Genomic DNA, 72,089 nt, shown 5'->3' with positions numbered 1-72,089 from the left:
AGACCCAAATGGCCAGAACTTATACCATTGCTTTGCTCCATTACTGGATGTAGGTTTCTCTGTGAAAGTCATGACCTTGAAGCCCATGTCCACAATTGAGGCAGAACCAGGAGGAGCTTTTGACCACATTCCTTCCAGGGTGATGGGGGTATCGGGTCCACTTTTTAGTGAGTAATTTGGATTATTCATCTCTCTGTCTGTGACATTCCATTCCCTCTGCCACTCAGATACACTTTTCTATAGGGTAGCACTTTGGTTTATAATTCAGTGGGGTTCAGGTTGTGTCCCCTAAAAAATGTGCCATTTTGAGGACCAGGACCAAAATCCAGAGTTTCAGGGATCTGAAACACAAAGTCCAGTAAATCATTAGATGTGACAGGGAGACCACTCATGCTTCAACTCCTTGGTTCCTGGAACTACGTATTCTTCCCACTGGGGACACAGAATATACTGTGTCCTGGCTGATGGCACTATATCCTTGGCGAACTTTTTCTGTAAAGAGCCAGATAGTAATTATTTTAGAATTTGTGGACCATATGGTTTCAGTGAGAACAACTCAAGTCTGCCCTTGTCGTGCGAAAGCAGCCATAGACAATATGTGAGCGAATAAGGATGGCAGTGTTCCAATAAAACTTTTATTTACAAAAACAGGTGGCAGGCTGGATTTGCCAACCCTTGCTCAAAATTATAGCCTCTCTGCTGGAGCTGGAGCTACAACTGTGCCTCAGTAGGCCATTCCAGCATTCTACGAGACCAGCTGCTTCCGGTGGTACGGTATGTAATATGACCATTGCATCCCACATTCTTGCGCCCTCACCGAGTACACTGTGGAATGGGTCCCGCGCTTGGACACTCTGTAAGAGAGGGGTGCAGGCTGAGGCTCTGTGAACAAAAAGGGCAAACCGATACGGGAAAGAAGGGTCCCTGTGAGGAGGAACTGTTGGCCCTTTTAGTATATCCGGGACCCAATGAAGTCTACTTGTCATCACGTGGCCAGATGATACCTTGGAGAAATAGTGCCATCCTGGGGGTTGAGTGTGGGTCTCTGTCGCTGTCAGTTTGAGCCTTCAGCAGCAGCAGGAGCTAGATCAGCCTTTCTGAGTAGGAATTTGTGCTGTTGAGCCCATGTATCACCCCCATCTCTGTCCCCGTGTTCATATTGCTCACGTGCTCATCACATGCAGTCATTTGGTGAACTCGGTTATGTGCTGCTTCTGTGGTGGATGCTCTCTGGTAGATGTTGACAAATGTTTGAAAGATAACATTTTATACCTACTCCATTATTTTCTTATGTATGTCTACCCAAGGTTTCTCTGTCCTCAAAATGCCAGTCTGTTTCCTCCCTGGCCTCTTTCCATCTGGTCAGTCATTCACCACTGCCCATGAATCCTTCAGATTTGAACATGGGGTCACTCTCTTTCAGCACAAAGTGTGTGAACAGGTGCACTGTTCAATATTCCCTTGCTAAGAGGATTTTCTCTTGCCAACCCGAGTGAGGCTGCACGGTGCTTGTAGTCCATTTTCAGGTTTGATCCAGTCACCAGATGGGTCCTTTTATAAACCAAGCTTGGACTTTTTCTTCCTCCTTCAGGAATCCCCACAGAACTGGAGATGGAAACTGAGGAAGGTGGGCTGGTACAACCATGGTGATTACCAGTGGGAGTCCAGGCTATCTGCTTATGCAGCTTGCTCTTGCCCCCTGGTCCTACCCACTCCCAATTTCAGAGGTGCCCCTTCCATCCCACAGTGGACTGCTGTTTCATCCACTGACATCATGGTCTGCTGAGTCTGACAGGATACAACTCATGATGGGAAGATCCAGCCGCAGAGTCACCTGGTGTCTCATGGTCAGATCTCAGCTCAACCACGGCTGAGAAGCATGATAAGAATTATATATATATATGATTCTTTTCAACAGATGGTGAAATCCAGCATTCGAGGATGCTGCAATGCAATTGTCCCACAAACCACACTTGACATCTTTTCCCATCACTGATACTTCTGGAACCACAGAAGCATGGTCCAAGTGGCAAGACAGTTAATACCACCCTGGACCTTCTGAAGAGCCTTCTCCTACTCCAGGCCTCACTCAGAACTGACAGCTTTTTTCATCTCTCTGTATGTGGGTCAGAGCCATGTTCCTAAGTGTGGAACGTGCTTCCCTAGGACCTGAAAGAATTCTACTTCATTCCTTGTGGTAGGAAGTGCAAAATGCAATAATCTGTCTTTGAAGAGGATGTCCTGGTACAGCTCTGCCCACTGGACCACCACAGATTTTACAGATATATTTGGTCCCTGAATCTTCCTGTGAAAGAATGTGTGTGCATGCCTTCCCAAGGTCTCTACTGTTCTGGCCAGCATTTGCTTGTCCAGCACTATCGACATAATTGTCAATGTGGATCAATGTGTTTGTCCATGAAATATCCACATTTCAGGTGTTTTAAGCTATATTAGCACAGAAGGAGGAAGAGTTAATATAGCTGGAGGAAAATTCTAAATGTATAATGTTGTATATTCCATGTGAATACAAGCGTTTAAACCCCCTTTTCTGTTTAGGAAAGGGAAGAATGTATTAACTAATTAATGGTCACATACAATGTACCCGAGTTTATAAAAACTGCTCTAGCAGACTGAGAGATCTGTGAAGTATGATGGACCTCAAGGCTCAAGACACACTGCTCAGATCCCCCCTTTCAAAGGAAGGCCTTGCCACCCAGTAACAATGAACTATGCTTCCAATCAACTATGTCACTGAGCCAACAGACACTCATGGTATGCCTGGGACTAGATGCTCAGGGTGATAGATCCAGAATACCAGGACAGATAATGCTAGAAAGAAGAACTTAATGACCTGGGAGCTCTTTCCTGACATACAGGATTTAGCATCCTGCCAAGGACCTAAGGAAATAGTGTACACTTGCTATGGATATGGCTCCTAGAGACATTGGAAAAGGCATGACCCACAGTGAAGCAACTTGAAATGCCACAGTTAGCACAGACTGTGGGGAAGGGAGTAAAAAGTTGGGGAAAGTTAGTATTCTGGGACGTAGATACTATAAACAGCTGGAAGAAATACCAAATGATTATATTTCCATGGGGAACCCTAGGGGACAGATACCTATCAAAGTGATCAGGAATGCATGGTGAGAAGGGCTCCAGAACCACTAAAAGCTCCAGGATTGGCCTTTTGTCTATAGGTCCACTTCTTTCAAGTTGTTTGACCTTTGGTGTCTCACAGCTTTTTTGAGCTTTAATTTCCTTGTCTATAAAATTGACCTAATAATACCTACTTCATAGAACTTCTGTGAAGATTATTTCAAACGCTGTTTATAACATTCTCAGTGTAGTACTTAGCACAAAGTAATAATAGCAGTCACTCTGAAGTGTTAAGACAAAGCTCATTTAAGGTGCTTTGGGAGTATATTGGAGGGACACCATGGAGAACCTATGTCTTAACCTGCCCAGAATGAATTTCCTGTTCCTAGTCAATGACACGTAGCTGCTGCTTACACCACCCCCTGATCTTATGTCTAGGCATACGGTCATTCAGAGCACACTCTACTCCCTAAGGGACACTGGATGAACACACCAACCAAATAGTTTCCCTTGGGACCCATACTAGAATTAAGGTTCTTGTCAATAAAGGAAAAAGAAGGTTCTTGTCAATAGATTTTTAGCTCCTAATGATGACCTGGTCATCTTCATCAACATTTTGAAAGAGACTGCCTAAGAATGAAGCAACACAGTGGAGATCAGAGTCCAGAGATTGGGGGAGCAGCTGGGGAAAGGTGGGGAGATAGATTCCTGAGACATCTGTTGAACTCTTGGATGTAGCCACATGTGTCCAGATTCTCCTCTGGAATGTCATGATTAGTGGATCAGTATCTACCCAACACCCTTTTTGAAAGCTAGTTCTAGCTGGCTTTCTATTGCTTGTAGCTGAGTAATTCCTGAGCTGTAGAGTTAGGTAATCTAGTCTTCAGTGGTCAGGGAAGGCTTCTCTGGGAAAGTAAAATCTGCCTGGATACTTGAAGAACAGGTAGAAATTGATGTGGCCAAGTGAGTCAGGAGGAAGGATCAGTCAAAATGGCGCAAATGAGTCCTCTCTTAGCCTACTCACCCTCCTATGATAGATTCAATTTTAACGGCTTGGTGATCAGAGCACATTGCAAATTATAGTTAGAATAAGAAGAGGGCAATGCAAATTTCAGACCTACCGACAGAATGGCCCTCACATGAGCAGGGTTGACCAGATAGTGGGGGTATCCACCTAGTGGTGAGGTGCTGCTGGAGAAAGCATAGAGCCCCAAAGGCCCAAGTACAAAAGATCATCACGTGTGCCACAATGAGAGTGGAAGCAGAGTCCACAACCACTGTATGGCAATAATAATCATTTTAGCTATGGTATATTGAGTCCTGACTGTATTAGGTGCTTCTGTCTCATTATCTAATTTTATCCTAATGACAACTCAGAAAGGTTAGTGTCATAATCTTGCACATCATCATTTATTTTTTTCTCTCTGTTGGATCATTTATACAAATATGATGCTATTCTTCTCATTTTAAAAACTAGGAAAAAAAACAACTTTAACTTCAATTGACCCTCCAAATATTATCCAGTTCATTTGACCCTCTTTCTCAATCCTCTTCCCATTTGAAGACTTGGGGATAATTCAGTGATTCCTAGTCTTCTCCTCTGATTGTCTTTTTTTTTTTAATTGAGATTTAGGAGCACCTGGGTGGCTCAGTCAGTTAAGTGTCCCACTCTTGGTTTCGGCTCAGGTCATGATCTCAGGGTCATGAAATCGAGCCCTGAGTCAGGCTTTGTGCTCAGTAGGGAGTCTGCTTGAGATTCTCTCTCTCCCTCTGCCCCCCCACCTCCGCGCGCTCTCTCTCTCATATAAGTAATCTTTAAAAAAATAAAATTGAGATTTAATGAACATTCAACGAAATGCACAGCTCTCAAGAGTACAGTTCAGTGAGTTGTGACAAGGGCTTACCCACATGTAACTAGCACCCACAACAAGATACAGAGCATAAGCGCCACCCCAGAAAATCTCCTCCTGCACTTTTCTCATCAATGAGCTTCCTCCCCACGTGAACTTCTATCTCTATGTAGTTTGTTTTTGGACTTCATGTCCTCATGAAATCATGTAGGAATTATTTGTTTTCAGTATGATTTCTTTTGCTCAACATTATGTCTTTAAGATTCATTCGTTCTGTTAAGTGCTCATCCTTTGCTATTGCTGAGGAGTTAACATTATAGGACAGCACCATAATTTGAATATCCATTCTCCTGTTGATGGATATTTTAGTTTTTTCGCTAGGTTTTGGCTCTTATGAAGAGGATTTGTGTACAGGTCTTTGAGTAGATATATGTTTCCATTAATTTGGACACATATCTTGGAGTGGATGTGTTGGGTGTTATGGTTAGCACATATTTTACTTTGAAGAAACTGCCAAACACTTCTTCAGCATACTTCTAACATTTCACATTCCAACCAGGAATGTTTGAGAGTTCCATTTGCTCCACGTCCTCACCAGTGTTTATTATGAGCAGTCTCTTTGATTTTTAGCTATTCCACTGAGTGTAAAATGGTCTCTCCTGGTAGTTTTGGATTACATTTCCTCTGAAGACTTCTCATTCTCTTTTAAATCCACTTATAGCAGGCGTTTGCCCTGACCAGGCCCCTCTAAAATAGCCCTTGCCAAGGTTTCCAATGATTTTCCTGTTGGCAAAATGCATGGAAACCCTTAGTTCTCTTATTATTTGACATGGTTCATCGCTCCAGCTTCTTTGATGGTTTCTAGCATGCACTCACCTTCCCTCATTAACCACGCCTTCGCATTATCCTTTGTTCCTCATTATCTCCTGACTTCTAACATTGGATGAGTCCTCATCCTTGTTCCTTGTCCCTCTTCTCTTTTGTTGGTGATCTCACCCATTTTTGTGACTTTGCATATGAATCCTCTATCTCCAGACCTCTCCTCTTTAATCTACAGACTTAAGCTTGTGATGGTTTGCTGGACATGCCCATTAGGGTGTTTATTAAGCATTACCACTTAGCATGTTCCAAAAATGAACTCCTGCAATAAATCTGCTCCTCTGTAGTTTTCCTTGTCAAAAATAGTGGCACTCCAGCCTTCCAGCTGCCCAGACCCCAAACCCTGGAATCATCCTTGGCTCTTTCCTTTCTTTTACACCCAACATCAAATTCACTAGCAAATGTATCCAGAGTCAACCACTTCTCACCATGTGCATTGCTACCATTTCTGCCCAAGCTGTCAAGATCTCTAACTGAAATTATTGCCATCATTTCCTAACCAGTTTCTCTGCTTCCACCTTGTCCTCGTATAATTCCTTTTCAAACAGCAGCCAGTGTGATCCTCTGGAAAGGTGATTCAGGTCACATCACTCTTCTACGCAAAGTCCTTTATTCATTGAATAATTGTCACCTAGCATGTGCCAACTAGGGGGATTCTGGCATGAAAAAAATAAGCAAATCTCTCGCCTTCTTAGACCTTGTGGTTTATTAGAAAAGATGGAGATTAATTACATAGTTATTTCATAGTAATTCTAATAACTATTACAAGGGGTAAGTACATGGGGCAATGAGAATGTGTAATAGGGGTTCAGGGAAGACTTCTGGAAGAAATGATATCTAACTTGAAATCTGAAAGATAGGTAGTCCCATTCTGGTGCTATGAGTATATAAATATCACGTCATTAGAAAGTGGTGGAAAGAATATTCAAAACCAGGTTGATATGTCTCCAAACCTTGAACTTCTAAGCATCATGTAGTATTGTCTTTGGTATTAAATATGGTGACCATGATTTATCAAGATCATAAGTCCCATAGGTAATGGTGCCTGAACACAAATACAGGATCAAATATTCTTTTTTCTTTTTTTAACTTGGTGCCCATCCATCATTTTATGGCAAGGCTTACATTTTGAAGTGGATAAGAAGAAAATTAATTAACTATGTTCAGAAAATCAAGCTAAAAATGTATGTTATGTGGACTAATTATAATCATAAGCACCTTTATATAGAATTTACTATAGACTAGGTACTGTGCTGAACACTCTACATAAATTATTTAAATTTCATACAACATTACAAAATAAGGTCTATTATTCCCATTCTGCCGACAAAGAAATCGAAGCATAGAGAGATAAAATCTTCACCTAAGGTCACATGGTCAGGAAATGGCAGGAGTGGGTTTTGAACCAGGTACTCAGGCTTTTGAGTCTGCTGTCTTAAGAACTGTTATCACTGTGACTACGCCTGTGTTTTTAGTCTGAGCGCGCTCTGGCCACAGCAGCTCCTTGTCATGCTCTGAGCAAGCAAGAGTTGTAGAAGAGAGAGTGTTACTGATTTTTGTCTTCCAGTTGTTATTTATTCATCCCTGGCCCTCGTCCACACCCAGGGCGGTAGGTACACCAGTGTACTTTGGTACTTTGGTAACAATTTCAACACCTGCTAAGTAAACGGCAGACAGGTTGTGGGATTGCAGAAGCAGCAGTGTGTTAGGCGACCTCCTGTGTGAGTGGCAGGTGGCTTGCGCGGGCTCCACGTACCCCCTTCCAGGCCGGCCACTGCAGCGTCATAAGCACCGCCTTATTGAAACCGTTATGGGCTGTCTTTAACGATTCCTCATAGAGGTTCTATTTTTAGATTCCTCTTTTCACAGTAAAAACAAACACGTATATTTAAAAACAAAAGGATAAACATAAGCAACAATAAGCAGAAGCTGGTGCATCCCAACTTCTGAGGGATTTCGCTTGCAAACAGCGTTTAACTGAAACATTCCTTCAGTTTGTGCTGCTCGGTTTTGACAGGGGCTCTGCCCCTTGTCATAAAATCAATGGTCTTTTTTTATCCCTTCCCTTCTTTCACCCTCTCGCCTCTGACTGCCTGGCCTTCTTTCCCCACTCAGAGTCTTCCTCAGATCGCCGGGGTTAAGTGATCCTTTCATACCGCCTGGCCAGACTGTCACAAGGCATTGAGTGGCTTTGGAAAATGAGCCATGTTAAATGGGCTTGATGGGGTTACAACCACCATTACTGCCATCACCACTGTGATAAAATGGAGCAATAATGACGGGGGAAGGTACTTATCACTGTCTTTTTGAGATCACTTAAGATAGTTTGGGGCTGAAGCTTTTTGTCCAAGATAAATGGAACATGTACAAGATAAATGTTGCTATGGTGGAATCTTTTGTGTGTGAACTCGCGTGGGCCTGGGGTGTTTACCTGGGTGACAGCTCAAGAGGGGCAGATGAAGACGGGCCGGTGAGCCTCCGGTTGGCATGAGGTGACCCGCCACTTGTCATGGCTGAGGGTCAGAGTTTCTTTGCTTAAAGTGAGTCAGGATGCAGAGAATGGATTAGAACGGAATAGCGTATCGCTGCTTTTTGCCTGCCAGGATGCCATCCACCCTCCCTAAGCACACGAGATCACAGGATGGGTCAAATTGTGTGCTTCAAAAATCTAACAGTCCCTGTGGTTGAGTTGGAAAGGCCCAGAACCAGTTACTAGGAGCTCTGGGTCCTAGTCCCATCAGTCACTAATTTGCTGTGTGAGCTGGGATGAGAAATGTGACCTTCCTGTGTCACCGTTCCCCAGACGGATCAGCTCACCTCACCTGCCCCGACTGTTCTGGTTTTAGCACCAAGAGTCTAAAGTCCTGGGAACCCCTCCCCACTGCCAAAGGCTGGTGTCCCTATTGTTTGCTCATCTTCCCTGTCATATGGTAATATTACCCCTTCCTGTGAAAACCACTGAATAATGTAAAGTGGGTTAGAAATGTAAAATAAATTGTAAATTGTTCTAACATGGTTATCCCCACAGGGCACAACTTGGTCCCAGCTCTTTAAAATCTCCATGTAGTTCCCATGTGTATCAAGGTCCCTTCCTCCTAACTGGGAAAGCCTGTCGTTGGCTTAGCAGATGCAGGTAATGGAAAGAGACCATGGCAATGATCAGATTACCTGCCCCCCAGTGCACACTGATTCATGTCATAAAGGATAAAAAGGACCTGTACTTGTCTCCCTTGCAGGGAATGCTCACCTCAGAAGGAGTGTGGTTAAAAGAAGGAAAGACTTGTCAAATAAGAATCCAAAGACACTGGTTTACACTCTGATCTCTCTTCTATTTTAAATGGTTTTGAGTATCCGTTTGCTGAATTGTAAACTGCAAAGTATTGATTACCGTGCAGATGAAAGGAGACTAAGATTGTGTCTGCACCTGCCATGTGCCATTTACAAATTGCTCAATTATGTTGATTTTTTTTTTTCCTGAAAGGGTTTGCTCCTTGCTTTATTAAAAAAAAAAAAAAAAAAAATTGGGAGTCAAACAAATTTTCTTTTTCTTTTTCTTTTTTTAACATAAATAGCCAAAAGCTAAGTTGTCTATTTTTTAGCAATTTTACATTCGTAGTTCCAAAAGTTTTATGTAGTTGAGAAATACACAAACTCAAATAGCACTAAGTTTTTTTTTCTTGGTCAAATGTATCGGGTTCATACCTGGCCCACCCACAGGCATAGGATGGTAGTTTTTTGTGTGTTTTTCTTAAGATTTGTAGATTTATTGATTTATTTTTGAGAGAGAGAGAGAGAAAGTAAGAGAGAGGGAGAGAGAGAGAGCATGCTGGGGAGGGACAGAGGGAGAGGGAGAATCTCAAGCAGACTCCCCACTGAGCCTGGAGCCAGATGTGAGATTCAATCCCACGACCCTGAAATCACGACCCGAGCTGAAATTAAGAGTTGGACACTTAACAAGCTGAGCCACCCAGGCGCCCCTAGGATGGTAGTTTTATTTTCAATTCTTTCATAATGAACAGTGAAATGCTGAGTCCATATGGTAATGTCCTTATTACAGACTTTGCATGTGACATGCCTGCGGCCAGGAAATGCACAGAATGCTAGTCCTTTCTATTCCTACGATTGTCAACACAGAAATGCCACAAACCTAAAACCAGGACATACTTGAAAGATCTGATGTACCCCTGCCCAAGGTCTCGGAGGAAAAACAGAAACCTGATGACATTCCAAGACTTGGTTCTGATTCCAGTTCAATTGCTAATATTATAAAACATCTAGACTGTTGAAGCGAGAAACTACCTAAGGAGTCGTTGCTGGCATTTGCTCGTGACTCTGACTGCCACTACCGTGACTGCACTTGGTTCACACCATCCCTTCAACGGACACTTCTGCTAAGTCCTCAGCAGTTAGGGTCAGTGGGCAGAGAAAGGGAGCGTTTTCTCCTACTGGGAAGGCTTTATGGCGGGGAGCCAACAGGTGCAGGTAACCCAAGGGCTGCTGGGAGCCTCCGTCAGGGACCGCGTGCTCAGGGCCTGCATCGTGGTCATGGCCCCGTCGGGTCTAACTGCGGCAAAGCCCTCAGGCAGGTGATTGTCGTCCAACCAACAGTCAGGGGTGGAGCCCTTCTTCAGTTTCTTAGACTAAAACAAAACCGAAGCAACGTGCTGGGGAGACCAGGGGCACACTCGTGAAATTCCTGGAAACCCCTGGAAACCCATTCTCTAGTGACGTCAGGGACCAAGGAGGTAAACACACCTTGCCAGTACTTCAAAATTGGAAGGGCTAGAGCCACATAAGTTTTCAAGCATAGCCTCGTTTAATTTATGATGCAGAAGACCTAGATTTTTGTTTTATGTTATTTATAGGTTTCAATGAGGTTAAGTCACTCCATCTGTCTGGACCATAGTGATTTCACCTATAAAACGAGGTACTTGGGGCAATTCTGAAATCTCTCCCAATTCTAAGACTGTGATACTCTAGAATCACCAGTATCCTCTATAAAATACAGAGAATTGTGGAATAACCCCCTGTGTACCCATCATCTGTTTTGCCACTTAACAACCTTCCAGAATAGCTTTATATAAAAAGGAAAACAATGTGCGACTATTAAATATTATGTACTCCTCTTGAAAATGTAGGCAATCCATGAAGGAACAAAATGGAATTCATCCTGTGTTCTCTTCCTAGAGATAATTACTGTAGTGTGTCCTTACAGATGTGTTATTTGACAAGGCAGTAACATTTTTAACATTTGAAATCTAATTCATCATTGCCAATATCCTTCAGCTAAAAATACAAACCAAAATAATGGCTTAGAAATTGGGAGATGTGAGTTCTAATCTAGAACCAGCCACTGACTATCTGCCACTTGCCCTTCACAGGCCTTGTTTTCCTTGTCTTAACACTCAAGGAGTTGAGCCAAATGATCCATGGGCTCTAGCCTAATGTTTCTACCAATTAATTTTAGCATTAATAGGAAATAAAGTTAAAACCACAGTTTGAGATTTAAAAAAAAGTGGTGAGGTTGTCCTTTATAAATTCCAGAAAATAATTTTTTTTTCACAACTCTTTTATCACCTCCACACCACTTCCTTAACTTGCCATTCACCTGGCTGCTTAGATTCGCTGGCTGATTAACAAATATGGAACTGGCCAATCAATGGAGCCCCAACACTTCCCCAAACGTCCACAACACCAACTCTACCACAGTCAGCCTTGGACAAAGAGCTCATGGTCTTGGATGTTCAGTGAAGACCTCAGGACTCAGGAATCTTCTGAGCTCCATAGCCTACCCATAGTCCAGGAGGAGTGGATAAAAGGCTCAAGTACCCTCAAGTGTGCAGAAGGTCTATGCCTGTTATTCATTCTGTCTGCCTCCTAGTAACCGTTGTGTACTCATGAGATTCATTGTCATGTTATCTTTCTCAGCACAGTACTCTTGACACCCCTAAAAATCAATTGGTGGGGGTGGTGAAATGAAACACTTCTCCAAGAGAGGTCTGTGAATCTTCTGTTCCAGAATCACCTGGGATGCTTGTTTCGGGATTAGATACCTGGAGCTTGCTTCAGCCTTGCTGAATCAAGAACTTTGGTATGTGACCCAGGAATCTGGGATTTTAATAAATTTCTCAAGAGAGTCTTAAATAAAGATGGAATCTTTGTCTTTCTAAGACTTCTTTTATATTCTCATAATTGGCTATTCTCCATTGCATCATCCACTTACTCATTAAATATATTAATTGTCTTTTATATACATTTTTCTAGTCCTGGTAAAATGACTAATAAAAGTTAGTCTCTGCCCTAGTATAGGGAATTCCTGATGTCCAGTTTATACTGAAGTGTTTTCTTCTCTCTTTTACATGGTTTATCCTTGGAAAACACACATCATCTCATGTAGATGACCCCTAAGTCTGTGTCTTTAGTCCAAATGTCTCCCCCCCAAAGAATTCTCTTATCTTCAAAAACCCTCTAGACATTTCTATTTGGATCTCACATTGTCATCACTGAAATAAAGTACCTAACCTCAATTAGAAAACCTCAAACAAAAATCAGCTTCCCTTTGATTTCCTGCATCCTGGAGTCTGCCAAGCTTGAAATCTAATTCTGCTCTCTTCAAATTAGTTGTGTTTTCTCTGGCATATTCCCTATTTCAACCCTGTTGTTATCTGGCCCAAACCAGCTCTATCTTAGATTCATAGTATCTTAATTTGGTCTTAACTTGTACTTTGGACTTTATTCTTTCCTCCAGTATGTACTTGGCCAGATTACTCTTTTTAAAAATAAGGAAAAGCCATGGAAGCAAAATAAGCATGGGATGTTTTCCCTCAAGCCCTTGTTTCTTCATTCCTCCCTCCTTCTTCCCTCCCTGCTGGCCTCTCTCCCTCCTTCTCTCCCTTCTTTCCTTCCTTCCATATTTTCTTCCCTCCTTCCTTCCTTCTCCCTCTGTCTGCCCTTCCCCATTTTACCTTATATCCTACTTCTTTCCCCTTTATCCATCTTCTATTTCTTTCTTTACCTATTATTTATTGGGTGTTATATGAAAAAGTTCCTGTTTTAGGCACTTGGAGATGAGGGAGATATAAAGGTGAGAAAAAAAAAATGCTCCTCAGAGCTTTACATAATATAGTGAGAAAGGAAAGCAAGCAAACCACTAACTTGGTTCTTTATTTCTTGTTTTCATGCCAAGATGAGTTAGGGCTGTGGTGTATTTTGCTGGTCTTCTCCACTGCATTCTTTATAGAGAAATTGGGGTAGATAGCATACTTTAATTCTTTCCATCTAGATTTGTGAAACCAGGGAGGTCAAGGGTTCTGATAGCCTCACCCCACCTCCTTGAGGTGGAGAGGAGAAGCTCCTTTTTTGCCCCAAACTTCACAAATCGTGTCCTCTTTCCAAGCTAAAGTATTCTGTTTAGGTTTCTATACCTGGAACGTGTCCCACCACTGAGCCCTGAGTGTGATGCTAGAAGATATTAGTGCCAGTAATCTTTGCCCTGGGGCACCGCTATCATTACCCAACAAGGAAACCTAGTGGAGTTTCCCAGGACAATGCCATGTAATGACAGAGGATTTATAGGTGGCTGTGGATTATTGTGTAATTACACTGAATAGATCCAAATGTAATTACCAGCATCCTACCCCTGGGGTTTAGAGGGAAAGAATAATCCTGGGCACAGAACTCCTTCTCTCAAAGCAAATCCCTCTTGTAGGGGTTTCCAGCAGGAAGGGAACAAAGGAGCCTTAATGATTCTATGTGGTCAAGCACTTTGCCTAAGAGCCCTGCTGTTAACCCCACTGCTCTGGCCTGGCTCCAGCTCAGGAAACGACGTTTTGCCGTCTTCTCTCTGCCATGCAACTTTCACCCCCAAGAAGTTTCAATCCAACTGTAACTGTGTTCTTGCTCTTATTCATAAACCCAGCATGACATAGGCTCAGTCTGTCACTCTGTCCACCCTGGTGGGCACCTGGCCTCTGCCGGGCACCACGGAGAATGAAGGGATGAAGAAAGAAAACGTAGTCCTGAGTTGTATGGATTTCCTTCTCTGCTGGGGAGGTGAGCGCCAATAAGGTGATGCCATAGCATAGAATGTGGTGAGCTTCTTAAGAAAGTGGAGGAGTGGTGCCTGGGTGGCTCAGTTGGTTAAGCGACTGCCTTTAGCTCAGGTCATGATCCCAGGGTCCTGGGATTGAGCCCCGCATCGGGCTCCCTGCTTGGCGGAGGGCCTGTTTCTCCCTCTCCCACTTCCACTGCTAATGCTCTCCTGCTCTCTCATTCTGTCAAATAAATAAATGAAAAAAAATCCTTAAAAAAATAGAAAGTGGAGGAAACATAGAAGTACGAGAGTTTAGTTTCAATAGAAGGGACCATGGATGGCCTCATAGAGAACGGTAGTTCATGCTGGACGTTGAAGATGGGTAAAAATTGCTGGCAAGGTGGAGATGTCGGAAGGGTAAGACATGACAAAAGCAGGAATACTGTAGACATGTCCATGGAGGCACAAGAGAGAAGGAGAAGCTCGGAAAAGAATGAGAAGCCATGCTTAACTGGAATGCCTGGTACACAAAAGGGAGCTGAGGTCAGAGGGGCTGGAGTGTGGAGTGTGGTCAGGGGATGGAGGGCATTGACTGCCAGATTCTGGTGTGTGAACTTCATTCCTAATGGACTAGAGACCCTCTAATGAACATAATTAGGGGGGAACATGATTAGGGGTTGACGTTAAGAAAATGAATATCCAGTTCAACACCATGAAAAGTAGTTTAGGAGGGGATGCTGCAGGGGTTGGGGTGAGGGGGGAGAAACAGGTGCACGGTTGAATGGTCTGTAAATAACCCATTGTGATACCAAGGTGAAAAGCAACTGGGACCACTGGGAGAGCAGCTCAGGAAAGGGCAAGGAGAGCATGTTTCAAAAGAGGCAGTATATAGGTTCAGAAAGCAGATGGGAGTTAAGATTTGAAGGGAGGGACAAGAAAGGGGACCCCCATCTGGAGGAGACATGACATGTCATGAGTGAGGATGGCACTGTTACTACCAGAATCAGCAGACACGTGGCAGAAGCCTCACCTGGCAGGGCTGCAGAATAGACCTGCAATCCCTTTCAAAAGCAGCAAGGATAATTTTCCATATCCAGTGGGTCTTCCAGGAAGCTGAAAAGACACTGCCTTTCTCTGGTCCCCTTTTCCTCTTCCAGAGATTGAGGGCATCAGACGAGTGCATACACACTGCCTTCCAGGAGGAGCTCAGCAGAGCAGGGGCGGACAGGGCCCTGTCCGTCTGTGATGGGCTTATCATGTTCAGGCCCCAGGAAATCAGACTTTTCCTATTTGCAGGTCTTCTGTAGGATCATGTTCATAGAGTAACACTGGAGATTATTTGTACCAAATTCCCTCATTACAGTGTGTGCCATAATTACTGTTACTCCATCGGCTGGCTTGCATAATGGTAAGGCCAAGAAACACGAGACCATGAACCATGAATTAGCCCTCCCCACCTCTCACTCAGGTCCCCGATCCCAGCATCATATGGTGGTTGATAAAGGAAGCAAAAACTCAAGTTTACATTTGTAAGCCATTTTGAAGAAGAAAAGCACTGTGCAAATTCCAATAATACATTTTAAGTGCTTAGTGAAGTGGTCTCTGCCTATGAAGTGTGTGTAGGAGTATAAATTAGTAAGGGCTTTCGGGATATGTTGGGTCCCATTTTTTTTTTAATTTTTTTATTGTTATGTTAATCCCCATACATTACATCATTAGTTTTAGATATAGTGTTCCATGATTCATTGTTTGTACATAACACCCAGTGCTCCATGCAGAACGTGCCCTCCTCAATACCCATCACCAGGCTAACCCATCCTCCCACTCCCCTCCCCTCTAGAACCCTCAGTTTGTTTTTCAGAGTCCATCGTCTCTCATGGTTTGTCTACCCCTCCTATTTCCCCCCCTTCATTCTTCCCCTCCTGCTACATTCTTCTTCTTTTTTTTTTCTTTCTTAACATATATTGCATTATTTGTTTCAGAGGTACAGATCTGAGATTCAACAGTCTTGCACAATTCACAGCGCTTACCAGAGCACATACCCTCCCCAGTGTCCATCACCCAGTCACCCCATCCCTCCCACCCCACCCCCCACTCCAGCAACCCTCAGTTTGTTTCCTGAGATTAAGAATTCCTCATATCAGTGAGGTCATATGATACATGTCTTTCTCTGTTTGACTTATTTCGCTCAGCATAATACCCTCCAGTTCCATCCACGTCGTTGCAAATGGCAAGATCTCATTCCTTTTGATGGCTGCATAATATTCCATTGTATATATATACCACATCTTCTTTATCCATTCATCTGTTGATGGACATCTTGGCTCTTTCCACAGTTTGGCTATTGTGGACATTGCTGCTATAAACATCAGGGTGCACATATGTTGGGTCCCATTTTTGTGCGTATATTTGGGTTTCCTATCTTCAAAGGCAACGTGGATGCCCGTGAAACAGTGCTTGTTAGACAAACCAGAGAAGGAACGACATACTCTGTACCCTTTGCACTCTGTGCTGAAAAGCAGAATTTTGAGCATTGGGGCATAAGAGGAAGAAAGAAAGAAATCTCTTTCTTTAGGATGCTTATATTTACATGGAAAATTTTATTCAAAATAATGGATAAATAGATACACTACAGGAAAAACTTAATTTTGACTACATGCTGGCTTATATCTTTATTTCCACAAACATTGATGAGAAAATGTTAGGTGGCAGTGAACGGATCTGAGCACACAGAACTGAAGCTGTTGGGAGTCCTTTCCTGGATGGATACATTTTCTCTTTATTTATGATTTTCTTTTTTTAGAGAGACAGAGAGAGCCAGAGAAAGAGCACACATGAGCACATGAGTGGGGGGGAGGGGCAGAGGGAAAGGGAGAGAATCTTAATCTTAAGTGTAGAACCTGACCTGGGCCTCAATCTCATGACCCTGAGATCATGACCTTAGCTGAAATTAAGAGTTGAACACTTAACCAACTGAGCCACCCAGGCACCTCTTTTTCTCTTTAGATGCTCAGGGATTTTCAACCAGTGAAGAGGTAACAGGACTATGATTCCTATATCCTATAGAAAGCCATGGTCAAGGACAGCACTGTCCAGTAGAAATTTAACGAAAGCTACATAAATAAATTTATATTTTCAAGAAGCCACATTAAAAAAAAAGACGGGTGAAATTAATTTTGATGTATTACAATTAACTGAATATGACCCAAATCTCATAATTTCAGTACAAATATTAGTTCCCTGGTGCTGTTATAACAAATTGCCACAAAGTTAGTGAATTAAAACAACAGAAATTTATTCTCTCACGGAGCTGGAGGCCAGAGTCTGAAATTAATTTCATTGAGTCCAAATCAAGATTTCAGTAAGGCCACACTCCTTCCAAGGGCTCTAGGGGATAACTTGTTCATCTAGCTTCCTGCGGCTGCTGGCATTCATTGGCCAGTGGCCCCATCACTCCAATCTCTGCCCTCATGGTCACATTGAATTCTATCTGTGTATAACCAAATCTCCCCATACCTCTCACTGATAAGGAAATATGCAATTGCATTTATGGCCCACCTGGATAGTCCCACCTAGTCTCCTTATCTAGAAGTCTTTAAGCACATCTGTAAAAACCCTTTTTCTAAATAAGGTACAAGTTCCAGGGTTCAGGACCTGATATATTTGGGTGGCCATTATTTCAGACTAATACAAAGTGCAATCACTATAAGAATTACTAATGAGATATTTTACAATTTATGTCCTAAGTTTTCAAATTCTAGTACATGTCCTCTGCTTACAGCACATCTTAATCTGGACGCTAAATTTTCAGTGGCTGGCATGAAATGTAGTCCTAACTTACCAATGAAGTTCTGTTTAACGGAAGCATATTTTACACTGCTTCAGGTTTTTAAATTAAAATTAAGGAGAATTGAAGATTTTGTCTCCTCATTGCACTCACCATGTTTCAAGAGCTAATAACCATATGTGGCCAACTGGCCGCCATTTTGGACAATGCTGTCTATAAGGTCCCTGGTTTTCCTCCTTTTTCCTCAAGCCAATAAAATACATATATAGGCATGTTCTATGTGTAATTACACAAATACACAACATTTTCCCATAAATTATTTTTGAGGCCTATAGCCACCTTAGCAGTAGCTATTTTTTCTCTGTATTTTACAAATGTGTAAACAGACATAGATGGGATGCATAGGTTGACCAAGAACACATAGGTCCTTCATGGTAGATACATGCTTGAACCTAACAGTATTTCCATGGCACTGCATTGTATTATTTTTCTAATAGCGTGTTTTCATATGAAATCATGAGAACTTTCCTTCCATTCAGAAGTTCATGCTCAGTTTAGCAGTGACCTTGCCAGAGGTTGAATCCTGCCTAAAAACATTGCTAAATAAGATGAGGGCATGAAAACAGTGGCATCTAGTTCTTTCAGTTAAAAATGATAATGTTTGTTGAAATTCAAAGAAAACCTTCTGCAAAGAAGATATGGTTCTGCATTTTGTGCATACGATATGTTTGCTTTGTTATAAAATTATAATTAAGTGATACTATGCTAGGATCTGCACTATATATTATATTACATCAATTTTGTTATTTTGGCTAAGAGAAATAACATGTATTTGTATTATTTTCTACTTTTTTGCAGTACTTTTAAGGCATTTTTTCATTTGATCTCCTGAATAGCCCTCAAAATTAGGTAAGAAAAAATTACTTTATGAGCAAATCAAGATAACACAGTTTTCTTTTTTTTAAAGATTTTATTTATTTATTTGAGAGAGAGAGAATGAGAGAGAGCACATGAGAAGGGGGAGGGTCAGACGGAGAAGCAGACTCCCTGCTGAGCAGGGAGCCAGATTCGGGACTCGATCCAGGGACTCCAGGATCATGACCTGAGCCGAAGGCAGTCGCTTAACCAACTGAGGCACCCAGGTGCCCCAAGATAACAGTTTTAAAGACATAGTGCATACCAGTGTATATTTGTTGAATGAAAGGATTAAAGGAAAATAGAGAAGAGAAATAGCAACAAAACAAAACAATTAAATTTACCAAAGACTAAGGACAGAAACAGAAAATGTCTTAGTCCATAGTATAACAGTTGGTGGGTATTAGAAGTCACACATATTGTATGTAGTGTAGCCTTGTCAATGTCAAAATTCTGATGACTCAGTTCTTTTTCAGTGGCTGCTTTTGACATTTTAGCTCTGCAGAGTTCTGAGGACCTTCTTCTGTGTCAAATAGATATTCCATCTTCTCGGCCGAGCCTCCCCCATCACCTCACTCCTCCCCTCCCCATCCTCTTTTCCTGTGGTGCTGTTGCTGGGGATATTGACAGACTAAAGGATTGCTCATTCCCCATAGCCCTGCAAGGTAAATTAAAAAAAGGAGAAGTCAAAGCTATTTCTGGACCCTCTTGCACTTAGGGACTCCCAACTCAATACATCTTGGTTGCTTGGAAATGATGCTTATTAATAAGCGAGGAAGGCACAGTTAGTTCATAAGGCTTCAGGGTCACCTATTTAGGGGATAATTTACTTCCCAAACACACGTTTGCTTTGGATTCTTGTAAGTTTTTGAGTACAAGATATTTGACATTAAGGGAATTACTTTTACCAGATCTGTAAATGCAGTAAGTGTTTAGAGGAGCTGGGGGCAATTTCTGAAATCCTTCCAAATTCCAACATATGAAAGGTCTTAGCAATTAGCATACCAGTCCAAAAGGAGTGGTTACAATTACTTATAGGATCGTAATATGTGTACATAAAATTCAATTAAACTACACTCCTTCTTTCCAGAAAGTAAAAACAGCAAAAAATAGGAAAAATATGTTAAAAAATATGTAGTTGCAGTTTATAAAATATGCAATTGAGTGGGGAGCTTTCAGATCATATGGCACTTTGAGGTTTGATATCTAATTTCTTGAATCTGATATTGAACCTCAAATGACTAAGACAGTATCATGTTAGAGAAAAGTCTGTCTTAGAATTAGAAGGTAGGAAAGTACCTTCTACATGTAGACCCTTTAAGAAATTTTTGATATAAATGACACAAAAAAATCAGAGGATATCAAGAGACTAAGAGTACAAGTCACAGACTGAAGAAAATATTTGCAAAAAACACATCTGATAAAAGACAGTTATCCAAAATATATACAAAGAACTCTGAAAATTCATCAATAAGAAAACAACCTGATTAAAAACAGAAGATTCAGAGATGGCTGGCAAACATAAGAAAAAATGCTCCGCAATCTTGTGTCATCAAGGAAGTGCACATTAAAGCAACAATGAGATACCACTGCACACCTCTTAAAATGACCCAAATCCACTGACAATGCCAAAGGTAGACAAGGCTTTGGAGCAACAGGAACATTCATTCATTGCTGGTGGGAATGCAAAACAGTACAGCTGCTTTGGAGGGTAGTGTGGTAGTTTTCACAAAATTGAACATATTGTTATTGCATAATCTAGCAATTGTGCTCCTTGATATTTACCCAAAAGATTGAAAATTTATGTCCATGCAAAAACCTGCACAGGGATATTTAGAAGAGCTTTATTCACAGTTGCCCAAACCCAGAAGCAACCAAGATGTCCTATAGTGGGTGAATGGATATATAAACCGTGGTATATCCAGACAATGGAATATTATTCAGCATTTTAAAAGAAGAGTTATCAAGCCATGATAAGACATGGAGGAAACTTAAATGCATATTACTAAGTGAAAGAAGCCAATCTGAAAAGGCTCCGGTACTGCATGACTCCAACTATATGACATTCTGGAAAAAGGCAAAACTATGGAGACAGTAAAAAGATCAGTGGTTGCCAGGAATTGGTGATGGAGGAGGGAGGTGAAGCACTGAGCATTTTGAAAAACACTCTGTATGAATCTCTAATGATGAAAAATGTTATAAATTTGCTTGAACCTATAGAATGCACAATACCAGTGGTGAACTGTAATGTAAACTCTGGACTTTGGGTGATGATGACGTGTTAATGTTGGTTCATCAATTGTAACAGACATACCACTCTGGTGGGGGGTGTTGATCATGGGGGAGGCTGTGCATGTGTGGGGACAAGAGGCGTATGGGAAATATCCATAGTTTCCTCTCAGTTTTGCTGTGAATTTAAAACTGATTATCTTAATTAAAAAATGTAGTTGGATATATTTGGTAAAGGTGACAGACCACAGGCTCATCTATCTGCCCTTCCTGAAATAAACTGAAAACAAATCGAATAACAAAAGCAGCCAACTCCATCATCAACCAAGCTAGAAAGCAATCACAACCTCAAGGCTATGAAAGGTAGCACCCTGGACACTTGAAAAACAAGCCAGTCAAAGGAGAAAACAGAGTAGATCCATGCTCTGCAGAACTTGAGCCCAAAAGAAAAAGGACAAGAATCAGTGGCCCTTCACTTGGTACGCAGGTCTAGGTTTGTGGATGGTTTCTGGAACAACCCAGTGTGACACTATAGACAAGAGGGAGAGGTTGGCCTGATTGAGAAAACAGATATGCTGTTTTTGTGGAAAGCAGGCTTTTGGTGTCCATGTCCTAATCCTTGGAACCTGTGAATATGTTAGATTACAAGGCAAGGGGAAATTATGGTAACAAATGGAATTAAGGTTGCTAATCAGCCGATGTCTATGTGGGGAAATTATCCTGTATTATACAGGCAGGAAAATAGTCAGAAAGTCCTTAAATGGGGAAGAGGGAGGCAGAACAGTCAGAACCAGCAAGAAAGCATTGCCGACTTTGAAGATGGAAGGAGGCCACAAGTGAAGGAGTGTAGGCAGCTTCTAGCAGCTGGAAAGGCAGGAAGTTGATCCTCCCTCCAGAAAGGAAGACAGCCCCACAAATAGCTTTGTTTTAGCCCAGTGAAACCCATATGGACTTCTGACCTCCAAAACTATAAGATAATAATTCTGTGTTGTTTGAAGCCACTAAGTTGGTGGTAATTTGGTATAGCAGCCACTGGAAACTGATACATGGTGTGGCAGAGCAAAGCAGAAATAGTAGATGGCCATCAATCTTGCCATTGACCAGTTTAGTCTGCTGAAGGGATGTAATGTTAAATTAAATCTTTGCACCAGAGACTGCCAAATGAGGCTTTGCTTTAATAATAATAATTACTACTAAGCACTTCCCATGTGCCAGGTACTGTACTAAGTGCTTTACATGAATTATCTCTTTTAATCCTCAATGGAACTCTGTGATTAAGTGTTATTGTTACACAGATTTCAAAAATGTAGAGCATGAGGTTCAGGGAGTTGAAGTGACCTGACAAAGTTTCTAAAACTTTGTAGAAAGCTAAGAAGAGTGGGCACCGGAATTCAGATCTATATACTCTGATTTCAAATCGAGAGCATCTCACTGGCCTAGAGCAAAGGCACGCTTGTGAGGAAGAGACTTTAGACTAAAGCCAAAGCTATGAATTCACTCCAGCTGTCCTCTTTTCACTTACATGATACATCAACAAAGAGCTGACCACTGGAATAAACAGTCAACATTCAAAGTAATAGGGAGAAAAAATTAGATATAGTCCCTGCTAGACACTGCCAAAAAAATAAAAATAAAAATAAAGAAAAATGAAAAACAAAACCAAGATGCAGAATATAAAGTATACAAATTACATCGTGAAGTGGATGGCAATTAGGAATCTACACAACCCCAGGAAACCAAAGAAATGAAAGAAAAATGACCTGCTGACCTACAGTTCAAAAACATGGATACAAGGTCTTGAAGAAGAAATAAGACAATGGAAGGGGATGAAAATCGAGCTGACAGAATTCAGGAACCAAAAAGAAGGGGGAGATTCCATAATTGAAAGTCATGTTAATAGCAGCAAAAAGGATACCCCTGAAACCACAGTCAAGATCATGGAGGACGCAACTGAGAAGAGAAACACAAGTGACAAGAAATGAGTAAAAGAAAAAGAACAAAGATGGAATTTATGTGAAGATCTAACAGGCACTATCTTGGCACCACTTAGGAAGATAACTTCATAAATGAAACATTAAAAAATTCAAAGCTATGATATAAAAAATCATGAAATAGATGAAAAACTGGATTCACAGTGTGTCTCGAGATAGACAATTATAAACACCAAGGCACTGCCTGGTAAAGTGACTATACTTCAATGACAAAGAGAGAATCCATTGATAAGGCACTGTCCCCCTCCTCAAAAAAATCAAGCCACTGATTAAAAATCTGAGTAGCATCAAAACCACAGCAAAATCCTGCACTGTAAGTCAGTGGAATAATGCTGTAGGGTTAGAAGGGAAAGAAAACTTTATCGAGAATTGTATTAAAAGCCAGCGGTTATTCCAATTAAGACTAGAAATGGACATTTTACACATGAAAAACAGTCTAGAAACTAGCAGCCATGAGTCCTTTAAAATGAAAGTGAAAAATTTCAGACACCTAAACAGTCAATAGAGAACTTCCGAAAGTAGGGGACTTGGTGAAAATTGTTCTAAATTAATACAGATTAAGGTTAAACTATTGAGGGAATAGTAATGTAGAAATAAAAATATAAGTTATTTCAAATTTTGAACTCGTGGGGAAGAGAGGGATGAAGATAGTTAAAAAAGTAAATTTCTTCATTTTTCAGAACAGGGGCTCTTACATATCCTGCTAAAAGTGGAGAATCAAATAATCACCATCTCACTGTATTTCTCGAAGGTGTAATGTAACCATTAGAAGACTAGGGATTGAGGAGGGTAAGGAGTAGAAGACAGGGAAGCATCAGTGTACAAATCTCCTGTCCTCTATGGTTAAAGATCATAACTCAAGAAATAGAGGCTTGAGGACATAATCTCAAGTTGTAGTATCATCACTAGAAGAAATATAAAGAGATAACAAACCTCCAAATTTTCTGGAGTAAAATCACAAACCTACAAATCATAGCAAATACGTACCATTTTGAGAGGAAATGGGAACAGGGCTTATAACCTTAAAACACATTGACAGAATTGAGACCAAACATATCTGTCTTACACGTAAATGTGAATATGACATCTGTATTTATTAAAGATGAGTTCCTGTACAGAGTCATGGAAAAGCAAAGCCCAATGATACGCTGTATAAAAGAGTTTCTATACAATAGTGACATCAGAAGTCCCCGATCACAGATCACCATAACAAATATAATAATAATGGAAAAGTTTGAAATTTTATAGGAATTCACAAAATGTGACACAGAAACATGAAGTGAAAAAAAAAACACTGTTGGAAAAATGGCACCGATAGACCTGCTTCATGCAGGGGTTGTTCAATTTGTAAAACAAAAAACAGAAAACACTGTAGTATCTGTGAAGCGCAACAGAGAGAAGCAGGATAAAATGAGGTATGCCCGTAGAGAATTCCATTTGCTTCCTCCTCACCTAAATCTGCAATCTGAGACTTTCCTGCCTAGATGTTCTTGACACAAGGTATAGGGAAGAGAGACAGCTGGTCCACCGGAGCAAACCCACTCCTGAGCTCTGCCTTAAGAAGAGGATGAGGAGGTGCAGGACGGAAGGGCTAGGTCTGTGTCAGGAAGGACAATGGATCCTTAACCTTGTTTGCAGAGACCAAGGGGGTCTTGAGTAGAAATCACAGGCCCCTGAATATAAGTGGGGAGTTATATCTTCATTTTCACTAACTTCTAACTAGAATTTAGCATTTCCTTCCATTATGAATGTAGGAAAGAAATCACAATAGGATTATATTATCAGGACTGATGGCTGTCGTCATCAATAGAAATCACAATACTTTTCTACCACATTACAGTGGTTGCAGCTGTCTAGAAATAACATTTGTGCTCATGACTACATTGAGATTACAACAGTTATTAGACCCACAACCAGATCTTGTTATTTAATGTGTTAATAAAGACACATATAGTCTTATATCACATTTCTTTTGTGATTTGATATTTATTTCAATGAGTTTCCTTTGACATTTATGCATTTTAGTTTTGTATTTGAAAACAATATCCTGAGGAGGGGTTTATAGTTTTTTGCAGGCTGCCAAAGAGGTCCATGGCACAGAAAAATTAAGATGCCTGGACTAGAGAGATGATGATATTACCAGAACACCTGGGCTGAAGAAGGGCCCACTCTCTGTCCAGTCTGATTATTCACTCCTCGTTTAAAAGAATGAGCTGGAACGGGACTGGGCAGAGGTGGTAGTACAGGGAACAGGCGTCGGTCTTCTCCTCCACAGAATTGAAACAGAGCAAGAATTTCTTCCTCTGAGAGTCTCCATTCTAGACCCAGAACAAATGGATACCTCAGGAAGGCAGGCAGGGGTATGGCTGTTCAATTTCAACTCCATTTAGTGAGAGTTGGAATCGGTTCCCTGACAAAATGTAATAGAAAAAGCTCCATGCTCAGTGCAGAGCTCCACATGGGGCTCAGTGCCGGGCTGGATCCCCAAATCCTGAGATGACCTGAGGTGAAATCAAGAGTCAGATGTTTAACTGACTGAGCCACCCAGGTGCCCTTTAAGCTCCTTCTTCTAAACCCATATTCATTCTTAAGGGTTTCAAAAGTCAGGAAAGTAAGGTGAGGCAAGACTGTAAGATGTGCTTCTACTCAACATCTGAAGAAAACAGTTGTTTGCTGGAGTATTCACGCCACACAAAGTTGTTCAGCGTAACAGGCAAGAGGCTGCAGTGATGGTGGGTGGTGGTCACAAGGTAGCACACAATGAAAAGAGTTTGGGTCCCACCATAGAGCAAGTTAATTTTAGTATGTTAGGAGGAGGGAGAAAAACAGAAAAGAACGGCATATCACTCAAATTCTCTGTGAACCAATTAATGTGGCAAGTGTACTTGATTTATTTTGAGGAGCACAGCATGTGGGACAGAACTGGGAAGCCGCACCTCTTGTTTTTTTTTTTAAGATTTATTTATTTATTTGAGAGAGAGAGCAAGAGAGCGCACGATCGGGAGGGGCAGAAGGAGAGGGAGAAAGAATCCCAAGCAGACTCCGCACTGAGTGTGGAGCCCCATGCAGGGCTCAATCCCAGGACCCTGAGATCATGACCTGAGCTGAAACCAAGAATTGGACCATTAACTGACTGAGCCACCCAGGTGCCCCCACACTGCTTGTTTTAATAAACTTCCTTATTTGCAAAATGAAGGCAGTGGAAGAGATCATCTCTAAGGTCACTTCTAGTTCTAAACTTTGTACGCTTAGAGTTTGTAAACTTTTTAAGAGGCAGATACAAGGCTCTATAACTCCTGTTCTCCAGCCCTCCCCTATCCCCTGCCCATTACATCGTGTCCTAAACACGTTTCTCAGGTTGGTACTGAATGAGGGAAGCAGGATGCGCAAGCACTGACTCTAACAGGTAAAGGGTCCCGAACTACTGTGTGCCTGGCATTATGGTGAATGTTTTCACGCATGTTCACGCATGTTCACACATGCCTCGTGTAATCACGCTGTAACAGCCCTAAAGGGCAGGCGCATTCATTTTACAAAGAAACTGAGCTCTCCAATAGCATAACCCAGATTTAAGCCCAAGTCAGCCTGACTGCAGAGCCTGCCTGCCTCACTCTGTCCCCGAGCTGGAGGTGCTGTGAAAAGCAGGCATGGCTGAGACCAGTAGGAAAGTGTCACCTCACTGTGTCCTGGCAGCCGGGCATCTGTACTTGGTCCAGAGCCAGAGTCAGCTTGAAGCTGCTATTGTCTGAACCATCAAGACAATCACCTAGTTCTCTGCGTGGACTAGTCCTGGCTCAAGGTGACATTTCTAATGACTGTTCTGCACCCAAGAAGGCACCTGTTGTCCTGGGGTGGGAAATAATTTTGCCCAATAGATTATGGAGGCCCTGAGAATGAGAAGCACGATACTCAGAATAGGCAATTTCCTTGAAAAACTGCTAGCATAAAGTAGATCTCTATTTATATGACAGCATGAATAAAATAGACTGTTTTGCATTTATATAGTGCCTTTCTTCACATAAGAGCCCAGGGGCTTCACTAACACAGCCTTACAATGAAACACAGCCACCTCTGGAGACCACCAGGTAGGCGACTGCAGCTGAGTGTAAGACAGTTGTGGGGGGAGGGTAGGGGGGCAAAGATGGAGCTGAGGATGTCAGACACCTGTTCCGTATGGCACTAAATTGACGGCTTTGATAACAATATATGGTTTCAGAGCCACAATATAGACACACTCACCTTAATTCTCAAACCTGCCAACGGGAAGTGGAGACACAGGTACAAATGCTCTGTTTTGTAGATTACAAAATAAAGCAATTATTTCTAAAATTGCATTTTTGGCTTAAGTTTAAATGGTATAATGTCACTTCTGAAATTATAGCTCCTAATCTGTATAAGTACCTTTATAGTTCTGCCTAATGTCTATGTATGTATGTGTGTGTGTGTTTACATGATTGAGATTGTATTGTATATTACACATAAAAGACCCTTTTTTTTTCACTTGGCAGTCCTTAAGTGTTTCTGCATATTATGGAAATATCATAAATGTAATGGCACATGCTATATTTCATTTTCTGTATCATAATCCCATAATTCACTTAACCATTCCCTTCATATTGTTTCTTTTTCCCCCTAATAAATAGTGCCTTGTTCTTGTATATAGAACTTGGTCTAGTGTTTATTTCAGACTATTTTCCTGGAAGTGGAATGACTGCATAAAATGCGATAAGCATTTTTAAAGCTATTAATACATGTTGCCAAATTGACAAATTAATTTCCTGAAACTTGTACACATTTATATTCTCAGAAGCAATGTACATGCCTATCCTAATCCATCAATGCTATGTATTATCATTTAAAAATTATTTTTAAATTTGATAAAAACATATATCCATTTTAAAATTGAGTGATTTTTAATCATAATTAACCATTTTTTTCCTTTGGCCAATTGTCCACTCTTCTCTTGGAATCTGGTGATCTTGTAGTGATTCAAAATAGCTTTTTCATGTATTAAGGATATTCACTCTTCTTCTCTTTTATTAGAAGTACAGCTTGGTGTTTTTGAGCACTATCTTTGGAATCATTCAACCTTGACTTCTAGGCTCAGCTTGCAATTTACAAGTGTGATCATGGACATGTTACTTTACCTTCCCACCTTCAGTTTCTTCAACTACAAAGTGGGGATAATCAGAGATAGATTTACCATGAAGCCAATAAAGGACCTCAGAATTGTGTTCACATGATTATACATTTTCGAAAAATTTACAAAAGTAAAATACTTTAACCACACTCAGTTAAGAACCCTGTCTCCTCCCATTCCAATTTTCCTTTTATCACTCTTCCCTTGATCACACCTCTCCTCTGTATGTCCCCTGGTGACAGATGCCATTGTAGTACCTGTGGGTGTGGTGGGATCCCGCCAAGAGGATACATTCAGTTTGGGTTTAGTGGGATATTTTTATGGGGTTCACCCCCACTTTTATGTTTAGCTAGTCCTTCTAGAGGACGAATGACTTCCAGAAATTTTCCCCATTTGTGCCAACATCCTGGTGTTCTGATACTAAGATGTATGGGTATCATTTCTAATGTGATATGAATATGTTTGTTCTTTGGTGCTCAGCACTTAAAGTGTGTGCTTAATGGGGGAGCACTAAGATTTGAAACGTATGAAGCCAGACATTAATCTCTGGAAAATTCTTCCACTCTTAACAGCTCCTTTTATGAAAGAAACTTGGTAGAGGCCTTCACAAAGTTGACAATAATCCTAAACACTTATGTGACATTATAAACAATGAGTTGAGAATCTGAAGACATTTCTTTAAATTACTATTAATAAAAAATAAGGGGCGCCTGAGTGGCTCAGTCCTTAAGCGTCTGCCTTCGGCTCAGGTCATGATCCCAGGGTCCTGGGATCGAGCCCCGCATCGGGCTCCCTACTCAGTAGGGAGTCTGCTTCTCCCTCTCCCACTCCCCCTGCTTGGGTTCCCTCTCTCGCTGTGTCTCTCTCTGTCAAATAAATAAATAAAATCTTTAAAAAAAAAAATTTACTATTAATAAAAAATAAAATTGCTGTTTCTATGACAAAGTAATCAAAGAATATACAGCCAAAATATATGTAGGGAAAAGTATTATGGAAGTATCAGACAATTATTGAATTGAAATATGTATTTTTTTTTCAGATTTTATGTTCGTTGGATATATTAACTTGTCTGTATTCTGTTGTGATTTTTCTCATCCTAAATAAATATTCACTTTCACAACTGATTTTGAATTTGTAGTATTATATTCCTTTTCTTAAAGAGGGCACTCAGTATTGTGATAGCTTAAGTCCTACAAAAATCTGGGTTCACGTAGGCCTGCGTATATATATACTGGGTAAGGTAAAGATCTAATTTTACTTTTTGCCCCGTATCTAATGCATTTCTGGAACACCATTTATTGACTATCACTCTTCCTCATTGATTTACAATGCTAATTTAGTATTTGTTGATCATTCTATATATCAGGGGCTATTCTTGGCCTCGTGTGGTAATGGAACTCTGCATATTTTTGGTGCCAATAGCACCAGGCTTTAATAACTATATATTAACAGAAGGCTTTACTGTCTCACAGGGTAAGTTCTCCCACACATGACAACTCTGATTTTTATGAAAATGTCTGTTCTTTCTTGTGGGTTATTCTGAATTAGTTCTAATATCATTTTGTGTTTTCCTCCCAGTTTCTTTCAAGAACCCCACTGGCATTTTGATTGGAGTTGCAAGAAACGTTTAGAATGATGTTTTTACAATATTATCTTTGCACCCGGAAATGTGATAGAGCTTCACAGTCATCCAAGTATTTTTTTATAATGCTCAGTAATATTTCGTAATTTCTTCAAAATACAGTTAAGTATGAAAGCTATCTTTCCTAGAAATATTCGTATTACCTTAGAGTTAATTCAGTTATATCCAGTTGGACAGTTGTCTGGTTTATTTGGGGATTTGATGTATTATTTAATTTTCTCCAAAAATGGCTTCTTAGGTCTAAAAATATCTCACCAGTTGTTCAAATGTATCAGGACCGCTTCATTTCATCACTTTATTTTCTTTAATATAATTTCAATATGAATTTTAAAATGTTCAACTGTGAAATTGAGAATCTGAAAAACATCTTCATTTGAGTAAAATAATGTGGAATATTCCAGTTTGGGGACTTTTCTGAAGGGCCTTTCAGGGTACCTTAGTTTTATAACATTTGTGAGATAACATCCTGTTCTAGACCATTTGTATCTTTAAAAAAAAACACAAAACTTGTGATTAGCTCATGAAATGTAGTTACTAATGGGGAAGAAAAGAAGTCAAACACAAACTAAGTCTCATGTTAGTGGCTACAAGATGGAGTTTTTCACTGACTATGTTCATGGGTCATGCTAAGCATAGCATGAAGCCCTCATTGATGTTTTCAAGACTGTAATATTTGGTCTTTTGATACCGTATCTCTATTTTATCACAAAGAATGACATAACTAATAGGTAAGTGATTAAAACTTTCTAAAGACTGCAAGAGTGAACTGACCTTTGGAATACTTAACAACTCATCTAAACTGTTTGTTATATGTCTGTTATTTCCATATCTCAGTATTATTAGAAAGTTGATGGAAAACTTCTGAGCTGTTAATTCCTATCCCTGGGAAAATGATAAGAAAATATAATTCACAAGCCATTTAATTATCATCTAAAATAAAATAGGTAATGCAGAATATTTTCCATGTCCATTTGTTTTTGAAAACTATGAGAAGTTAAAAATCATACAAGCAAATCATATTAAGCATTCAGGGCCATGGTTTATTCATCTGAAAATGAGAATATTAAGTAGGATTACTATGAGTTGTTCACCAGAGGACTGCTTGACTTTTTGAAAAGTAGTTTTGCCAGACTGTTTACATTCTACTGTCAACTGACGGCTGATTTTATAGATAAAGGAAAAATTGTGGATCTAATCTAATATGTCACAGGCTTTTGGTTCTGTTTTGGATGGTATATATTTATTCATCATCTGAGTAGACCTTATAGACCATATATAAATATCAATGTGGGTAAATTTAACTAGTAAATATACGAAGGAGTGATATCAACGGGTTATGTCAACCTAGAATGACATAACAATTGATTTTCCATCATAATTATTCTTGAATTTTATGGTACTTAATAGTTCAATCAATAATCTGAATGACCATGTTCATTAGGTATGCAAATGATACCATACTAGTTGGTAGAATGAGTATTAAAATTCAGTACAACTAGGACAAGCTGCAAAGCGATAAGAAATACAGAATATTTAATAAGAGGAGATATGCTTATGAAAGATAAAATATATAAGCAGAATTACCTATATATTTCTCAGATTAGACATATCTGAGAGCCAGCACTCAGAGTGGGCCACAAAAATGAATAAATTTGAAATAAATCTCTTTCTACATTATAGAAAGCATAGAGCCCCCTCAAATTATTATACACAAACAATTAAATTTTAATGTAAAATAAATTAAGCAGTTCCAGGGTCTATAAAAGCAAAAATTATAAATTAATTCACCTGTTCTCAAGTCTGTCTCTACATTTCTAAATACTTAAATTTTGTAATATGAAACATTTCTGGGAAACATGAAAGTACAGATGATTACATAACAAATATCTCTGTGTTCACCACCCAGCTTAGGAAATAAATCATATAAGGATTTAATATCTTTTCAATATGGGGTCAAATAATTTCAATATGGTATTCCCCTTAGACACATATCACTGAGTGGACTAAGTCAATGAATCACTGCTTTTCAGCAAAAGCTCAACTATATGCAAATTTAATGTTTTGTGATGACAATGATCTTTATAAAAACTTAGGGTACAATACCCATGCCTTCTCTCTCACTATTAGTTACCTAAAAGTCAATTATATCTCCAATTTTTCCTCTTTATTTTCTTTCCAGCTTTATTGAGATACAATTGATATTTAACATTGTGTAACTTTAAGGTATATAACACCTTGACTTGATACACTTATATATTGCAATATGATTAGCACCATACTGATAGCTAGACCTCCATCACATCACATGATTACCATTACTCCAAAGAAAATCTTAGTAAGACAGATATAAGCCCTACGAAGAGGGGTGCTTGGGTGGCTCAATCGGTTAAGCGTCCCACTCTTGATTTTGGCTCAGGTCATGATCTCAAGGTCATGGGATGAAGCCCCACGTGGAGCTCTACTTTGAGTCCCAAAATGAGTCCTGTGGGGAGCCCTGTGGTCCCCACCTCTGATTCCTTGCTCAGCAGGGAGTCTGCTTCCCCCTCTGTCTCCCTCTGCCCCTCACCCTGCTTGTACCCTCATTCTCTAAAATAAATAAATAAGTCTATGAAAAAACAAAAAAGACCTATCAAGAAAAGCCACAGAAATTTAAATTTTAGAGTCTAAAAAAGATTTCTGAGGTATTACCTACAAATGGCCTACAACATAATAATAAATACAGGTAATATGCAATGGTGAAAAGGATTAATTTTAATAAACAAGATAACTAACAGTTATCTTAAAGGTGTCTAATCATAATCCTTCGGATGGTAGTCACTATGTTGTAGGGACTATACTAAGTGTGTTTTTTGGATTATCTTAATTATTTTTCACCACAACCCTAGAAAAATGATATTATTTCCATTTTACAGATGAGGAAACTAAGGCTGGAAAGAAAGGTTAAATTGTGTAAGACCAAATATCTTTAAAGAAGAGGGCTAGGGGGTGTCTGAGTGGCTCAGTTGGTTAGACAACTGCCTTCGGTTCAGGTTATGATCCCAGAGTCCTGGGATCAAGTCCCATATCGGGCTCCTGGCTCTGTGGGGAGCCTGCTTCTCCCTCTGACCCTCTCCCCTCTCATGTTGTTTCTCACTCTCACTCTCTCTGTCTCAAATAAATAAATAAAATCTTAAAAAAAAAAAAGAAGAGGGCTAGGGGCACTTGAGTGGCACAGTCAGTTAAGCATCTGACTCTTGGTTTCGGCTTGGGTTATGATCTCAGGGTCATGGGTTTGAGCCCTGTGTCAGGCTCCACGCTCAGCTCGGAATCTGCTTGGATTCTCTCTTCCTCTCCCTCTGCCTCTGCCCCCTACTTGTTCTCTTTTTTTCCCTCTCTCTCTAAAATAAATAAATAAATCTTAAAAAATAAAGAAGTAGAAGGCTAGGATTTTATTCTAGGCAATCTGCCCATACTCCTTATTAGTTAAAACATCTCACAAACTATCGGGGACTTTGCACACATGCAACATTTGTGTGTATGTGTGGATATATGCTGTAATTAACAAAATGTGCCTATATCATATCATTAAATAATCAGATGCTTCTCAAATTATTTTTCTCTTTTTATAGCCCATTTGCCAATGCTCTCTTCATATAGCCAGAATAATTTGGTTACTGCATGATGAGTTGTATCTATGCTTCTCTGAAAAAAACAGATTGAGTCAATAAGCCATATTAGCTCATACTATCACAAAAGTCAGGATTATCTATAAAAAATAATTTCCTAAAAAGTAAAGATCATTAAATAAGTGACTCAATAGGGACAGGGGAGAGGAGAGGAGATACAATGGATTACCCCTGGGATCAAAATCTTTATATATGATGAGGGCATCATTCATGTTGAATCATTCAAAGGGTGCCACGTATGGATAAAATGAACCAAGCACAGTAGTTGAAGAACTAAGAGTATTGTGTAGAAGCTAAAGCTGGGGAACTTGGGGACCACTGGATCAATAACTTAGACACTGTTGTGGAGTCGAAGAGCAAAGATGAGTAGTCAGACCTGGTTCTACAGAAAGAGAAGCAAGAAGGATTGAATAGTGTGTATTAGAAGACCCCAAATGAGTTGAAAGGGAAAGGCAGATTAAAGTGTGAGTAAGTGGAGCGTGTCCATGCCCAGTGTTTGCGCAAGATTCTGTCAGACAAGACATTTTGGTGCAATTGTCATGCTTGCCATCAATACTCCCCAAACTGCCTGTTTGTCTTTGGTTCTTAAGGGCATCATGAGTGGCTTCTGACTCGAGGGATCTCAGAGACTCCCTGGAGGGCTTCAGGACCTGTGAAAATTATAATCTTGCTCTCATGCATGTCAATGAACTCACTGGAGGAACTCTTGTGTTCTTCTCCAGCTCTGAGCATCTACATTTCCCTTATTCAGTCTAGCCCAGATTTCTGTTGAAGTGGCAACCAAATGACAGGTAACACATAAGCTCTTGGCTGGATAAATAGACAGATGATCCTTGGAACATGTTCTGTTCCAGTGATTTCATTTCCCTCAGATGGAATGATACCTGGAGATTTAATCATTTTCACTGGTGAGTGGATGCACAAAAACACAAGACAAGGCAAGAAGAAGGCTGTAGCTTACAGGAAATGTTCCCATGTAAAATCTCCCTCTAAAGATAGGCTTTTAATCAGCATTCTGGGAAATGAGAAAACCTGAACCCATATGAATTTTTAAAATTTTATGTTAATCCAAAGCATAAGGGGCTGGAGTAATTCATTTTTTTAAAAGATTTATTTATTTATTTGAGAGAGAGAGAGAGAGAGTTCTCGCTTGTGCATGCGCATGAGCAGGGGAAGGGTCAGAGGGAAAGGGAGAGAGAATCTCAAGCAGACTCCACTCTGAGTGCAGAGCCTGACGCAGGGCTTGATCCCATGACCCTAAGACCATGACCTGAGCTGAAACCAAGAATTGGACTTTTAACCTACTGAGCCAGCCAGGTACCTCTGGAGTAATTCATTTTTGCTTTACTTTTATTGATAAACCTGTTGCTAAGAGGAAAAATGTAATATTGCCGTTTTGAAAATTCAGAAATGTGGAATTATGCTGTCTATCGAGAGCATGGTAGGCACTTGTAACTTCTTCTCCATGCCAGAGCCTCAGGGTTTCTTGACCATCACTTTGTTTGCTTTGGTCCAAATAAACTTTTAAAGATACCAAATCAGAGAACTCTCCCACTAGGAAATTTTCATGTAGTGATGCCATCATTGCTGATAATTTCATAGCATTCTGACACATCCATTTAGGCTGTGAAGTGATAAAATAGGCACTAGAATATTAACATTTTGTGAGAATATGTAGATTCTAAGAGAATCTTTACATATGAAGGCAATATGAATGAATTACTTTTGCTTTTAATTTACTCAATGGATTCTATTTTTAAACTCCTGATATATCCTTTGGCATATTCATCATGGATAAGAGCACTCATTTATGCATTTACCCATTCAAAAATGTCTTCATTCTCACTGATTAACTTCGTAGAGAAGGGCAAAATTTTGGGACTAAACCCCCAGATTTTTAGTTTTGAGTCACTAAATGGATCTTGTTTTCTTTATTTAGAATGGAAAGCATAGGCGGATGAGCCGGTTTAAGACTAATTTTAATACTTTGCTTCTCTCAGCTCTCTCAATAAATGGCATTAGCACTACCCTGGACTCACTCCAAATCCCAGATGCACTTTTGCTCCTCATTCATCCATCAACCAAATCCAGTCACAGAGATCTGATGAGTCTAACACCAAAAACTGTTTTTTTTAAAATGGCAATTTGTAAGGAAAGACGATGCTTAGTTTTAAACATTAAAGTGTACAAGTTGCTTTGTTACAATAAAACTAAATGTGTACACACACCAAAAAAGGCGATTTGTTTTGTAACAACTTTAATAAGGCATGATTAACATATGCTACATATGTTAATGTGTACATATGTAGAGAATACAATTGGATAAGTTTAGATATGTGTAGACAGTCATGAACTCATTGCCACAATTATATGAATGGACGTATTCATCACTCCAAATACTTTTCTCCTGTCTGTTATAGGTCCTTTCTCCCCATCCCTGCGCCACCCCTTCCCTTCTTCAGGTATCCACTGATCTGCTTTCTTTCACTATAGAGTCATTTAAACATTTTAGACGTTTGCATGAATAGAATCATACAGTATGTTCATTATTTGGTCTGGATTTTTTCACTCATTATGAATATTTTGAGATTCACTACATTGTTGCTTGTGTCAGTAATTTACTTCTTTTTATTGCACTGGGTAGAACGTGCAGTACAAGGTTGCATAGACATGGTGGGAATTGATCAAGTCCTTGACTTAATCTTAGGAGGGAAAGCATTCAGTCTTTCACCATTACGAATAATATTAGCTATAAGGTTTCTTTGTAAATGCCTTTTATCAGATTGAGGGAGTTTACTTCTAAGTTGCTGAGAGATTTTATCAAGAGTAGATTTTGGATTTTGTCAAATGCTTTTTCCATGTTTACTGAGATGATGATTTGGTATTTCAAGTGTGTTAATATGATGACTTACATTGTTTGATTTTTAAAAATTTCTTTGCATTCCTAGGATAAACCCTACTTGGTTATGATGTATTATTTTTATATGGTTAGGTTTGATTTGCTAATTTTTTTGTAACTACAAAGGGATGTTGGTCTATTGTGTTACTATCTTGTAATGTCTTGGTCCTGTTTTGGTATCAGGGTAATGCTGGTTTTATAAAATGATTTGGGGACACAGTCTCCCCTCTTCAATTTTCTGGAAGAGTTTGGGCAAAGTTGCCAGATTTGTGAACTTTAACTTATCAGGTATATAAACGCATCCATATGAGTATATATACGTTAGTAATATACATATTAGTAATATATATTTAGTAAGGTTGTATATGTCATACAACTTTACTAACGGGCTTGCTATTATTATCTTTACTTTTATAGATGAGGAATATAAATTACAAAGGGGTTAAGTAACTTGCCTAAAGTCACAAGTTGATAAATGATGAGACCAAGATGTGAAACAGAAGAACTGAGTCCAGAATCTGTGCTCTTAACCATTACAGTTTACTCTTGGAATTGCAGTAAGATTTCCTAGGTCTGATTCCTGAGGCTTTAAAGAAAGCAATACAGTCTCTCCCAGAGCGAGGTGATGCTGTAATAATGGGCCACGGAATTATCCCTTTATTTCTTTTGGCTCACCTCTCATCTCCTTCCCCACACCGTTCCATCACTGTACTAAAATAAGGACTATCACTTCTCAGGCTCACATAACACACAGGCTCAAACATAAACTAACTACTCTCTAAGCTTGAGTGTCTGCCTCATAAATTGTTGGCAGGAGGATGCTGAAGTAATTAAGGGTTTGCTTCCTATATTTTTTCTATTTGATGAGATGCATTTTGGAGAAGGAAGCAGCTGTTGAGCTCAGCCCCTGTATGTGTCCTCTTCCCACTGCCAAAGACATTGGACTTCTACCTAGAGCCTCAGCCCCACCCTGGTCTTCAGAACTGCTTCTTGGAATAGACAGAGAGATATAGGGAGTATCTATCATGTCACTCTTACTGTTATTCGATGAATGGTTCACAGTCTAGTTTTGCTAACTGAGCTCCTGCCACTTTCTCACATTATTCTTTAATTTGATAAAATCCTGTAGCTTAGCCCTAAATGTGTAATGGATGTGCCAATCTCATCCCACCTTTCTCAGCCCCCTTTTGCATCCTCTCCGATTCTAGGACTGAGAGTAAACAACCATGTAGCTCAGAACCCACCCACGGTCACATAGAAGGCACTAGATAACGTTATGAATGCAGTCACAGCCTACCTATGCCTCTCATTCCACGGTTTGGTGGCTCTACCACCTGCTGAGATACTTTCTGATGCCCCGTACTGCTAGCCTGTTGCTTGACCCTCTGGCTCCATGTGCCCAGCCCTCATGCAACTGCCTGCCTGAATTAATACCAGAGGTTGCATGCCCGGCTCTATGAACACCTGGCCCTGCTGAGAACTGTGTCTCCTTCAAACACTTGCAACTAGATCTTTCTCCCTGGCACTTGGCTAGCCAAGTCTGTTTGTGGTTTCAAGTCTAGAATTTCTTGTTGTCCAGTCCTATTGTAAAAAATGGAGACCTATCACGCCATGACCAGAATAACAATCTCTGAGAGCAAGAATGGTGCTTCAAAGTTCATCACCTAATAGATTCAGAAATTCTCTCAACTCTCCCCACAAACTATCCTGAGTCCGCCTGAAAACCTCTGGGGATGGGACACCAATGGTCTCAGGAACCAATTTTTTTTAGCAAGTTCACTTTAAAAATTCATTCCATCTAGCCAGATTTCCTTTCTTTCTTTTTTTTTTTTTAAGATTTTATTTATTTGAGAGCGAGTGAGCGAGAGAGAGAGAGCACGAGCAGGGGGGCAGCGGCAGGCAGAGGGAGAAGCAAACTCCCGGCTGAGCAAGGAGCCTGATGTGGGGCTCAATCCCAGGACTCTGGGATTATGACCTGAGCCGAAGGCAGACGCTTATCTGATAGAGCCACCCAGGAGCCCCCAGATTTCCTTTCTTTCGGTTTTTACCTCCTAATCAAAATCTCATCATCAGGCTTGAGGCCATTAGTATTAACAAAAACTTAAATTCACAATGTTTGATTTCAGCACAATTGAAAGCAGAAGATGAATAGAGCCAGTTTTCCCAACCACAGCATGCTAGGCTTTACCTAGGCATCAAGAAGTTGATAACGGGGGGCAAGTCGCTTTTTCTTATAAAGGGAGAAGCTGAACTAGATCAGTGCTTCCAAAATTATTTATTGGCTTCCTTAACATGTTGATAGACTTTCCAAAAAAAAAAAAAAATGCTCTGTCAAATAAGATTAGAAAATTCTGGGTTAAATAAATTAAACAGGTTTCTTCACTGGAAGAGGTCTCAAAACCTTTAATAAACCCATGTGCTTCAGAAGTCCAAGAGTGAAAGAGAAGGAAAGGTAGTTCAGAAAACCTTGACCAGAGTTCTTTGTTATTCTTCCATTGACTACCTATTAACAGAATTCCACTGAACACTTCAGGAAATGCTGGGACTATTTCTAGCCTAAATAATATATGATTCTATGATGAAAAAAAATTGCCTTTGAATAGAAAGCTACAAACATATATGTGTGTGTGTATCATGTATACATATATATGATCAAATATAAATGTGATACTTCAAGATTTAAATATCAATCGTTTGATAAACCTTTCAAATACCTCCTTTAAATCATAGTGTAAAACTTAATTCTTTTATGAAGTCATCCTCACCTAACTCTTCTGTAATCTGATCCCTCCTGAACTCTTTATTCAGCCGGTAAGCATTCAGCCTGCACTTGCTGACCCAAGTATAGCCGGGTCTATCCTGTCTCCCCAAAGAACCACCTGCTCCATGACCGGTCTTCATTTCAGAGCCTAGCACAGAGCCCTAAGCTCAAGAGGACTTCTCATGCAGATGGCCTCTCTCAAGATTTACTTATTCTCCAGTTTACTAATAGAGCAGTGGTTCTTCCCTTCTGAGCAATTTCTTTCCCAAGACTCTATTTAGTTTCATGATTTTTAGGAACGGACATTTAGCGATTGCTTGAATAATGTCTGTCAATCATTTAAATTGTTGGAAAGAGGGGTTGAACTTTAAGCGATATTATATTCTGGAGAGAACTTCAGTCTCATTTAATGCCATGCGCCGAGAAAAAGATGCCGTGCCATTTCAGACAGACTGCAAACTTCCTGTTTATCCCTCCTCCAGCGTGCCAACTCCTCTGCAGACCGTCATTTCCATGACAGGGTCGTCCGTCTCGTTTCTTGTCTGTCCTTTCAGGTTTATGAAGGTTAGAGACATTCTTCCTGGGTGTTTGTTAAATTGTTTATCTAGTCTGGAACCAGCTATCCATGCTCCGCTCTGAATATTTTATGCAGATTCCCCCTTCCCTTGTCGCCGCGCGCCTCCGCGAGCCTGCAGCCACCGAGTCAGAAGAGACACATCTTTGATGCCTGTTTGCTTTGCGCGGAGTCGTAGTCGTTCATGTCAGTTTCGGCTGCTCACTGGTGGGGCTCAGACTGTACGCTGCGTCAACAGACCCGGCATTTGCTGTTGGGGCACGAGTCTGCTAGACTTCTCTGTCTTACTCCAGTTCAGTGCACGCAGTGGATCTGAGGTTCCGCTTCATCAATATTCAAACCTGTTGTTCCCATAAGGAAGACAAACACACATTCGCATTCTCGCTCTCTCTCTTCGCTCTTCTCTCTCTCTCTCCTTTTGTGAGACATATTTAGTAAGAATGAAATATAATTTCCCTTACTGGACTTCTCTAAATGTTTAGTAAAAAGTGCATTTACGTAGTCACTTGCTGATTCGTGCACTCGACAGTTACAGAGCATGCCAGGGTTCCAGGTATTTGGTTTGACACTAGGAGCAGAAAGACGAGTAAGACAACATACTTGCCTTTGGAGAGGTTGCAGAGTGTTTTGTTTGGAAGGGACCAACATGGTAGCACGAAGATGCGGTGGTCTAGTTAGGAATGAAATTCAGTTTTTTTTTTTTTTTTCTCAAAAACTTTGTGGCCAGAAAAAATAAGCTTGTATTCCAAGCTGGTGGCAAGTCTTCCATTTCTGTAGGGAAGAGACTTGACTTCTTCTTTTAAAGTAAATTACCCTCTTGCATTTTGGGGATAATGTTATTATATAATTGGATATACAAAGCTGAAGATGTGGTGCTATCCCATAATGGCAAGGGTCCTGACTGTGAAAACCTGAACCTGAAGCATCCTCATGAAAACATGGACAGTTCTCTTTATCGGAGAGCAGCATTCTTGCAAAATACGCTGAGAGAAAGCCTGTCCTTAGACTCGGAGTAAGAAGGAAACTGAACTATTTCTCTTTTGTTGGGTGTCAGGAATGGACTTCCTTAGAGGAGGCCATATTTACAAACAGATATTCACATCATATTTCAGATCAAGTTGTTTTTGTTTTATTTTTTCCCCTGAACTTTAATTCCTCTCAGATACCCCAAACTATCAGTCAAGTTTTGAGTTTTGAGAAATGTTGAAAAGCTTGGCCTTGGTGGTGCTTTGATGAACCAGAAAGCAGGAATGTCTTCTCACTTAGGGCAAAACAGAGTGTGAGGAACAGCGGCAGCTCGTGATGCAGGCGCAGGAGGTGAGTGTGGGGGCTGGGCAGGGCTTCACGGCCAGTCGGTGCTACCCGGTTATGAGGGGAAGGTAAGCTTGGTCTGAGTCACATGAAAACATCCTTCACAGATGCCCAGAGTTGTCTGGGAAGAAAACATGGTAAACAACCATCTGGTTCTTTACTGTTAGTATTAGTTTTCAGACTATTGTTGTTTGGGAAAAGGAAAGATCACAATTTCTGAGGAGGGTCCAGAAAACTGACGTATTTCGGTGTGGTGTGCTGAAGGGCCCTCCAACCACACACACAACTAGATGCTAACTATATTACAACCAAACTACTTTCTGATGCATTTTTTCACTCCAGCACGCCTAAAGGGAACTCCCAGGGGCCAAACACCACAGTCTGGGAGCACAGTGAGCTGAAACTGTAATGTATGGCCATGGGCAGTGAGTAAGAACAGATCCTCAGATCATCCTATGGCCACTGGAATCAGGGAACCAAGTCACAGGCCCATCTCAAAATGAAGAATTGCACCTGATCCTAAAATTGTTTCCAAATCAAGAAATGCTCTACTCCCAAGAGAAGGAAATGCAGTTCCTTTCTGCAGGAGTATCTTCAACACAGGCCCTTAGAATTTTCCCGACTGCATTTAGTGGCTTGTGGACGCACAGCAGAACCCTGTACATATAGAGAAACAAGATACCAGGAGTGAGAGTCAGTAGAAAAAAAATGAGTAATAGGTACATGATTCTTAGAACTTGAGATACTGCAATTGTTAGGTGTTTATTATTAAATACTGTTATGTAAAATATTTAGAGAAATGAAGAAGACATTTAGAAAAGCAGAAAACGGGAGACTATAAAAACATTTTACATATAATCAACTATAATTTTTAGACATAAAAATATAATTAAATTAATATTAGATGGTCTGAACAACAGATTATAACTGGTTGGATAGAGTGAGCTCAAAAGCACAAGGAAAAAACACATGAAAAGTATGAAAAAGATGTTAGAAGATGTGAAAGATTGAATCAAGAAGTTTAATATACATGGATTCTGAGACCAAAAGAAGAAAATAGAAGAGATGTGGAAGAGGCAACGTGGAAATAGCACTTCAGGGGTGCCTGGGTGGCTCACTTGGTTAAGCATTGGATTCTTGATTTCGGCTCAGGTCATGATCTCAGGGTTGTGAGATTGAGCCCCTCACTGGGCTCTGTGCTCAGCAGGGACTCTGCTTGAGATTCTCTCCCTCACTCTCTGTTCCTCCTCCCACTCATGCTCTCTCTCTCTAAAAATAAATAAATAAATAAATAAATAAATAAATAAATCTTAAAAAAAAAGAATACTTCAGAATTTTCCAGTTTCAGAACTTTCTAGTGTGTATATATACTTGAATATACATACTCAAAAACCGCACACACACACACACACACACACACCTCAAAACTGTGTAACATCAAAGACAAAGAGATCATAAAAAGGTTGGAGAGGAAAAAAAATATCTTTTAAGTAATAACAGACTGTCAACAACTTTCTCCACAGAAAACATGTTTAAAATATCCTCAGACATTGCTTCTTTAACTATGATTCTGCCTGTTCCTTTTCTCCTTTTCATCTGGAAATTTAAGTAGATGTGTGTTGAATTCCTCACTCTCTTCTCCATGTATCTTAAACTTTTATTCATATTCATATTTCCATATTTTTGTATCTCTGGCTACATTCTGGATACGTTCTTGAAATCTATGTTTCAGTTCATGAATTTTCCCTTTGTCTGTATCAACTGCTATGAAAGCTATCCATTCAGTTTTTTTTTCAAAATTCAATTTTTTTTCAAATCAATTTGGATATTTTTATAGTCTCTTATTTCTTTTTTTTTTTTTAAAGATTTTATTTATTTATTTGAGACAGAGAGAAAGACAGAGAGCACATGAGAGGGGGGAGAGTCAGAGGGAGAAGCAGACCTCCTTGCTGAGCAGGGAGCCTGATGTGGGACTCGATCCAGGGACTCCAGGATCATGACCTAAGCCGAAGGCAGTCGCTTAACCAACTGAGCCACCCAGGCGCCCTATAGTCTCTTATTTCTAGCTCATATTTTTATAGTCTCTTATTTCTAGCTGATATTTTTAATCACTTTTTTCATTTTTAAAAACAAATCAACTATACTTGTTTTATTTATTTTTATTTATTTTTTAAAAAGATTTTATTTATTTATTTGACAGAAAGAGAGAGAGCACAAGCAGGGGGAGCAGCAGGCAGAGGGAGAGAGAGAAGCAGACTCCCACTGAATGGGGCATCAATGACCTGAGTCAAAGGCAGACGCTTAACAAACTGAGCCACTCAGGCATCCCGAGTATACTTGTTTTATAGTCTGTGTTTGATCATCCTAATATCTGAATTTTGCTTTTTCCTGTTGGTTTTTGTTTATGTTGCTGTATATTTTGTGAAGGGTGTGTATGTGTGTGTGTGTGTGTGTGTGTGTGTAATTGTGAGCTCATATTTCTATAAAACTAATCCATAGAAATACTTTTAAAAAATTCGTAGAAAGTAAATTCCTCCAGAATGAATTTTCATTATCTTCTGCCAAACACCCACAGGCACTATCAACTCATAAAATTTTAAATTAAATTTTAAGATTGAGGTTTCTCCGAATACTTAGGTAGTAGGAATCCAGGTCTCATACCTGTATGAACTCCAACTTGCAACTACAGATATTCAGAGGCTATTTTCTTTCCTTTTTTTCAATGCTGAAGTACAAGAGGGACAATTTCCTAAAGAGTCATGATAGGTTTATGTCTTGTTTCCCTTTACACAGAGCATAGAGCAGTGGAGACTTACTTTTATGCAGTGTGGAGGTTCATGTTCCTTTTAGATGCCTCACATTGAGTGAGTAGGTACACAGATGGGTCTGAGAACTGAAAATTGAATTTCGTCCAATTTAACAAATTTCTTCAGTCAGTTTTGGTTCTCTGTTTTCATCTCTGGATTTCATTTAGTGCTTTGTCTCTAAGAATTTTTTTATGTTTACCTTATTGCTAATTCATGATGTATTTAAAATTGTCAGTTGCATGTTACTTAACATTTTAATTGTTTTTAGAGGATACTTTATTCAGGGTATCGAACTTGTTTCAAACAGGCAAAATGGGAGAAAATATAAATGTGATCAACAGAAAATAAAGTAAAATAAATAATCGAAAAAGGACAAATTTGTTAAGAATTTTCTATATACAAATAGTCAGAATTTCTAAAGACAGAGTGTCAAAATTGATTTAAGAAAAAGTCTAGATATGTTCTTTTCACTAAATATACATTTAAAATATAAGGATGCAGAAATAATGAAATCAAAGAATGGAAAAAGATATGCCGGTAAATACTAGCCAAAAAAAAAATCTGAAAATGTTCCTTAGCAGATGAAATGTAAGACAAATGGCATTACTAAGGACAAAAATAGCTACTACATAATGATAAAAAAAGTTCAACTCATTTGGAAAATGCAGTATATCTAACTTGTATGCATTTAATGAAATAACATCAAAATTTTATCAAAATATTGATAAAGCTGCAAGGAGAAGTTGACTAATTCACAATCAGAGTTGTGACTTTCAATATACTTCTCTTAATAACAGTGAGATGAGTTAAGTAAGAGTTATCAAAGTTATTGAAGAGTTCAGCAATAAAATTAACAGGCTTGATTTGGTTAGCATATATAGATCCTCACATCTAACAATGCAAAAAACCCCACATTCTCAAACACCTATGAAATATGTATAATCGTTAACTAGGTATTAGATCATATAGCAGATTTGATAAATATAAAAGAATTGACCAGAGGAACCACATTCTTTGAAAATAATGCAGTTAAGTTTGAAATCAGTAAAAAAACAAAAAAAGCAAGCAAACAACAACAAAAAAGTAAAGACTCCAATGTTTGGAAATAACAAAATATTTCTAATTAACCTGTGGGTCAAATAAGAAATATTAGAAAAAAAATTACAAAAACTGAGTAATAGTAAAAATATTGTGTATACAAATATAGAATGAAATAAAAGTGGAACTTCAAATTAAACTTATAAACTTTAATACTTATTAGAAAGGAAGAAAGGCAGAAAATGAATGTGCCATTTCTGACTTAAGAAATTGGGAAAAGAACAGTTGAATATAGCCAAAGAAAGCAAAATAAAGGATACAATAAAATGAAGCAATTAATGAAATAGGAAAACATATATAGTGCAAAGACAAATAAAAAATTTTTTTTGGCAATACTGAATAAGGGAACTTCTATTAGAAGTTCCACCAAATTTTTAAGGATAGGTAATTCTTAATTCATGCAGAAATACTCTTCAAAGCCTGGAAAAAAGAGGACATACTATGGCTCATTTTGTGGGACTAGAATAACCCTGCTACAAAACCCCGTTAAGATCAGCAAGAGATTGGAAAATTTATAGATCAGTCTCATCATGAAAAATCTAGATCTCTACCTCCCATTTTCTATCAAAATAAATTCCAGATGGATTCTAGTTGGATAGAAACCTGAAACATAAAACTTTAAAACCAATAGAAAAAAATAGGAGAATTCTTTTATAATCATGGAATAAGAAAGACCTTTGTTAGTATGACACAAAATGTGTAGTCATAAAAGATAAGGTATACCAAAATTAAAAATTTCTACAAATATCTTTTGTTAAAAAAAAAGAAAAATCTAGATGCAAAATCCAAAACAAAATATTACCAAACCAAATCCAGAGATGTATAAAGCCAAAAATAAACAAACACAGTTCAGTGTTTTTATCTTAGAAATATAAGAATATTATATTGGAATGTCTAAAACTATTTTTTCACCAAATTAATTCATTGAAAGAGGAAATACAATTATTTCAAGAGAAGAAACATAAAGATTTTAACAACTATTTATGAAAAACAGTAAAAACAAAAAAACACAGACAACTGCAATATAGAAGTAAACTTTCTTAACCGGGTGAAGGATGTTAATAAAAGCCTTACAAAAATGACTTTATTTTTAAAGCTAAAGTATTAGAAGCCTTCTCTAAAAGATCAGGATCTAAATACGGGTCAATATTTTACTACAAGCAGGCAGCAAAACAAGACAAGAAGAAATAAATAAAACAAATAAATATTTGAAATAGAGAATTGTCAGTATTCACAGATGGTAAGACATAGAAATTCCAAACAACATACAAACAAGTTGTGAGGAGCAATAAAAGAATGTATCAAGTTGGCTGGATATAAAATTAGTATACAAAATAAAATTGCATTTCTGTATTCCAAAACCAAGCAGACAGAAAAGTCATCATTTACGTCATATTAATGCGCAGTATGATAAATAGACCAATGTAACAGAAAAAGCCCAGAAACAGAAAAACACACATGACAAAGTTTATTTGACAAATTCAGTGCTTTATAACAGCAAAGAAAGGACCATCTTTTCTATAAAGAGCATCATGTTAAGGCAAAGACGTGAATCCGTGGGAGCCCTTACATGCTAGTGGTGAGACAACAAATCATTTTATTTTATTTTTCTCTTTCTAGATTTTATTTAAATTCTAGTTAGTTAACATATAGTGTGGTATTAGTTTCATGGGTAGAGTTTAGTGATTCATCACTTGCATGTAACACCCAGTGCTCATCACATCACGTGCCCTCCTTAATGCCCGTCATCCAGTTACCCCATCCCCCCACCACGTCCCCTCCAGCAACCCTCAGTTTGTTCCCTATTGTTAAGAGTCTCTCATGGTTTGCCTCCCTCTCTGTTTTCATCTTATTTTATTTTAAATATATGTGAAAACTATGTGCACCATCTTTAGAGTTAATTAAAAAATAATAATTAAACCTCTATCATATGTTGGCTGCTGTTGTTATGTTAGACACTCATTAATACAACTGAACAAACGGAAAAATAGCTGCCTTTACATAAATTACATTCTAGTGAATATTCCCATATTCTATGTCCCAGAAATTCCATCTTGGGATAGTCTTTTACCATTCCTCTAAGAGTCAAGCTCCCAAGCCCCAGTGCATTCAAGGAGTGTAATTAACTTTTTCCTTATGCATCTAGAGTGATATTAGTTATTTACCAGCCTTGGGGAAATTCAGAAAATAATAATTCCCATTATTTTGTGGTTCTGTGGTACATATAAAGAATTGCAGTTGAGGCAGCCTACAAGAAACTATTACATTTGTGCATTAGAATGAAGGTCCAAGAATGTTCATAGTACAGTTTCCAGATTAAACAAATAAAAATGTAGAATGCCCAGTTAAATTTGAATTTAATATAAAGAATATTTTTTAGTATAAGTTGATTTTCCATGAAATACCTGGCAATCTTATTCATAGGAACGTCGTTAGCTACACCAACACTTCTCTCCAACAATAAGGATGCCAGCAATGAAAAAATTTTACCATATTGCCAGAAGAGGTGCTCATGAACTAGGAACCTCATCCATAAAAAGTCTAGGAATAGGAAGAATAAGACCAATTTCATGCAGAATTACTACAAGAAAAAGAAATGAGTATCAAAATATTTCAGCTGATGAAACTTCCCTTGAAAACCAACCATGAGACAGAAGAATACTATAAGAAATTCCAAATTGAATTAAACATCCTCAAACAAACATTGTGAGATATAAAAATCATGTTTAGTGTGTCAGTTGGAGTTAAATCTGAAAAGCAGAGTATGTACATACAAAACAAGGAATTAGCTTATAGGAACTGGCTTTATTTGTCACGGTTCTACAGAGAAACAGAATCAATTGAGAGAGAGAGAGAGAGAGATTGATTTACTATGAGGAAATGGTTCATGTGATTAAGGAGGCTGAGAAGTTCTACAATCTGCTGTCTGCAAGCTGGAGACCCAGGGAAGACAGTAGTGTAACTCAGTATGAACCCAAAGGCCTGGGAGTCAGAGGAGCTGATGGTGTAAATACCAGTGTCAGGACAGGAATAGATGAGATTCGATGTCCCGCCTTAAACAGTGAGGCAAGGATATATTGGATGGTGGTTCAGAGTATATATGTCATCTGAGAGGACACTGAGTTCTGCAAAGCATTGCCACCTGGTTGGCACCATAGCTGGGTGTTCTGAAGGCCATTCTACCATCCTACCACAACAGCTTCCTCAAGGTGATGAGGAAGATGGCAAGAATAGTAAATTTTGTGAACATGAGTACACTACCACCCTTCATTTGATAAGACGCAACGCTGTGTGGAATACCATGATGCTAGATATGGCATTCTGTAAGTCAAGAGATGGTAGTTTTGGCAGGCAGGGACCACAAATCCATTTCTACAGCAAGTGTCTGTTCCAGTAAAAGGAGAGTACCTTCCATGATGGAAATGGTCCAGTATAATCAACCTTTCATCAGGCCGAGCACTCTGGCAAATGGTACCTCCTGGGAGCTCAGTGTTGCTTTCTAATGCTGGTAGATGGGGCACCTGGGCACTCAGCATTGGCTCTAGCCAAGTGGCCTTGGTAAGTTCGAGTACATGTTGTTAAACCCAACCATAGCCTCCCTTGCTTCTAACATGGCCACTTTGTTCATGAGCCCATTGGACAATTATCGGAGTGATCAGGAAAAGAGACAGACTGGAATCCACAGAACAGGTCATTCTACTAACTTGATTATTAGAATCCTCCTTTGCTGAATCACTCCTTGGTGAACATTCCCATGAGACACAAATATCTGCATGTTACTTCCCCATCCAGAGAGGTTTATCTACAAACCTCCTTCCCCAGACCTTCTTGCCATTAATTTTCCAGTTGTGTTCCTTCCAAGGCCCTTATCAACCAGCTAAACCACTGGACACAGTCCATTAAATGGCATAGACTCATAATTCTGGCCATTTCTTCTTCCAAGCAAAATGAACAATTGAGTATACTGCATGAAATTATGCCCAACGAGATTATTTTCATTACTGTCCTTCAGCGGAATCCTAGAAAAGGGCCATGGTGGCATTGCTGTCCACTCCTGGGTGGCACTTGTAATATCATACAGAACCACCAATAAACCGGGGCCAGATGTTTCTTTTCCTTCCTTAGTCAATTTGTTGTAGACATAGGTGTGGGTTGACGGACAGAAGGTAGTACAGTGGGAGTCAAACATAGGCATTTGGGCCACATCCTCATGATGTTTTCTTATGTATTCAGGGCCCGCTCCAGCCCAATGTCATACACACCAAATTTATTTCATACTGGTGTCTGGTGGTGCACACCCAACTTTATGGTTTGGTGGGTCAGACAACATCCAGTTCATTATGAGCAACTCAGGTTGTGTGATAACTTGGTGGCCCATGGTTAAGTATTTGGTCTCTCCTAGGGGCCAGTAACAATTTAAAAGCTGTTCTGCAAAAGACAAGTAGTTATTCACAGATGGCATGGCTTTGCTCCAAAATCCTAAGGGTCTGTGTTGTAATTTACTTATATGGAGCTGCCAAAACCTCCAAACAGCATCTCTATCTGCTGCTGACACTTCAAGCACCATTGTATCTGCTGGATCATATGGCCCAAGTGACAGGGTGTCTTACATGGCAGATTGGACCTGTTGAAGAGTCCTCTCTTGTTCTGGACCGCTCTTGAAACTGGCAGCCTTTGACCACTTAATAAGTGGGTCGGAGTAAGTCCATCCATATGAGGTATAACCCAAATCCAAAGAGACCCACTACAGGAGGGCCAAATGCAACAATTTATCTGTCACTTTGGAAGGAATACTTTTTTTTTTTTCTTTTTTGGAAGGAATATAATTTGACATGCCCCAGATCACTAGATACCTAGAAATTTTACTGGGGTGGAATATCCCTGAGTTTTCATGTTGAATGGATATTAAGAGAATGGAATCAAGGTAAGTTATTATGCAGCATAGAAAACTAATATACCTAGAATCAGAACTTCAAAAACTAAGAGAAATTGACAAAAATAGGATGAAATGCAAATTTAGTTCAAAGTCGATTAAAAAAAAATCCAGGAAAAGTAGATATAACACATTTTTACTTGGATTTCCTGAAGAGGAAAAAGAATACAATGAAAGAAAACAGATATTTATAGTTAACACCCATGAAAACGTTCTTGAAATAAGGCAAAATCACAGCATACATATTAACAAGGCCCAACCAAGTGTCTGAGAAAATTGACACAGAATGGTCAACTCTGGGACATATTTTAGTAAACTATGAGACAAAGAAAAAACCTCCAAGGTGTCCAAGAATAGAAGTAGAGAGTTACTTAAAAAGGTAAGAAAATATGATTGGCAAAGGACTTCTCGAGGGTAGCATATATTATAAGGTGACTGTAGAAAACATTTTCTTCAAGAAACACAAAGAAAAAAAAAAGTGTGAGCCAAAACTTTATATCCAGTCAATGTACCCTTCAGGGATTAAGGATATAAACCGTTTGAAACACGGAAGAGCTCAGGCAACACTGTATTCACGAGCACTGCATCCGACCCAGTTACTCAAGGATGAGCTTCCGCCAAGAAATGAATGGCAAAAAGGTGTGCTGGTAAGCACTTACCATATGTGATTATAGATCTAAAATCAAAACAAGGGTGAAGACAGGGTTAAAGAGTGGTATGTAAACGTTATATATTCTGACAAAATAGAAATAAAACAACCAGAAATGTGAGGAAAGGGGAAAGAGAAAGTAGAATAAAACACTTTATTACTATAAAGGCGATAGGTGGGCGTCAAAGAATACTGTGTAAAACTGACAAAGCAGTTAGTGAAAGATTACAGAAGGGGTGGAGGGTGGGTGGATTAGGGACATTTAAAATGTACGGATATAGGGGACCTGGGTGGCTCAGTGGGTTAAGTGTCTGCCTTGGGCTCAGGTCATGATCTCAGACTCCTGGGATTGAGCCCTGCATAGGGCTCCCTGCTCAGCGGGGAGCCTGCTTCCCTCTCTCCCGCTCCCCCACATTGTGCTCCCTTTCTGTCAAATAAATAAATAAAATCTTTTAAAAAATAAAATGTGCAGATGTAAATGTAACCATTAGAATCAAAACACAAACCTTAAATACAATGAAAAAAAAAAGAAGAAATAAAAGAGTGTGGAGAAGACACATGAATTAGAAACAGTGAATATAATATAATGTAATACACACAGTAATTATAATATAAGATAATAGGAGCAGAATTGAGACCAGACGTATTAACTTTATCAATAAAACTAAATGAGCTTAACTGGCATAGTAAAAAGAAAATGATTTTCAAATTGACACATAGAGCAAAACCAAATTTTATGTTGTATAGAGACACACCTAAAATAAAGTGGATCACAAAGACTGAATTTAAAGGAATGTGCAAAGATATAACGGGCAAATGAGAGAAAAAAATGAAAGGAAATTTCCTGTAATACTATTACCAGAGGAGGTAGACTACAAATCAAAAAGTATTAATTGAGATAAAATAGAATATTTTAAGTGCAAAAATCCATAATTCTCAGTGAAGGTATAATAGTTATGAATATTTCTGCACCAAAGAACATTGCAGTGACCTAAGGCAGAAACTACGTGAGTTGAAAGGAGAGAACAATAAAAACACATGAATGAAAGTAGACTTGAATGCCATGGTCAGTATAACACAGTCAAATGGACAAAAAATCGAATTAAGGATACTAAAGGTATAAATGACATCATCAGTCCGATTAACCTTATAGCTGTGTGAGTGAGCACGGGTAAAAAACAATGAAAACAGAGAATACACCTTTTCTCACTTGCACGTGGAACAATCACGAAGATTGATCACAAAGCTAACATCAGTAATTCTCACAAAATACAAATATTACTAAAGACCATTTCTGACCACAATGCAGCAAAACTAGAAATTAAAAATATTAAGTTTAAAAAGACCACCTCCATCTGAAAAATTAAAAATCTTTTAAAAACTCTTAAGTGCAAAAATACGAACAGAAATTACAAAGTGTTTGAAAAATAACAATGGTGGAGATACTATACATCAGAATTTATAATATTTAAAGCTGTGACCAGAGGAAAATTTATAGACTTAAACACTTACATCAGTACAAATAAAATAATGGAAATTAAAAATTAACTTGTCAACTCATAAGTCTAGAAAAAACAGAGGGGAATTCCTTCCAACATTTAGACATTTGTCTTAATGGTACCTAAATTGTTTCAAAATATAAAAAATGGAGGAAAACTCCCAAATTCTTTTTATGAAGCAAATATAACATTGATACACCTAACTGGATAGGTATGGCTAAGTAAAAGAAAATTATAGAATAATAGCACTCAGGGAAATGATACAAAAATTCTAAGTAAAGTATTAGGGAACAGACTCCAACAACAAATTAAGAAAATAATATACCATGGCTAAGTAGAATTTATACCAAAAATGTAAACATGGTTCAGCATTAGGAAATCTATTATATAATGTATCATTTTAACATCTAAGGAAAACAAAAAATCATGATTATCTTCCACAGATGCTGAAAAAGCCTTGGAATAATTCAACCTATTCCTTATAAAAACACTTTAGGTAATAGGAATGAATAGATAACTGCATTAATCCAAAAGCTAGCATCTTACTTGATGAAAAAAAAAAACACAATAGCATTATTCCCACTAAGGTCAGGAAAAAGGCAAGGATATCCACTATCTCTATCACAAGTGAACGTATTAAAGGAATTAGCTAATCTGGTAGGAAGAGAGCCATTAGAAGCATAAGGATTGCAAAAGAAGAGAAACTATCTCTATTTGGAGATAACTTCATGTTAGCTGGAAAAAAAATGACCTTGAGGATCAGTGGTAAAACTAATTCAAACAAACAAACAATTCAGCAAGATATGAAGGTATAAACCTACATGTAAAAATCAATTCTCGGGGGTGCCTGGGTGGCTCAGTAGGTTAAGTGTCTGCCTTCGGCTCAGGTCATGATCCCAGGGTCCTGGGATGGAGCCCCGCATCGGGCTCCCTGCTCAGCAGGGAGCCTGCTTCTCCCTCTCCTGCTCCCCCTGCTTGTGGTCTCTCTCTCTGAAATAAATAAATAAAAATCTTTTTAAAAAAAATTAAATTGCCATTTGGGAGATGTACTGGAAGAGAAAACCTTATTTACAATAGTAACAACAGCAAAAAGTGAAAATGCTTAAGAATATACTTAACAAAAAATGTTCAAAGCCTGTATTAAGAAAATTTAAAACACTCCTGAATGCACACATGGAAAAACATCCCTTCTTCTTGGGATGAGGATGTTAGTTCCCTTTAAGTTAATATATAACATTAAGATGATCCCAATATGAAATACCACAAGTTGATCTTATGAAGCTAGAAAACTAATAATCAAGTTCTTGTGGAAAAACAGACACACAAAAATAGCTGGGAAATCACTGGGAAAAAAGAGGTATCAGATATAAAACATTCTACAAAGTCAATAATTAAAACAGTATGGTACTCAGCACCTCAGTGAACAACCAGTGAAATAGAACATAGAGGGTGCATAAATAGACCCAAGTACTTAAGGATCATTTGTGTATGATAAAGGTGACATCTTGAATCACTGGGGTAAAGTTGGAACTTCTTCAGAAGTGTTTTGGGACAACTGGATAGCCATTTGGAAGGGATAAGAGAGAGCTGTTTATCATGCTAAACACCGGAATAAGCTCTAAAGGGGTTAGAGGTCTTTTTTTTAAGATTTTATTTATTTATTTATTTGAGAGAGAGAGGGAGAGTGAGTGAGCTTGGGGAGGAACAGAGGGAGGGACAAGCAGATTCCACTAAGGGCACAGAGCCTGACAGGGTCTTGATCTCACCACCCTGAGATCATGACCTGAGACAAAATCAAGAGTCAGATAGATGCTTAACCAATTGAGCCACCTAGGCACCCCAGGGATTAGAGATCTTGATTTATAAAATGCAACTATAAATGTACTAAACGATAATGTGGCTGAGTTCCTTTATAACTTGGGTGAAGGAGAGGGCATTTTTAACAGGACTCGGGGGTCACCTGTGTGGCTGAGTTGGTTAAGCGTCTGCCTCCAGCTCAGGTCATGATCCCAGAGTCCTGGGACCGAGCCCCGCGTTGGGCTCTGTGTTCTGCGGGGAGCCTGCTTCTCCCTCTCCCTCTGCCTGCCTGTCTGCCTACTTGTGATCTCTCCCTAAATCTAAAAAAAAAAATAAATAAATAAAATAAACAGGACTCGGATTAAGGGGCCATACAAGAAAAGGTTGATAAATTTGACTCCACCAACACAAATAGCTTTGCATGGCAGACAACTGTGTAAGTAATGTCAGAAGGCAATCGACAAACTGGGAGAACATATTTGCAACATATTTATGGATATAGGGCTCATACCCATTATATATAATACCATTACAAATACATACACACTGCTCTGTATGTGCATCTGTGTGTGCGTGTGTGTGTGTGTGTGTGTGTGTATTAACCCTTCTGTCTCATAGAGCAGATTTCATGGAGTACCTTCTGGTGTTTTATATGTGACTTTGGTTACGAAAGATACTCGAATGTGTATTTGCTTTTTTTTCTAAAAAGAGAATGTATTCTGTTAAATATATATTACTTAAAAAATAAGTAAAAGCAATTAGTGGAGTAAAGTATGCTACTTGATTTCACACCAAAAGTAATTGGACAGCCAATGTCTACTTTCACCACTCTCATTACCCATTTTATTCCCATCTTAAATTCCCAAACTCCTTCTGAGGAAACGGAATTTTAACTCATTCCATTCACTAATGAATTACTGGAAATTAATGATTTCCATCTTCAGCACAAGAAATTAGGATAGAGGCAGAAATACAAGGATGAAAATCAAGGAAAATAATATCTCAGTGGGTAGCATGCCAACCTTGAGATAACATAATAAGTTCTAATTTATGTGCTTTGTGAGGCAGCCCCTACTTAGCTTTGCTTCCTGCCCCTCCCAACCCATAATACCTCGCAAACCTAATATCCAGCCATATCCAATTCTATAGGAATGCAGAGGGTGCCATGAATGACGTGTTGCCTCCTGTCAGCACTTTCTGCCATCATAGCAGTGATGGTTAACCTGACTGAAGGCAGCCCTAAGTCCCTCTGTTTGTTATCTGGCTGGAAGGCACTAGTCTACTTTAGATGCAGCTGAACCTCAATTTGTCCAGTCTCCTTTCCTTTCCCTAGTCCACAGGGCCTCATTCACACCTTTACATTTCAGGCATCTTAGTGTTATAATTACTTACAAGCCCAGCTCCTCCTGGACTTCTCCAGAATACAGCCAATTCATCCGCAGCATGATGCACAATGCTTGACCCAAGTGATCACTTAATCACTGCTTGTTAAATAGTAATTGTAAATGTTTGTAGATGACTCTACAATTTATATCATACTTTCACCTGCAAAGTCTTACAATGTTATAAGCCTTCTTATGAAAAAAGACGATCCAACAGCAGGGTCCACCTGTAACGATGTAGCCTTTTTCCAACCATATTTGGTGGCTACTGCGGCCATCCCATTCACCTTTCCCCTTGCCCTGTTTTCCCTTGTACCTCTCAGGGCTGTAGTGGTACAGAAAGAATTGGGTTTGAAGAGGAAGTTCAGTGAACTTGTAATTGTCAATCACTAATACTAGTAATAGCCAACATAGCTGCCATCGGTCAGGCCACATTCTAGATGTCTTAAATACATTAACTCATTCACTCTCACATCAGCTGTATAAAGGTCATACCCTTGTACAGTATATCCATTTTGATGGAGAAGGAAACTCAGGCCAAGGAAGGCTAAGAAAGTTGCCGGAGGACAGAGGTAGTGAATGGTAGAACCAAGAATCACAGCCAGGCTCTCTGGTTTCAGAGCCCACTTTTTTAAAGCCCTGTTGCAGCGCTTTCCAAATTCCAAGTAGGTACTCTGTAGTGAGTTGAAAAATAGTTAGGGGTCATAACTGGCATTTATAAAGGTAGGAAATATTAGAATGCATTCCGCCAAGTAAAGGGAAATTTTTTAGTCAAACATTTGTTCCAGAAACGTAGAGATGTCACAGAGTTTCACCAGTTTGCTTGTGCAGTTTGGGTACTTCACAGAGGCACCCAGCTATGGGGTCAGAGAGGGTAAATGCAGCCGCCTTTGCATATGCCAAATTCTGTGCCCCAGGGACTAGGTCTGCAAGAGATGGCATCTGTTTCTAATTTGCCCACCCAGAGGGAGCATCTTTGTCTAATTTTCACAAAGTCACCATAAAAACGAACAGTACCTCTGTGCCCACATATGTATGTGACAGATTACGATGTCAGACATCTTCCTTCTTATGGGCTATAGTCTAAAGAACTTTAAAAAAAGCTTCCCCAAACCCTATCATCAATAAGAAGCTACATGTTTTAAAATAATAAAGAAAAGAAGCCTATAAGCCTTGTATCACTTATTCTAAAGATAGGGCTTATTAAAGCTGCATGAAGATGAAACGGGAACCTTCTCTGACATTTGTGCGATTTAGAAGTATTTCACTTCACTGTCAAGCTCTGATCACAGATACTGGACATAAAGCCGTTACATTGTAGAAGTGCTCTTGCAATTTGGAACTTATGGTTTAGCCTGATTACTTCGTAGGAAAATTCTACTTAAAAATAAAATGTGCCTGAGATTTCCGAAATAATAATAATAATAAATAACAGTCATGAAGAGGAGGAGGGGCGGAGGAGGAGAAGAACAAGAAAGATGATGAATAGCAACAGCTAATAGGTATTGAGCATTTAATATGTTCAAGGCATGATTCAAAGCGCTTCGCATTTAATCCTCCCAACAACATTATGAATGGGACCTGTCATTATCCTCACTTTGCACAGGAAACTGATGGGGCACAGAGGAGTTACCCAAGGTCACGTAGCTAGGAAGGGCTGGATCTCGGAATTTAAACTAGCCACTCCGGCTTCAGGGTCTAGATGTCAACTCCTCTTCCATTCCGCCTCTCAAAACTAATTAGAGAGTTATTTTGGTCCCATGGCAACTGCTGAAATTGGTAAGTACCTTTCCAACTTTCTGGACTAGATTTTCACGAATTCTTTGTCATTACGTGGCAAAATCTTCGAAATAACCCCATCAGTGACTGCATATCGCAGAGTGGTTGTTCCACTCTCTTACTATTAAGAATACCGTGAAGCAAACAGGATGTGATTGTTAAATAATTAATAATTTCAGACTGCTCATCAAGCACAAAGTCAGGCATTGCCCTTGGGGGTGTGACATCATCATGTTTGCTACCTCTGCTAAGTACAAGATTGCACTTTCAGTAGAGCGAGTCTTTAAGAGGCCAGGGAAAGAGTGCTGAGACCTCATGATCTCATTTCGACACATATGCCAGCAAGTGATAAAAAGCTGAGAAGTGAAATAGAGAACTATCAGTTGATAAAGAAATAAAATTGTCTCTAAATGCTATGTCTTTCAAAGTTTTCCAGGACACATCCCTGTGTCTATAAAGACAGCCTTCCTTTCTTTAAAGACAGGGTCAGCCAAGGGCAGCCAGTCATTTATCTTGGAGGTGGCAGAAGTCTATAACTTAAGAACACCCCACTTGAAAATGACAGTCATCTGGAGGCCCCTTTTATGGTATCTTCTTCTTTCAAGCTGATAATAGAACAGAACTTGGTAAGGGCCACTCCGTGCCATGAATCAAATCATACTTCACAAAAGTCATTTCCTATTGATGTTGATGTGCCTGTTCCTCATTTATATTGATCAGTGGACATTTGTTTGCCAAGATAAAACTAAAAGAGATTTCCTGGATGCCCTGTGACATTTTCAAAGGGGAGAATTCATTCTTTTCAGCATTCGGCGTATGACTGGGTTTCAGAAAGAGGGAGTTACAAATCTTCTACTTTAGAGATGTCTAGCATGAAATGAAGAAGATAATGTTTCTGGGTCACTTCCTGTTTCCCAAGGGCCATCTTTACGAAGTTGGAGTGTGTATCATCTTTTTAAAATGAGATTGGGACCATCCATTCATTCAATTGAATTAGGTTCTAGGATTTGGGTGCCTGTGATCAAACCTGGCACTTAACCACACACAGCGAGAATAGTCGAGTTCCAGAAAAACTGAAACTGTGCAGATGTGCGTGAAACAATGGCTTGTAATACATACTGAAATAAAACTCCTCATGTGCATTATGTACACGCATGTGTGCCGTGCCCCCTGAAGCCAAGTAGGAAAGCTGAATGCCGATTCGAGCAACATATTTATTTACATTCAGTTCATAAAAATAAGAGATCAGATCTGTTGCATTCAGAACATTGGTATCTGTACAACTGTTATATCACAACAAAATTATTTGCATAAGTAGTTTATCAAAATCAAATATCTGCTTTAATTAAAAAGAGGCTACTTAGAGAAAGAAGCTAAAAGTCATGGATTAATGCATTCAGAAATGGAGACTCAAACCAAATGCCCATTAAGCAACAGTTACTGTATTTCATCTTGACAATAAAATGTATAAGGGCATTGAGAAATTGACCTTTTGTGGTAATACTGTATGACAACACTTTTCTCCGATTGATCTTGGTGATGCTTTGGGTCACACACAAATCTTTTATGACCACCTGAAGAGGCTAACAATCAAACTCAATCACCAAATTGAGAAGAACAAGATGCTCTTTTGAAGGCCATCACTAATCTTCTGGTTACAAAAATCTGTGACATTGCCTCAATTTTCATGATTTCTACATTTCCTTAGCTTCTGAAACTAAAGATGGTCCTTTTATCTGAAGCCCCTTAATTTTTTTTTTATGTTCCATACTAATGTGCTCTCCATGCTCTCTTCTTGATAGTGCAACTCTTCCTCTTGTCTCCTCCCAGTTGAAATTGGGATTTTCTGACATTTAGTCCATAGCTCCCACTTTTCTTTCTGTAAAATCCCATGTGGTGATTTGGATTTTTCCCCTTGAGTAAATACCCATTGTGCCATTTGTGCCCCACCCTTAGGATTCACCATATCTGGCTTTTGTGCAATCTTGGGAAAGCTAAAATACCAAGTTTGAGTAGATCTATAGAGTCAAGCAATGACAATATTTTAGAATATTTAGCAAGATGGTTAGCTGGTTATTTAGGACGTTAAAAAAAAACACTGGATGAAAGTCTGAAGGCAAATGCAAGACTGTAAGCACCATCTTAACAATGAAAGAGAGATTGGACAGGTACCAATTCTATTCCATTGGGAAAGGATATCAAACCTACACCACCAGCCCTGGCTGCTTCCCTGAAAGCTGATTATGAATTTCCAAATATTTTCCTTGACATCCTATTAGAATATCAAATCCGACATATCACAAACAAAATTTATAGTATTCATTACTGGATTTGCTACCATCCTTGATTTCTCTTTGTGTTAATGGCACCACAATTGTAAAAAGGAAACTGTATGCCTGCTCCTGATTTGAATAGGCTCCTCATATCTCAGATTAGATAAAATTATTTGGCTACTGATGGGTTTTCCCACCAAGACTATTTTTCCAGTTCTGCATTTATCTTTAAGTCATTATCCCTGTTTTTTATGTATTTCTGGAATAACCAACACATGACCTTGCTGAACAGTATTGAACAATATGTTGGACAATTAAACAATATTCCGCAATCTGGTCTTTTTCAGGCTCTCTAGTTCCACTTGGATGTCATATTTTAGCCTTCCCAACATTATCTAAGGTTCAGTTGTGACTAGGCTTAATGGCACAACACTGGGACATTCTTCCATTTTGCAAATACCTGAATAATATTATTCATCAACTCCATCTGTGGATCCAACACACTTTCATTTTATCTAATTAACATTTATTCATATTTGTATATTCATTCATTAGTATTTATTGCCTACCTACTTTTTGACAGGAACCCTGTTAGGCATTGAGGATACAAATCCAGAGAAAACCATATCCTCACACTTAAGAGATTTCAGTCTCATGAGGTAGAGAGAAAAATAAAGGGATAAATCAAAGTATGTCTGGAGTGATACATGAGACCAGAGAAGTAGAGCTGCATCCTCTAAATGAGCAGGGTATCAATAAGATTAAGAAACCTTCCTAGATGAGGTGACATTGGAGCATGGGGAAATCCACTGAGGCATAAAATGCATGGCCACAAAATCCTGAATGACTGGAGCAGAAATTATATGTTGAAAATTTATAGGCGATGAGCCCATAGAAGTAGGTTTACACTCAACTGTGAAAGAACTCTGCCTGGGTGCTGTGCTAAAGAATTGGAACATAATCCTGAAAACTATGGGAACCACTGAGTGATTGTCAGCAGGGGAGTGGCATGAATACAAAAGTATCCTAGAAAGATCACTTTGGCAGAAATACAGAGGTTCTAAGCAGGAAAACCTCTATGTAGAGAAAGTCATTAGAATACAATACCAATCTAGGAAAAATATGTCAAGAGCCTGAACTAAGGTCTTGATGGTACAAATAGAGAAGGAATGAGAGATTTGAAAGACGCTTACCTGGCAGAATTACAGGTGCTAGTGATTAATTACATTTGCGGGTTGGGCGAGTGGGAGGAAGAGAGAAGTCTATGATGAATTCCAGGTTTCTGATTTCCATGATTGGACATGTGGTGATGTTTTCCACTGAGAAGAGACATAGATGAGGAGAAACAGGTTTTTAGGGAAAGACAATGAATTAAGTTTGTTACCTGAGGAAATTGAGATGTCTATCGAACATTTAAATGGAAGTGTCTGGTAGCTTATAGATTTCTAGAACTTAGCAGGGAGATCTAGGCATATATAAATTTGGAAGTCATCACACACATACGGTACCTCAAGCTATGAGAGTAGATAAAGTCAACCAGGGAATGTATGTAGAACATGATCAGGGTCTAGAATTGGATACTACAGATTCTAAGGGCAATTTGAAGAAAACATAAGTCATGACAGGAAGGATGGGAGGAAGGAAGGAAGTGGGGGGAGAAAGGAATGAGAGGAAGGAAGGGAAAAAAAGAAAGGGAAATATTTTTCTTAGCACAGAATGTCAGCTAATAAATACAGGAAAAATGAAATAAAATTAATGGGTAAAATTGGATGAGGAACAGGATATTACACAGTCTCAAAGTACCTCTCAACAATTTACTTATTAATTCCAAAAAAACAAAAACAAAAACAAACAAACCAGTAACTGTATAGTAGACCAATCTGGTGGACACTATCTTAATCAGGTAGCCCAAGTTTGCAACACCAATATTGGGACAAATCAACATTATATGCCTCTTGATATGATGTACTGAGACAGACAGCACAGCACATCCCCAGTGTTCTTGTAGAAAATGCATAACCTGAGTCTAGTCATAAAGAAACTTCAGAAAAACCCCAATGAGGGAATTCTATAAAATATTTAGCCTGTACTCTTTAAATGTTAAGAGCAATAAAAACAAACGAACCAAAACCTGAGGGACCATTCCATAATGCAGGAGACTACAGAGACATGACAACTATGAAAATGCTTAATCTTCCACTGGATCCTGGACCAGAAAAAAAAGAAAGAAAGAAAGAAAGAAAGAAAAAGAAAAGAAAAATCTCTTGAGGTGACAATTGATGAAATTTGAATACAGACAGTGAACTAAACAATAATTTTGTACCAGTGTGAAATTTCTTGATTTGTTAATTTTTCTCTGGTTCTATAGGAAAATAGCCATGTTCTTAGGAAAGACACACTGAAGTATTTAGGGACAAAAAAGCATGTTGTTTCTGATGTATTCTTAAATGGTTCAGAAAAATTAGATAGATAGGTAATTATAAAGCAAATTGTTCATAATGTAAATAATTGGTGAATCTCTCTAAAGGGTATACAGAATTCCTTATACTAATCTTGCCACCTTGCTACTTTCCTTAAAGTTTGAAATCATATCAAAATAAAAATAGCATGAAATGTACAACATAATATGGATAAAACAGTTCACTGATAGTCAAATGTCTTTAGCTTACTGATAATGCCCCTACGTTCGTCCTTGCCATTTTTCCTAGGCTCGGTTGATTCTTTTAACATCTTCCTTCTACTCTCTCACATTCTCTGTCAATCTTTCGTAGAGTAAGGCCATATGGGGCAGTGGTAGAGCGAGGGCTCTAGAGTCAGACCATCTGGTGTGACTGCGTGACCCTGGACAAGATACTTAATATTGGTTCACTAGTTGTTTTGTTGTTTTATCTATAAAATAAGAAAAATAAGAGCACCTGTATGATAGTGTTCTTATGAGGTTCTTAAGACATTGCCTAACATACAGGAAGTACTCAACGATTTGGGTCCTTAATGTGTGTTTTTCTCCTCCCAAATCTTTTTATTTTCTTTTTAAACAACTAACTTCAAGGAAGTACAACTCATGGGGAATTGGTATCGTTTCCAACTTAATGTATATGATGTGATATGTTTTTGAGCCTCTGTACTCCCGGGTTTTTCTTTTTTGTTTTTAAGATTTATTTATTTATTTATTTGGGCTGGGGGCGTGAGGAGAGAGGCAGAGAGCAAGGGAGAAGCAGACGTTCTGCTGAGCAGGGAACCTGATGCAGGGCTCTGTACCACGACCCTGAGATCATGACCTGAGCTGAAACCATGAGTCAGCAACTTAAGTGACTAAGCCACCAGGTGCCCCTTCCTGGGTTCTTCTATGTCATGTGGCCATTTTTTTCTTTTTCCGGCATGATACCACAATTATCTAAGAAGTTAAATATACTGACTGAGGCATATGGACTTCTAATACATTGGGGTCAAAATATTACTCCTATCATGCCAATAAAGTATAGAATGCTTCAATTTGTTAATATAGTTTCAATTCTGAAAATTTTATTTTTAAATTTTTTTAATTTTTAATTTTTTTTTAAAAGATTTTATTTATTTGACAGAGAGAGACACAGCGAGAGAGGGAACACAAGCAGGGGGAGTGGGAGAGGGAGAAGCAGGCTTCCCCCCGAGCAGGGAGCCCAATGCGGGGCTCGATCCCAGCACCCTGGGATCATGACCTGAGCCGAAGGCAGACGCTTAACGACTGAGCCACCCAGGCGTTCCAAATTTCATTTTTTTAAACAGGCCAAGAGAGCATCAATAAAAGATGATCACTCAGTAAGATCCAAAGTAGAATAACTTCTACTTTGGATTTTTTTCTACTAATCAACAAAGAAATATAAGCTTACATGGGCATAAATATGACTAAAAATACACATTGTTTAAATAGAAAATACAGTTAGTGAAGACAAGCGGACAAATCTGTGCAAGCTATGTTCACAGAAATAGGACTTGCAGACTCAACCATTCTAAGACTGTGTATATATGACGGGGGGATTTCTTGAATAAGGCAGTTCTGATTCCCAAGTGGTCCCAACAAATGGGTCAGTTCAAACTTCATCTTTACTTAAATTATGTAGCAGTGTGAACAAAAGTCTCTCAAGTGCTTTTTCTTAACTCATTATCATACTCGAGATACCTTATCATATTGGGGGAAGGAATAAATTTGGACTTTATTCTAATGGGATACCTTTGCAAGATTTTAGACATCTTCTGATCAGTGTGCTTAAGGAGATTACTTTGGCTGTTATGTTCAACAGACAAACGGAAAGGAAAGTGTGCAGGACCAAGTTAAGAGGCTATTTCATAGCCTCCAGTTAAAAATGTAAATTGACTTCTTATTCATTGGGATCCCCCAAATTCCTCTCACAATCCCAGTAAATTATAGGCAGTACTTTGGAAGTGGAGTACAAAGGACTCCAATGGATTTGATATGGGAGCTCAAGGGATCCGAGCCAAAGAATATGCCCAGGTCTGGTGATTGAGAAACTGATGAGACAACTGTGCCTTTTAGTGATCTGAAGATAGAGAACAGGTTTGGATATTAGGAAAAACCATTTTCTTTCTGGTCAAAAATCATGGAGTTTATGTAACCTAACCTTTGTTCAAATGTTATTTGCTCTTCACGGCTTGGCAAATGTATTCATTAAGTAAATAAGTATATTCTATGGTGTTAATGTAGCATACTTTTTTAATGTAGCAAAAGCAATAATAATATGCTAGCCAAGACATCTCTATAGGATGTTTCTGGCTGTCACAGTATGACCTGTGCTTTGCCTGGGCTGGTGTCTCAGCGATCCATCCATCCTCTGCTCTATCATGTCCTGCCAAGACCAACACAATAGAGCTCAGAGAGGAATCGAAGCCACAAATCACTCCCATTAACACAGGACATTTATCAAGAAGTTATCCTTATCTGCAGCATAAATACCAGAATACAATGAATTTGTGACACTGTTGCATCGAGTGCCCGGAGCCACCCTAGCTGCTGGGACAGCTGGCTTTACTAGGCTGTCACTCCATTCCACCTTGAGTTCGGCTTCAATGCCAAGGGATGGACGATCTCAGGCTGCTTCAACCTCATAGAGTGGCAATATCAATAAGCTCTACTGTTTTATTAGGTTTATCAAACAGCAGTCTATCTGGTCTGCTGGCCAGGATATGCCTATCTGTGATCATAACTCTATCCCACTTTATCTCACAACAGTGGTCTATGAATAGCATCTCACATTGATGCTTAAGATATGACTGGCATTCCATTAAAGCTGTAGAGAGTCCATTCAAAGTGCAATGGAGGCAGGGCAGGGACTCATACATATGAGAGGAAATAGATAAAGCTTTGATCCTCTTTTAGCGCTAATAAAATTAAGTTCTAAGGGCTTTTACTGTTTTCTGGAGAAACAACTACTACACGTCCTTGTTATTGTACAGGAAAAGAACTTAACCTACACTGGTGCATTGTTTTACATTTTACAAACAATTTTCATATTTTTCGTTTTACTTGATTTTACCAACAGCTTAAGTTTGTTCTAGTGTTAACTACTTTTATAGATAGGAGAACTGCCCGTGGTGTTAATCAATTAATTTGCTAAAATGAGGGCAATTAGGGCAGAACCTTAGTAGCAATATTATACTTCGGGGCATAAGTCACAGTGACCAAAGTAGCGTACTGTCCGCCCACATGATCTAGTTTCTAATGCAACACAATTCTTTCCCGGAATGGCTACTAGTAGATGCCATTGAGCCTCTACTGATAGCCACACGTCGAGCTTCATTAGATGCCAATTTGAAGGCATCTACTGGACTACTGAGGAGAAAGAAGAGGGAAAGAAAAGACCCAGTGACACTATACCACTACATTTTCTTCAGTTATATATTTTCCATGATTGTATGTGAAAGGTCAGAAATATCAACTAGCAATCAGCTTTACCTGTCATTGATGACATTTGTCTTTGGTGCAACTTCTAATGACATATCACCTCCCTTTTCACACCTGGAAATCATAAAATAAAATTTTGTCTAGCCTGACCAACTATAGCATTTCCTAAAGAAGCCTTCCATATGGCTCCCAGGTATGTTCTAATCCCTTCTGTTGTGCTAACATCGCTCCTCCTACGGACCTGTGTTAGCACACACACGTCACACTGTTTTGCAAGAAATTGTGAGTAGGATTTTTGTCCTCCATTAGACTCTGAAATTCTTGATGACTTCTTTATTTATGTTTAAATCTCAGATACCTAGCCTGGTGACTTGGCACAAAGTACCTTTCTGATGTAGCCTAAGCATGTTTTGCCTAAAGTAATAGGATATTAAGATGGGATTCCTAACTTGACTTTGTCCCCAAAATCAATACGATAGAAGAAAGGTACTACAGTGATTGTGAGAAAGATCCTTACCACTGCCCTCCCACCATTCCCATGCAGAATTTACAAAAAGGTATCTATAATCAGATCATCTACAATTCTTTACCCTTTAACAAATCAAGAAAATCAACTGGAGAGAAGATTTTGAAGAGGATTTTTTCAGGAAATATTTTTGACTCCCAAACATTGGGATATGGTGGGAGCGTGCTACACCTTTTACCTGAAAACCAGAGTACAGTTTGGATTTCGGCAGAACTAAAAGGTGGCTAGCAAAGGGTCAAGAAGTAAGGAACCATGTGTCTCACATTTTCCAGGACAGCGTTAGTATCCTGTTGTCCCCCATCAGTATACTCATGCTGTCAAACCACATGTTCTAGTTTTTGTGGTAAAATATAGTCACTCCATCTAAAGACAACTCAGAAATTTTAAAATGGTCGTAAGATTTCAGATTTTATACCTGAGGAGCTTGAAAGAAATGATCAGGAGAAAAATGGTTTGGTAGTTCAGAAAAAGCTGGGTGTTTAAAGGTATTTCTGATGCTCCTTTTTAATTATGGAGATTTACAACAATTAGAAGTTTACTTCTGAGGGGCATCCCCCAGCTTGGACATTCAGCTTAAACTTCCACTGAGCCCAATAGAATTTTAAATATCTTGTGGCACCTGGGTGGCTCAGTCGGTTAAGCATCCGACTCTTGGTTTCGGCTCAGGTCATGATCTCGTGGTTTTGAGATCAAGCCCCACTTTGGGCTCTGTGCTCCATGTGCATTCTACTTCAGATTCTTTCCCTCTCCCTCCCACTCTCTCTCTCAAATAAATAAATGAATAAATAATAAATAAATAAATAAATTCTTTTAAAAATTGTTTAAATATCTTTACTTAGAATCAATCAAATGTAAAAGAAAAGAGACAGAGTATGGGAGTGAATTGTAGAAGATTATAGGAATTCAAAGTCTAGCATGTGACTGGAAATGGGGAAGCCATGAGGACCTTGAGGGATTTTCTTCTATCTCATTTTGGCTTCATCCGCAAATCTGTGTCTTTCTTTTCTGCTATAGAGTATCTTTCTCTAAAAGTTGCACAACAGTATTATTACTAGCTAACAGTTATTGAACTTTGCTGTGTGCTGCATTTACAGAGTAGCTAACTTAATGCCCACTACAATTTTATGACATACTCCCATTTTACCAATGAAGAAATTAAGGCTCAGAGGTTAGGTGATTTTTCCAAATTCTTAATTTATAGAGCAAAGTATTGAAAATAGGTCTGACTCCAGAACTAACACTATGAACCACTATGACACATTTCTTCTACCTGGGGTTTGGTGTTTTCTCTCTATAAACATCAGATTTACACATTAGAGGTCAAGATACTGGAAAGGTGTAACTCTAATTCCTCAGACCCAGTCTGAGTCCTTGAGGGACCATATCTTCTTTGTCTACATTGAAGAGATGGGCATTTCTGATGGGTATGGTCATGCTTTATAAACTCCCCAGCTGAAGATGCATCCTCTATAACCAGAGGATCTTGGTCCAAGAAGTAGTTCACTTCCTGAAAATAGAGACTTACATCTCAAAATCTATCTATTATGCTCTTTTGCAAAGGGCACTCCAAATTTCTGATTACAAGTCAATTTAATTCTCTGCAACACATGTTTATCGAGCACCTATTATGGCCCCTATTTAGCAAATAAAAATATAGGGCAGCCAGCCAAATTCAAATTTTAAGATAAACAATGGACTTTTTTAAAAGTATAAGTATGTCTCAAATATTGCATGGGCATCCTATATTTTATATGGCAACTGTCGGCATTATTTTGTACCCATAGGGTTATAGTGTCATGAAGAATAAGGAAACTAGTAATCATTCTTACTTAGTCATTTGTAACTAAACCCAGACAGTTTAATTTGATGTGGATAGCCTTGACGAGTACTATTCTCTCTCCCAATTTCAGTTTGGACTCACTCCCAATATCAGCTATCACTTTCTTTTCTAGACAGAAGAGATTATTACCCAGGTTATTACCTGTGGGGTTATTTTGGTAGTTATAAAAAGGAATTAGCCTACTGAAGAGCCCTCCGGCCAAATATCATTAAAATCACAGATCTTTGGATTCAGCATAGGCACCTAAGATTTTGAATCTGTTCCCATGTCTTATTTAGGAAATTTATTATTTAGAAATATTAAATGAGTTGGGAATGGCTAATTTAAGATGATTAAGTGGTCACTAATTAAAATCAACTTTATGTCGAGAAGAGACTTCTGTTCAGGTGTGTGTTATGACAACTTGGCTCTCCAAATAACAGCTCATTAAAGTGTCTCCACATTGCTCCTCTTACCTCACCATGTCCACTCCCTACCTCCCCTTCACCACACACACACACACACACACACACTCACACATATACACACATGCACAGTCAGGCATACTCATACATGTACACATAGGCACACTCACACATGTATACACATGCACACGCAGGTACAGTCCCACGTGGACACACATACACACACACATACACACACACGGTTGGGGGCTGAGCTGGAAGGACCGCCCAGTTTTTGCTTAGAGAAAAGTGTTTGTGACTCACCAGTGCACACCTACAATAGTACATTCCCCTGCAAAACTGCCCCCTCCTCGCAGGTCTGGCTCCAGCCCACATCCAGGATACCTGAGGCACCGGCTGTGCTTTATGAAGCCTAAAATTTTCAACTGGTTGTATCTTTCCATGAAAACTCATTAGGCACTATTTACACCCGCTGCAGCTGCGAAGAGAGAGGTTTTGAACTCTGGCATTCTACAGTAGGCTTTGTTTCTCATTTACATTTGCATATTAAAGTGTTTGCCTGAAATAGGCTATTGAAATTAATTCAGGATTAATTGGTGTCTTTATCTCATTAGGACAATCTAATTTAAGGATGATGAAATTGTTTAGCCTCCCGTTTGCATAATTAGATTGCTTTGAATTGCTGTCATTATTGGCTCTTTAGCATCATCTGTAGGCCTCAAACAGACAAGAGCTTCAACCTCATAAAGACCAATCATGTGTTACAGCAGAGGGCTGTTAACCCCTTTTAACCCAAACCCACTTGGATTAGCAGTCACAATAGACAGGCCTTGGTCCCTGAGAGCCTTAAGCGCCTTTCTTTTTGAATTCTTGATGTTCTGATTGATAAATTTCCCTGCATTTATATGATTGGTTGTAGCAACTGTGACAGCATCTCTCCCGGGATCCAACGTGTTCTGAAGACTCACTCCTCTCCTCCGAGCATCACCCTCAATGTTGTGGTGACCTCCTTTCACTGTAAATTTATTTCTCCCTACCTCCTTAGCTCTGTGAAAGTTCTTCCATGACCCCCACATGTGACAATGTTCTATCTGAGAGGATGTTGGGCTTCTACCAAGCCGGATACTCTTTTCTTGCCTGAACGCTCAGCAACAAGTATTGTCATTAATTCAGTGAAGTTAACAGAATATACGTAACAGAGGAAGCCATCAGACCCTCATTCAGTAATTCATCCATTCAATACTCAGCCACCGTTTTACGGAATATTTTTGATGTGCCTGATACCGTGTAAGTCGCTGGGGGATCATGGAGAAATATCACAGTTTCTGTGTTCTGTTGTGAGGGGAGAGGAACCTAGAGTAAGTGACAGGAGTGCTAGGTCCTGTAGCGAGCTCGGTCATAAGTGTTTTGGGTAGTCACAGAACCTCCGTGAACTTGAGTTTCTGTAACTTGTTTCATCAACAATGGGTGGTAACTACATTAATGGTTCTCATCCCTGGCGACACATTACAATCACTTGTGTGCTTTCGAAAAGAATTAATGCCTAGGCCCAATCCTCGATAAATTCAATCAAAATCACTAGGAATGGGCACAAACCCTCAAATTCTTTAAAACTAGTTTAATCTGATGCACTGTAAGCCAGTCTTCTAAATGATTAAGGTTGCTTGTCATAATAAAAACAAACAAGCAAAAAGATAATATTTTTTACTTTGTGCTAAACTTCTGGTAAGAATAATTCCTGAAGTACAAAATTTGACTTTAATTTCTTCAGGTTCTAAGAAGAACTAAAATTACAGAATAAAGAGTATTTTTAGATTTCAAACTGAAAAAAAAATGGAACTTCAAAAATCAATGCTTTATCTGAAGGATATACACTGAGGTAATTAAAGTCACATAAATTAAGAATAACACAAACAATATAAAATAAAACAATAACAACAAAGACAGCCTATGTAAACATTTGGTAGTATCTTTTTCTCTGAAAAATTGAAGTGGCTTATAGAATGTTTAATGCACGAAAAGATGCTTGATTCTCATGTTAGCTGTATTTTTTGTGTTTCTCTGGCTTCACTGGTTATAGAAGAAAAGCGATTTGCTCCATATTATCATCTAACAAAACAATCCTAATCAAGAGCAAACAGGAAAGAAAAAAAACCTTTAGACATAAAATCATAAACTAGATTACACTGTGGAATTTTTCACGGGACAATTCAAAGAACCTTCTATGAGGACCCTTAGTCAGTATTCCTTACCAACAATATCATGATAGAGTGATGTATTCTTATTATTGCACAGGTTTTATAAAAGAGAAAGCCAGAATTCTAAGACGGGATGATCTATTATGAAGGATTATGACATCTGATATTTAAAATCTGCTTTTATTTCAATTGATTTTTGCTTTAAATTTAGCCTGGCTTCACATCTAAAGGGCTGAGATTATGATTATGTATTTACGTTATGTCCAGATAATAAACTCTTGTTTTCCTGAAGAAGTGCATCAATGTGCCGAAACAGGAGGCTAGAGCCTTGGGTTTGAATAACAGATTGTGTAATCGTGGATAATTTGCTTACCTTCTATGGCTTCTGTTACTTCAACTTAAACGAAGAGAATGTTCAAAAGCCCAAAGGGCCTCAAAGCTTTACTTTACCTAGGACTACACTTTGGAACATTTATTACAATTGACTGTATCTTAGGTATTAAACACATTCTAACAAATTTGAAAGAACTGGAATCATGTATGAAAATCAGACCATAGTTCTAGGGATGGGAGTATGGATTATAGAAATCATGACATTTTCTCTCGTTGTCACATATAGGGAACAATATCACAACATAACACAACACAACAACAGCTACCCTTACAACAACTAAAAGGAAAAGCAGAAGTGTGTCCAAAGAATGGCAATAAGCCCCGCGTGGTAGCATTAAGTAACAGAAAATATCTGGGAAGTAGTGATCATGACTACCCTATTATTCAGCTTGAAAAATATAATTGCTCCAGAAAACAATTGACTTCAATCTGGACAAGCAAGCCCCTCAGCCGAGAATGAAGAACTAAATGGACCACCAGCTTCTATGGGTTGGGAAGAAAGAGCAGGCAAGAGGCTGCTTTGAGAGTCAGTTCACGTTTGGCAACATCTGGTTATGTCTCATCACATTGCAAATTTATGACCCTGGAAACAACATGTTGATGTTGATGATCCTTTGCAAAGAGAAGCCTGAACTATAAACTTATGACCAGAGCAGTGGCAAGAGGCTGTGGCGGCTTTCTCTGATCTGACAACTCCCTGGCTTGGGTCAAACAGATAAAGACTTGGACTGGTGACCTTCTTCAACAATGTCATGGATGAATAGTGAATGAAGAGGAGTAGCTGACAAAAGAACAGAAGGTTAGGAAGAAATAAGGCCTGACTCCCCCCTGGAAAGCCTAGTGAGATTTAGTGGTGGCCAAACCTCACAGAAGTCAAGAAATGAAGACCCATCACACACCGAGCCTGCAATATTAAGTTCACACAATGGCAGATTCATCAGCTTATCAAGCAGATCTCTTCTCAGAAAATAGTGGGGTTTGTTTTTTGATAAGGCTGAAACCCAGAGGGTCAAAGGCAAGCTGCAAGCATGCCTGTTGTAACTACCATGGACTTCTCATCAAAGCTATCTTACAAGATGAGATATATTCCAGCTCTCAAACACTATGTTTTCAATAGCAGGGGGGGAAAAAATCCTGTCCATGAAGGATTTCCTTTGAGAAATTCCTTCTCTCCAATGAAATGGAAAACTCTAAAAATTTCTCATTTAAAATACATTCCAATATATATCTCAATTTTTGCTTCACAATCTAGGTAATGGAAGAATGATTTTATTTCTGTGTAATATTATATTAAAATGTTCTATTTTTAAGACTGCTGGTAAAAGCTGGTGGAGTAAAATGTTTATTCCATGCTATCCCCTGAGACTTGCTCCACAAAAGCAAAGAGATCTTTTTTTTTTTTTGAAGAGAAAACCCCATTTTCCAAGATGCCAAGAATATCTATCAAATAGAGTAAATTGTAAAATTAAGGCACATTGCAAACTCATACATGCTACTACATATCTCAGTCAGAGCGCATAGTTTTCTGCAATAAGTTAAAGTCTAGAAAGATCCAAGTAATGACAGTTTATTAGAGTGATGAGAAACAAGTGTATGTGTGGGAAAGAAGGTGGATACAAGAGGCATAGAAGGTCCTCTTAGAGCAAGTCATTTCTACCTAGAGAAGTACATGGTAGTTACTTGGATATCAGTAGAAGGATATCAGTAGAAGGATTTGCCCATGTTTGCCAACTTCATTCACCCCACTCTCCCTGCAAAAAACATAATGGGTAGAACATTTAGAAAGAGAGAACTGCACAGTAAACAGCCTTGAAGTTGCCAGCGACAGTCAACTGAGCAGA

The sequence above is a fragment of the Phoca vitulina genome, unplaced genomic scaffold (assembly GCF_004348235.1).
Source record: "Phoca vitulina isolate PV1807 unplaced genomic scaffold, GSC_HSeal_1.0 scaffold26, whole genome shotgun sequence".
NCBI classification, from domain to species: domain Eukaryota; kingdom Metazoa; phylum Chordata; class Mammalia; order Carnivora; family Phocidae; genus Phoca; species Phoca vitulina.
Note: the sequence above shows the minus strand (reverse complement) of the source record.